This window comes from Ciconia boyciana, chromosome 9, assembly GCF_034638445.1.
Source record: "Ciconia boyciana chromosome 9, ASM3463844v1, whole genome shotgun sequence".
NCBI lineage: Eukaryota > Metazoa > Chordata > Aves > Ciconiiformes > Ciconiidae > Ciconia > Ciconia boyciana.
The window spans coordinates 7,430,614-7,489,576 of NC_132942.1; the positions used below are offsets into that span (position 1 = coordinate 7,430,614).

The 58,963-nt window shown below is 45.4% G+C and overlaps 2 protein-coding genes across 5 annotated transcripts; one reads left to right on the forward strand and one right to left on the reverse strand.

Moving 5' to 3' along the window:
* Positions 1-11,995: 11,995 nt before the first annotated feature.
* On the reverse strand, positions 11,996-16,954 carry ATOX1 (antioxidant 1 copper chaperone). 3 transcript variants are annotated; one of them, XM_072873556.1, is made up of 4 exons: positions 16,819-16,954; positions 15,504-15,579; positions 14,011-14,153; positions 11,996-12,209 (listed from the first exon to the last, which is right to left on the reverse strand). In XM_072873556.1, the coding sequence occupies exons 1-3, from the start codon at positions 16,822-16,824 to the stop codon at positions 14,020-14,022; spliced, it is 216 nt and encodes a 71-aa protein (XP_072729657.1). In that variant the 5' UTR covers positions 16,825-16,954; the 3' UTR covers positions 11,996-12,209; positions 14,011-14,019. The 3 variants fall into 3 exon arrangements, with proteins under 3 accessions (XP_072729657.1, XP_072729658.1, XP_072729659.1); XM_072873557.1 differs by having other exon boundaries at positions 14,006-14,153; XM_072873558.1 differs by having other exon boundaries at positions 13,986-14,153.
* A 3,133-nt stretch (positions 16,955-20,087) lies between these two features.
* G3BP1 (G3BP stress granule assembly factor 1) lies at positions 20,088-44,819 on the forward strand. 2 transcript variants are annotated; one of them, XM_072872700.1, is made up of 12 exons: positions 20,088-20,225; positions 33,358-33,471; positions 34,725-34,806; positions 35,158-35,331; positions 36,166-36,256; positions 36,755-36,848; positions 37,236-37,440; positions 38,204-38,305; positions 38,935-39,046; positions 39,466-39,591; positions 39,700-39,809; positions 42,228-44,819. In XM_072872700.1, the coding sequence occupies exons 2-12, from the start codon at positions 33,377-33,379 to the stop codon at positions 42,432-42,434; spliced, it is 1,398 nt and encodes a 465-aa protein (XP_072728801.1). In that variant the 5' UTR covers positions 20,088-20,225; positions 33,358-33,376; the 3' UTR covers positions 42,435-44,819. The 2 variants fall into 2 exon arrangements, with proteins under 2 accessions (XP_072728801.1, XP_072728800.1); XM_072872699.1 differs by having other exon boundaries at positions 39,679-39,809; positions 42,228-44,818.
* Positions 44,820-58,963: the final 14,144 nt, after the last annotated feature.

Genomic DNA, 58,963 nt, shown 5'->3' on the forward strand with positions numbered 1-58,963 from the left:
CCCTATAAACTCCCCTGCCCAGACTGGATTTTACCCTGGGGAGTTCAGGTCCCTTAAAATCTTCCTATCTTGAGCAATTCAGATCTTTATGGCCACGCATAAATATTCTGCTCCTTGCAAGGGCCAGTCAGTGGAGGAACCATTTGCTTCATCTGTCTGGAGTTTGATGGGATTTCACTGATCAGAGGGTAAAAGAAACCCAAGAGGACACAAGCCCCTTAGCTGGATGAAAATACAGCTGCCATATGAGGGCATACGCAGAAAATACCTTGTCCGTCATTGCTTCAGTGTGATGAGTTCTGGGGATCTCAATTTAGCCCTGAAACTTGTTTACTTCCCTTCAAAAACCACCATCCAGTTTGGCCGGGGTTTGGCAGGAGCTGGTGCTGTGGGCAGGAGCAGGAATAGCTGGGCTGTGGGAAGGCTTGGGGCTGATAATGCACCGTGTCTGTGTGCTTGGGGCAAGGTGGGACGTGGTCAGCCCCAAAATAGCAAGGTCGTGCGGGGCCCCGAGTGAGTGCTGTGACTTTCCATCCTGCGCCTGGCCCAGAGCTGGGTCCTTCCCTCGGGATCTTCTACTAAAATTAGCAGCGTTTCCCCATGCCGTATGCCCTGCGTCTGTTATCAGCAGCTGTTTAAGGAGATGGAGGGACCAGAACCACAGTTTAAAAAAACCATCAGATTTGGAGAACTCCCTTTTAAGCTTCTCTTTTATGGGAAAAACTGATGGAAAAAATTCTTCCCTGAAACGGGAGCCCTGGGGAGAGGCCCCTGGACTCTTTCCTGTGTGATGCTGAGACTGCTAAGGAACATTAATTGTATCAGGTATCTGCAAAGAGTAACCAGAAAATTACAGAGGTGAGACACAAGCATTGGCAATGTCACCCCCTCAGCCCCTTAATTTCAGACTTGCCCAAAGGTGCCCACCGCATCCTCTCTCCTGCACTAAACTGCCTGCTCATGCCACCCCAGGGAGTGAGCTCACCCAGGACTGATTAACAGGATTAATGGAGTGGATTTTTAATGGCATGAATCTTCAAAAAAATCTGTTCTTCACTCGGGGGGAAAAGGGGAGAACTGGGAAATTAGGGAAACACCAGCTTTCTCGATGAGTGGGATGGTGCAGGGAATCGTCTGGGCCTCTCTGGAGATACCCAGCTGCAAAACAGGAGGGAGACCACACTGTGCTCTGGGATTATTGATGGTCACCCAGCTGGATCCAGGCAGCTCGCACCATACCTGCTGCGGGGATGTTCAGTTATCTCCTTCTCTAATGCACACAGAGGCCGATGCAGCTGTGGACAGCAAGGGCATCCCTACAGTGGGCGAGGGAGCTTGGCTCCTGCGTGTGCCCGAGGGCTCCTTTCCTGCTCCTCTTCTCCTCGGTTAACTCTGAAGAGCGAAGGTCCTCGCTGCCTGAGGTGTGCCTGGACTGACACTGATGTCATCTCACTCAAGGTTTGGCCCCCCATGCTGTTCTTCCTCCAAGCCATTAAAAATAATGAGTGCTGCTGAGAGAATCTGTGCTGCTTCTGGATGGAAAGCAGGGGTGAAAATGCTGGACGGGAAGGGATATCTCTTTCTCTTGTCCCCTCCCCAAATCCCTCCTTTTTCAACCTTTTCCAGTGGAATCAGAAAGTGCATCCCTCCCCCAGACTTTGCTGGAGCTCTGTGGAAGAAAGGAAGGGAGGGCAGCAAGATTTCCTCTCCCAGACCTTTTTTTTGCACCTACTGATGGCCTCATCTGGAGTGTGGTCCCAGGCTGACATGTCGGGGAGCGGGCTCCAGCCGCTTGCCCCCAGCCCGGGAGCAAGCTCTGCTCTGCTCTGCAAACCTGGGAGGGCCCCTTTCAGCGTGGGACAGGGACTCTTTCCCTCCCCACTCCCCTACGTGCTGCGGTCGCTGCCCAGCTGGGGGGCAGAGAGACAATGCCAGGCGTGGGGAGCAATGCCTGGCTTTCATTTTTATGCACACACACACAATCAAGTTTGCTTCTCTGGCAGCAATTGGCAGCTCCTCTGTCGGGTTTGTAAATCTGGAAATAACAGCTGGAGGTTTTCTGTGTTATCCCACTCTAGCGATGAATTTTAAAACTCTCCTGCGTTGGGTTAGGCCTATTGTTTTCCATGGCAAAGAGCGGTTCATGCCCATCTGCCTTTGCCTCAAAGTGGCTCTTCCAGCATCTATCCCAAGGGCAGCTCCTGCTGTTCGTTGGAGCTCTGGGCAGCTCACGGGGAAGGTTTGCTGGCTTGTTGCTAATGCAGCCTCTCTACTGAGCTGCCTGGCATGTGGCTGAGCACCCACCACTCCACTGGCATGCTGAGACCCTGTTTAGAGGAGCTGTGGACAGGCTGACTCTGCCAGGGAGGAGGGAAGCAAGTGGACAGCAGGAGGGGCTTGGAGACACTCAGCTGAGATGGTTGGTGGGGTACAAGGGCCCCATCGTTCTGGTTTTCCTCTGGACACACCAGAAATCGTAGTTCCAGCTGTCCCCAGCAGGTTCATGGTGCAGGTGGCCCTGGGTGGCCAGTGCTAGTGGCAAAGGATGGTGATCCTTACATGGGGATACACATCCCTGTCTTCAGCTCATGGACCCTTGGTGAGGAGCCAAAGGCTCAGCGCAGAGCCTTTAAAGAGTCAAAGCTGGCCTCTTGGCTTCCTATGCTTTTGCTTTGACCATAATTTGACATATTTTGACCTCAGGGCAGGGCAAGCTTGGAGGGCTGCTCCTGAAACTGGAAAGCTAAAAATCCCCCAGCAGTTGTAAAGCCAGCAGGGAGGACTCTGGATGTGCCACATCTCTGCCTTTTTGGCTTCTCCCTTGGCAAAGGACAGGCTGAATTAAGAAAGCAAATGGAGAGGAAACGGTGGAGAAATAAGAGCGGCACTGTGAGTCCCGTCCTGGTTGCCCTGGAAATTGGATCATTCCCACTGAGCCGCCTGCTTTGCTGGCTGCTCCTGGGAGGGCACAAGCATTTAGCACTGGTCAGAGGCAGGGGAAGTGGGGAAGGAAAAAATAAAGGGAAATATAGATGCAAATACTCTTTGGGGTTTTCTCCACCGAAGGGAGACCCTAAGCCCTTTGCCCCATGCCTTTGCGGGGATGATATGAAGAACAAACCCCCACCAGCTCAGCTGAGACCCAAAGGCGAGGCAAAAGCCAAAGGACCATGGGCTGGCTCTCTTTGTAGGTCAGCAGCGCAGCACAAGCCTGCGCTGTGGCTTATCTGCTAAGCCTGGGAGACCCAGCCCCAGGGATGCCAGGGCAGCTCCCTACAACGCCGTCCCGAGCAGGCAGCACCCCAGGCACCCCCCCACTGAGCCCCGCCTGCCCTCGAGACAGCCCCGTGTCCCATGCAGACTTCTGATGCAGTCGGTGGGATCACCCTGACAATAGCTGTGTGGGTTGCTTTTTTTTAAAGCTGTGCACAACAGATTAAGCCAGCGGCCCCTGTTGTGATTGCTGGGCATTGTGCACCATGCTGATGCTGGCTTCTGTGGGCCAAGCTCTGCCCACGGCTGAACAGGAGCTTTGAAGGGGGGGAATTTGGTTCATCAAAAAAGGGGCAGGAGGGTAATTGGGCACAGTGGATTCCCGCTGCATTCAAGCGTCTCCTTTCATTCACAAGGGAATGAGCTGCGTTTGTTTTAACATTTTCTCATCGGATGGGCTGAGAGAGATGGTCCTGACCTGGGAATTTCATACCAGCTGGGAACTGGGAACTGTGGAGAACTCTGAAATGCTGCAGCGTCTTTCTTCTGGCTGTGTCCTGCCCCAGTGACAGCGCAGCAACCCACTGGCCTGTACTGGTGAAGAGGAAACCCGAACCCAGCTATGTAGCACCCAGCAGTGTTTTGGGAGGTGCTCAGGAACAGGCATGATGAGCAGGACAATAGCAGGAAGGGCCAGCCTGAAGGCTCCTGCCTACACAGACCAGTTTCCCTTGTCCCTTCCAGGTGACCTGGGACAGGTCCGTGTAGCAGAACAGTCACAGAGCAGATCTGTTCTCCGCAGAAGAGCCAGGGACCTTGCATTCATGCCTGTGTATCCCACAGCCCCTCTGAGGGAGTTCCTCACTCATGAGAGCTGGGTCCCTACCTGCTCCCTATCGCTGCCCCAAAATGCCACCGCCTGCAGCAGCTGTGGGGCTGTGAACCTCAGCTCTCTGGAGTCCAGTAAATTAAACCTTAGTCCGCAAGGGGCTTGGGCTGTCTTTTGCAAACAGAGGCAGCACAAGAGCTGCCTTTCTCCCTCTCGGTTGACTTTGTTTTCTCTCCCTCCCCATCTGCTTTTAGTGAAATGGTTGAATAGCTTCAGTATATACTGTGGGAGGCTAAAGCCAAAGGCTGGAGCACCAGGGAAGGATGCAGAACAGCAGGGCCCTGTGGCCACTGCCTTCCGGAGGGGTTGGGAACTGTTTGCTACCCTTGCTCTGTAACCCAGCCTTGGTCACCTTGCTGAACCCTTGGAGAAAGCAGCTCAGAAAGAAAATATTTGTGCTCTGGCTAGCACACGTGCACATTTCCTGCTCTTGAAGTCCTTAATTAAGCCTGGTTTTTGTTTGTTTTGCTTTATTTTTTTTCATCTATTTACACTACCACAGTCTTGGAGGGGGAGTCTGTCAGGTCCCCATGCGTTTTGCTGTTTTGGAAGCTGCAATGTGGAAAGCTGCCTGTGATGGTCACACAGGGAATCTGCGTGTATCGACAGGGGAGTGGGAACCAGCAAGGGCCTTTGGCGTTGCTCTGTACATCAGTGCAGCAAGCATCAGGTCAGCTCAGTGTTGTAATAATCAAATGTAAGTATACAATTCACATAATGCTGATGCTGCTATAGAAATCCATTGTAGAGCCCTACCCTACCTCCATAGGAACTTAGACAATGTACCTTTGCCTAATAAGCAGGATGTGGCTGTCGAAAGCAGAAGTTTAACTGAGGTATTACTAGTCTAGTTAGTAAACGATGAAGAACCACTTAGGTCTGCCAAAAAGGTAGGAAACTAGGGGAAAGGTAATTTTGGCAGGGGGAGATCGCGACCACCGACTCACGGACCACCTACCCCAATTATATCACTGACTCAGATGATGAAGTTGAAGAAGAACAACTAAGCATGCGTACTAATTTACATGCTGGGCAAAGAGATTTTAACCAATCATTGAATAGAAGACGACTGCAGATGTATTAGGAAGTTGAATATGTTAATGCTTTGTGTATAAATAACTGTTAATTTGAAAGCCTGGTGTGCTGTCTTGGGACAGACATCTGTATCTGTGCAAATACATAATAAAATACCTCTGCTCTGTGTGTATATTGGCATTTTGCACACCGGGTAAATGAACCCCGAGTTTTGGAACAACACAGTGCATCACCCATTACAGAGTGGCCTCAGCCTGGCTGTGGCCTCATGACAAGGAAGACTGGGTCTTTGTAGACCTTATTGAAAAGACACAAGACCAGCACATTTAGTTCAGAGAGACCGCCAAGCTTTTTCCAGCCAGTTTGGCAGCTTGAGTCCCTCAAGGGACCATGTTATCTGCCTGTTTCATCATGCTTGGCCTCCATCAGCAGAGATGTATGACCACTTGGTGTGATGCTCGTGACTACAGACACCCAGCTCAGTGCAATGGGGACCTCTAGGTCCAGCTGCACAGCTCTAGCTCAAAGAGCAGCTGGTCAGGGCAACGTTGCAGATGTTGACCCCAAAAGCATGGGGGTATGATTCTACCTGCAAGTCAAACATCAGTCATGGTGCTCATCCACCTCCCAGGTCTGCTACTGCCATGGCTGGGCTGGGAGCAGGCAGGCGAGCGAAGGTGGAAGCCTAAGGTGGGTTGTTTCTTACAGCAAACACTTAAAAGCAGAATAAGACTAGAAAATCCCCATCTTTTGGTAATGAATCCCCTGTGTAACAGTCTTAACACCCAGACATGACACGCCTGTGGAATTCCTGAGATTGTTGCAAACTGAACCTTTCTTTCCCACCCTGAAATTTCACAGCAATTTATGTCCCCAAGCCATCAGGGATCACCGTTTGCAGGCTCCGAGGGAGATCTCCCATCCCTTGTCTGCCTTCTGCAGGCCGCGGTGCTATTTTGGAAATTCTCTCATTTACTGGGTGGTTCAACTGAGTACAACTGCTCCTTTGACTAAAATCATCCGCTGCCTGTCATCTGGTAATTAGAAAGTGCCGAAAAGCCAGTGGTGCTTAAGGCGGCTCTGGGATAACCAACGCAGCTTTTTCTTTTGTGGATAAAGGACGGGGCTTTGGAGGCTGTAGACTTTTCCACTGAAATTGGATTTTGGTTTAAAAAGTGGGGGAAGGTAACACTGGGTGAAAAATGACACCCAGAACCACAGAAGCACTACAAGAAGGGCAGTGCTGCAAACACAATGAGGTGGGTGAGAAAAGCAAATGCCTTCTGTTGGAAGCACCACAGGGGGGGGAAAAGCAAAGATAATTTTGAGGCAGGGGAAACAAAAGAACTTTTAAAGCCTGTCCCTCCGGGTTTGGCCAGTTCTTACTGGTGCTGCAGTTAAAGGCAGTTCACAACTCTCACAGTTCAGCTGGAGCTGGGCTGAGAACCTCGTGAAGAAACCAGAAGTGAACCAGAATGGTGACCTAGTATCAACAGACGAGGAGAAGGCTGAGGTACTCAACGAATTTTTTGCTTCAGTCTTCTCTGGCAACCGCTTTCCTCACCCCTCCTGAGTCAATGGACAACGTGTTGGGGACCAGGGGGGTAAATCCCCTCCCACTGTAAGGGAAGATCAGGTTCGTGACCACCTGAGGAACCTGAACATATATAAGTCTATGGGACTTGATGAGATGCATCCCAGAGTCCTGAGGGAATTGGCTGATGTAGCTGCCAAGCCACTCTCCATGATATTTGAAAAGTCATGGCAGTCAGGTGAAGTCCCTGGGGACTGGAAGAAGGGAAACATTGTGCCCATCTTTAAAAAGGGTAGAAAGGAGAACCCTGGGAACTACCGACCTGTCAGCCTCACCTCTGTGCCTGGGAAGATCATGGAACAGATCCTCCTAGAAGCTATGCTAAAGCACATGGAGGACGGGGAGGTGATCCAAGACAGCCCACATGGCTTTACCAAGTCCTGCCTGACCAACCTAGTGGCTTTCTACGATGGAGTTACCACATCAGTGGACAAGGGAAAAGCAATGCATGTCATCTATCTGGACTTCTGTAAAGCCTTTGACACTGTCCCACACAACATCCTTCTCTCTAAATTGGAGAGATATGGATTTGATGGGTGGACTGTTCAGTGGATAAGGAATTGGTTGGATGGTCGCATCCAGAGGGTAGCAGTCAATGGCTCAATGTCCAGATGGAGATCAGTGACAAGTGGTGTCCCTCAGGGGTCCGTACTGGGACCAGTGCTGTTCAATATCTTCATCAATGACATTGACAGTGAGATTGAGTGCACCCTCAGTAAGTTTGCAGATGACACCAAGCTGAGTGGTGCAGTTGACACGCCAGAAGGACGGGATGTCATCCAGAGGGACCTGGACAAGCTGGAGAAGTGGGCCTGTGTGAACCTCATGAGGTTCAACAAGGCCAAGTGCAGGGTCCTACCTGGGTCGGGGCAATCCTCGGTTTCAATACAGGCTGGGGAATGATGTGATCAAGAGCAGCCCTGCAGAAAAGGACTTGGGGGTACTGATGGACGAAAAGCTGGACATGAGCCGACAATGTGCGCTCGCAGCCCAGAAGGCCAACCGTACCCTGGGCTGCATCAAAAGAAGCGTGGCCAGCAGGTCGAGGGAAGTGATTCTGCCCCTCTACTCCGCTCTGGTGAGACCCTACCTGCAGTACTGCATCCAGTTCTGGAGCCCTCAGTACAAGAAGGACATGGAGCTGTTGGAGCGGGTCCAGAGGAAGGCCACGAAAATGATCCGAGGCTGGAGCACCTCTCCTAGGAGGACAGGCTGAGAGAGCTGGGGTTGTTCAGCCTGGAGAAGAGAAGGCTGCAGTGAGACCTTATAGCAGCCTTCCAGTACTTAAAGGGAGCCTATAGGAAAGACGGGGACAGACTTTTTAGCAAGGCCTGTTGTGACAGCACAAGGAGCAATGGTTTTAAACTAAGGGAGGGCAGATTTAGACTGGATTTAAGAAAGAAATTTTTTACAATGAGGGTGGTGAAGCACTGGCACAGGTTGCCCAGAGAGGTAGTGGAGGCCTCATCCCTGGAAACATTCAAGGTCAGGTTGGATGGGGCTCTGAGCAACGTGATCTAGTCGAAGATGTTCCTGCTCTTGCAGGGGGGTTGGAATAGATGACCTGTAAAGGTCCCTTCCAATCCAAAGCATTCTATGATTCTGTGATTCTATGATTCTATGAACTCCTGCTGCTGGGAGGACATCTTCATGGATGGCAATGCACTGAATTGCACCTCACCAGCCGCTCGTCCTGCAGCTGGCAGGCCTGACATGTCCCTCTTCTAGCAGGTCACTGGGATGTTCTGCAGAGCCAGGGTGTCTGTGGTACAGGAAAGCTCCTTTTCCAAGTACCACCCTTTCCTGTTTGCATTGCAAACTGAGCATTTTCTTGTCTGAAAATGGCCTTACAGCCTCAGTGTGTGGCATATTGTTTCCTGTGGAAATTACTGTGACCTCATTATCTGTGCAGGCTTGTTGGGGTCTCTCTCTCCATGACGTGCAACCTGGGGCCCAATTTCAGGCCAACCTGATGAATGAAGACTTTGAAGATCTTGAAGTTGGGCAGTGGTGGAGCAAAGAGACTCTGCTTAGGTACTGACTGTCTTATCTTTTTAGATTCTATGAAGGAGTTGGTTTTTCTCCCAAAGCTTTTCCATAAGCCTCTCAGACAGCCACCCTGCAGGTCTGCTGCTCTGTTCAGACTTGACCATTCTTCCTTAATTTCCCTAGCCCAGCTGTAATCAGCCCAAATGCAGACCACACGCCAAAGCAAGGACTGTCACAGGGTGTCATTACTCAGCTCTAGCTGTGTGTTCGTGGGAGAGGTGGCCTTTTGGGAGGCACCCTGTCCTCCTGCAGAGCCACTGCTTCGGGAGTGCTGGTGCAGAGCCTCCTGTGCTCACTGTCCTGGAGGCAGGACCAGCAGGTCATCTTCCCCAAACACCTTATCTTATCCAGGGGAAAGGAAAGCAGGCAGAAAGAGAGCGTTCTGCAGATTGCCTGGTCCGGTTGAAACGCCCTGTTCCCCCGATAAGCCTGCAAGGTTGATGGGGGAGCACACGCGATGCTGTCCTGCTGGGCTTTTGGTGGAGAAAACAAGCAGCAGCTTGGGCGTCATCCTCTAGCCCTGCTCTAATAGGAGTTGTCCCAGTTCTTTGGTATTTTCACTAAATGTGCCTGGAGTGCTGGGGTTAGCGACCATCACAGCACTTCCCTCCTCTCGGCTGGAGAAGAAACCCTAGCAGCTCCCTTCCCTTCTCCACAGGGCTGGGGGAAAGGAAGAGGGATGCGATGGGAGGGTCTGAGCACTTGGGGCCACTGAAGGAAGGCTGAAGCAGGGCTCACAGGAGCCCTTGGTGCTTTCCCAACTGCTCACTCCCATCAGCATCCTCAGGGTATGGCACCAGACAGAGGTGGCTTATGCAGACTTGTCACCCTTCTGCTCAGGGACACTGAGTGAGAAACATGACATCAAATGCCATGAGCCATCAGGTATGAAAGCCCACAAACCCAGCACACACACAGTCTCCATCAGAAAGCAAGTGGCAGGGACATCTCAGGGAAGTGGCTGTGGCCAGCCTCTGCCATGCTGTGCATGCATGGAAATTATAGGGGCTGTAAATGACACTAATGGCAGGGTAAAGCACAGCAGCCTAGCGTAACAATTGCCTGCTGCAAGGGACAGTTAGAGGCATTTCTTAAAGCCCACGGCAGGAAGCAGGAGGGGAAGAGCCCCCAGCCCAGACATCACTGCTCTGGTGGTTTTGTGAAGGGTTGCTCCTCTCCCCTCTGGGCAGCGTGTATTCCTACCACACTCTGCAGCCAGCTCGGGGTGACCACAGCTCGCCACTACAGCCAATTTCCACCCAAAGCTGCAACGTCCTTTTTGCAGCAGTCAAGAGCTTAAAGCAGCGTCCAGCCCCTCCACCTGCACTGAATGACGGAGGGAAGGCCTGGGAGACTGCAGTCCTGCAGATGGGTGCTGAAACTTCAGGTACCTGCTTGAATCTCCTGGCTGGTTGTGGGTAGAAACCTTTCCTTGTCTGGCTCAGAGATAAGCAGGCTTTAACCAAAACACATGGTTCAGCAGAGCAGGGAGAGGGGAGCAGAGCAGAGCAGCCAGGAGAGTGTGGATAGCATAAGCTGCAGCCCAGACATCGAGGATGAGCAGCCTGGTTTACAGCGAGACAGACTGGGAGTTATCCTCTGTGGGCACATTGCCAGTCCCACCTGCCAGTTTGGCAGAGAGCAAGTGCCACAAGGACTGCTGGCTCCGAGGCCAGCTGTGCCACCGCGTGCCGTCCAGCTCCACACCAAATCGACAGCACACATCCTCCCCCAGCCCACTGCCACCAGAGCAGAGCCACTGGGCAACCAGCTGCTGGTGGATGCACTGGCCGTGCCTGGGAGGAAGCTGAAAGCAATAAATAACAACTAACATTGGCAAACACCAGCTCAGACCAACAAGGCGGGGGCTAAGGAAAGGGATTCACTCGCTAACCTGGGACCCTAGAGGTGTCATGCCGTGCATCTGAGTGCACTGGCACAAAGCAGAAATAGGCTGCGGTTCTGGGCCTTGGCTCTGGAAACTTCCTGCCACTGGGAGATTTTAATGCAAGAAAATAATACAGTGATGTTAGACTTTTATCCTTTAGCTTCCCTTAAATTAAAAAGTAATAAAAAGTGTCTGCAACACGTTCCTTGAAGCATTTCCAGCCCCTGCAAGTGCATCTACAGCAATTAATTGTGCTTTAAAGCAATGGTAAAGAAGGACTTGGAAGTACTTAACCCCTCTAGGAAAGAATAAACTGCAACTATGTCAAAAGTAATCTCAATGTACGAGTATGAAAAATCTCTTAAATATAGAGTAACCTTTTCCTTCAAACTTTAGTTGGTTTTCCTCTCTGTGGAACAAGGCACACGTGACTGGTAGGCATGGGAGACATCCCCCCAGTGAAACAAGAGACAGCAGACTGGGATGGACACATGCAATCTTTTCACTAGGCTGAAAACCTGAATTAAATGGGTGGGAGCTGGACAAATCAACAGTATAGCCTGTAACACTGGTCACTGGGCTGAGAAATAAGAGACCTTGGAGAGATTCCCACACCCCTCTCCTTCCTCCATCCCTTCTGCATTTCCCATCAGCACGGTCATTCTCTTACTGTGTCTGTGGGTGCATGCAGCACCTGGGGATCCTGCCCAGCATCAGGGCCCCATGATGCTATTACCTATTTCGTTGAAATTTTGTAGGTGGACATGGAAGGGGGCAAGAGGAACACTTGCCAGGGGAAGGGACTGATCCAGGTGTCTTGAGCTGGGCCCAGGATCTGGAATGACTCCTCACATTTATATAGTCATGCAGTACCCTAAAAAGCACTGTACTAAACCTAGGCTGAGTCCGTGTTCCCTGCTCCTACTTGCAATTTGGTTGGCCTGTGAGCTCTATCATGTTGCTGGGGTCCAGTGCCTCATGGCCCCACCTAGCTCAAAAGGACACTTGGTTATCCTTTACTTACAGGGGCTGCAAGAGTCCCTTCTTCCCAGCACTTGCATCCCAAATTTAGTTTGTCTGTTCTATGATGGAAAGATATCCGCCAAGACACGGATTCCCTGAATCTAAGTGACATTCAGGCTCAGTTCTCCTGAGACATGTCCCTCAGGCAGAGGCTGCAGTGAACTTCTAAGGATAGGTGCAATTTCCTGGGAGACCTGTCTTGCATGTAATGGGTAGTTTCCCACCCCTAAGAGCCATCTCTTTTACAGAAAACCACTTAAAGCAGTACAAAGACACACAAGACACACAGACATGCACTGAAAGATAGAAGCAGTGCCTTGATTTACTGTGGGACTAGAAACAGCATATAATCTCCTCCTCTAGATTTCTCCACTTTTAAAGCCCAAGACGCAGCTGTCTCCTCCTGCCAGCCCTCTGCTTTCCGACATCTGGCAGGGTAGTAAAGGTCAAATGACAGAGCAAGTTGGGAGATACACAAACAGTTAAGCCATCTTTTTGCTGAAGTCATGTTTGAATTCCTGCAAAATAAATAAATAAATAAATGAAAGGAAAAAAACCACCAAGGCACAGAGGAGATAACGTTATACAAAGATGCCCTCTGCTGGTTACAAGCCAAAGGAAAGCCATCCACGTGAGCTCTATGCCAGTGATTTGCAACTTCCCTCCCTCCCTCCTTTTATAGATGAACCCCTAAAAATATTCCCTATGGAGGGAAATGCACTGTAAAACTTAAATTTAGTGTTTTTTTCCCATGACAGCTGAAGTGATCTAGCAGCAAACTACTAGCAAGGGCAGTCCAGCCACCCCTCTCCTTTGTTGTGGCTCTTATGATCCTTGGATAAGTCAAATAGCTTCAGTTAAAATCCAACAGGAAAACAAAAGCATCAAGAGAAACGTTCTGCCAGGTCGGCCAGCTGAACTGACTCCCTAGCTGCCTCGATGTCATATAAGGAGAGTGGTGAGAACACAGGGCCGGGGAAAAAAGGGACACATCCACATTATTTGAGACTGGCTTTGCTGTAATGGTTAACTTTTGCAGGCATTTGAGACATAGTCCACAAGTCCCTGCAAGTTGAAAACAGCTCTTGCAGTCAATACTATGAGCTGAAAACTATTTGAGGCACTAATCAATTCAGAGCATGTTTCTCTCTCTGTTTTAAATAGCAACATTATTTGATTAAAGCTATGATGTTAAACAATTTCTAAGAAGTATTGAGAGCTTGCTCAAAATGATACCAATTGCAGATTTTAAATCTGTTCTGCTAAGCCAGTCTATTAAAACAATGCAGATCTATTGCACCCCCACATCAGCATCAGCTTAACTCTTTCTTGTATCAGTTTAATTCCTGCTGGTGTAAATCCCTGATTTAATTTACTGACTGGGAATTAAATCAGCATGAACTGGTTTCAGTGCATCTGTGCTGGGTATTTGCGATGATCAAACTAGACCATTTTAAAACAATGTCATTGGATTAGAAAACTCCACTGGCAGAAACAAGTTCTTAAGAGATGCAATATAATAATCCTGGACACTAAAGAACAGTACATGCAGTGAGTGGGCAGCCCTCTCCTCCCACTTCATTCTTTTCCACTGAAAATGAACCCTGTCTGCAAAAACATTTCACAGTCAGGAAAGAGTTTTGTACATGTCCTCATAGTGCTGGGACTCTAGGAAAATCGACAGGCTGCAACAATCAGGTTGTCTTTGGGATACATGTCCAGTTGGCCAGGGGCTGTGTGCACCGGGAGCTATTCTGAAACCCAACATTTTAAGTCCATGAGGGTAGCAGGGTGCTGCTCTTTGTTCATCCTCGAGTTTAGTGGAGGATTAACAGCAATATCAACAGAATCAGATATTGGAGGTCCTTGTGCTAACAACCAATCCCCTGCATCACGTACCCACAGGGGTCTTTGTGTCCCATCCCCCTCCCTGGTATTGTTGAGGGCCACCACTCTCCCTGGTCAGCTGGTGAATGTCTTTGGAATTTGTCTTCATGCATGATATGCTCTAGCAAACTCTAGGTTCACCTGGGAATGACACAGAGGATGTGTTCTACCCCTCCGCTACAGCCATGGTTGGGATCACATGGGCTTTGCAGAATAGCTAAGGGGTCCCACGCAGAAATGGTGCTGGCTGTATGTGGTCCAGCTGCTTCTCTGATATGAGGGGTTTGCTGAAGCTGGACCTGCAGGTCTTTCCTATTTTGTGCTTCCCAGGAAGCAGCCTGTTTTACTGGGAGAGGTGGAAAAAGCTCCTATCTTTCTCTTCAGCATTCCATACAAGTGATATATACCTAGGCAAGGCTATATATACCTCACCAGGCAAAGCTACTGCGCGGACTTCTCCCCAAGGTAGGAAGCGTTCTTTCCAGTCTTCTTTAGGGTTTCCAATAGGGTGTCAACGTTGTGCTCTGAGTCAATGCACACCTTCTTGTTGGGCAGGTCAATATCAAACTGGACACCTACGAGGAAAGGAAAAAAATTTTGCACAGCTAGAAGCAGCCAAATGGCGTGAGCACGGGGAAAACTCCCCTTCACACATTTGTGCTCCCAAGGCCATCAGTCAAATGTACGTGTGCCTCCTGACAGCAAACCCTGATACCACCACCAGCCAGCAAAACCAAACTGGTGTCCTGCCAGCAATGGTACGAAGGAAGCCAGATCTCCTATAGATCTGCATTGGGAACCACAGTTTCTCAAATGCTTTAATCTGCCCACCCCACCTTGGATCAACACAATCACTCATGCAATAACCAGAATGAGCTGAGTTTAAACCAACCACTATAATCTCCAACCAGCTCAGCCTGTGCTGTGGTTTAGCATGGACAGGCACTAATGAGGGAGTTAGTGTAAGGGTTAGGACAGGGTCAGGACAGGTATCCTCAGTGGCCGTACCAGCTAACAGCTGTAAGCAGGAGGGAGGGAAAAGACACTTTCCCATGTGGATTTCCCAGTGGCTAGTAAGGGGAAATTCTCAGCCCAGTGAAAGGAACTGGACAATGAAGTCTCTATCCAGCCACATATTTTCACAGAACTTGTAGGTATGTATCAGCTTTGAGAGCTCTGCCATGTCATCATGAGGCTGATATTGGTCAGCATGTTAAAGAGTGATGGAGGTGCTGACAACCACACACAGAGGAAGTGGGATCACCACAGCTTGGTAACAGGGTCTGGAAGAAGTTGCAAGGCCTTTGCCTTGGTGACTGAAAGCTGTTCCCCCTAGGCGAGGACAGGGGAGCAGGATGACAGGTCCTCACAACTGGTGAGTGTGGGTCAGATCCTTCTTTCTTGGTAATCCCAGCACAAAGGAGGCATGGGTTGTAATTTTCCAGGCAGCATTAAAAACAGGCTGTGCAGGCAACCACCAAATGCTCTGCTCAGCAGCTCTTCTCTGTGACTGCTGATGACACATCTAGGGAAGCACCACAGATACCCCAGGCCTCCTTGGGAACAACACCTGGCAGGACATCCACCTCCCTTCCTTCTGGCAGCCTGAGCAGGGGTCTACCAGTGTGGTTCCCAGAGGTTCAGGATGAGGCCCTAGTGATTCAGAGCCACCTGCAGCCATGGCAGCTCCTCCCTCCCTTGATGTTTCTCCAGGGGTCGCAAGTCCTGCGAACAATCAGCAACTCATTACTGACTAAGCAGCAGGCTCAGAGCAGAGAGGGGAGCAGAGGCTTCCCATCAGCTACTTTCAGCTTTCACCCACAGCGCTACCCTTGCAAGAAGGAGGATCCCAGGGCACTGACATCCTGGCCCAGAGCTGGCATTGCTCCGGTGAGCTGGCTGTCACACGCCCAGCACTGACTCACCTCCCAGCCTGTGCAGGACACGGGTGACCGCATTGGAGCAGCCTTCACAGGTCATGTCCACAAAGAACTCGTGTTTCTGAAAAGAGGCGAATGGGGGGGTCAGGGAGGATGCAGCCGGCAGCACACCATGAACGCTTGTCCTCCACACTTGCGTTTTTCCTTGGGGAGGTGGGTTCAAATCCTCCCCGGCCAAGAGGTCCACACATGCCACTAAGGGATCCTCAGCAAAACCGAGAGCTCTTGGTACAACTCCCTATGGTGTCCTTGTGCTGTCCCCTCACAGCATAACCCTAGGGGCCTCTGGAGACTGTGGCTCCTACTCAGAGCAGGGCCACCTTCAGGGTCAGCGCAGGTTGCCATCTCTGTGGGCCTCTGCTGGACTCACTCCACTTGTGCTGGGTAGCCCAGGAGAAGCAAGTCTACTGCCTCCAGCTACCCACTGTCCTGACTTAGTCTGCAAGGTTTTTGGTGCTTGCCCATCCTGTTCTTCTTGTGTCTACAAGGCCTCTGGTCCCCAACATAAAAAACTCATATTAACAAAACTGAAAGTTAAGGAACATTAGTGCTGGTTTTTCATCCCTTTACTCCACCAGGGCCCCAGTATTATCTTCACTACTTCTGAGAGATACTGGGTCAACATAAATGTGCTTGCCTGTAACACTAATCATGGCGTTCAACCTTTGGCACCAGACGGATCCTAATTTCCTTTTCTTGCACATGCTTTTTACTTTCCTTAAAAAAGAAAAGTAAAACTGTTTTTTATTTGTTATCCCCAGCCCATATTTCTTTCCATTCAAAACCGCCCTTTGCCCCCTGCCACGGAGAGACTAAAACCCTCACAGGCGCAATTCACCCGGGAAAGGAGCTCGGGAACGGCCCTTCCCATTAGGATTTTCCAGAGTAATTAGCATTTCCTTGATGTTTACTTTACAAATGCCCCGCGTGCTCTGGGGGCCGGTGTGCGGGCAGGAGGGAGCGGGATGGGGCAGGAGGGGTCCCAGCGCAGGGCCCCCCCGGGGCCGCCCTGTGCGCCGAAGCCCCGGTGGCCGGGGGAGCCCCGCCGGCTCCTCCCGGTGCCGCGGCCAGGCAGCGCCCTCCCCGCCCCGCCGTCTCCGCTGGCGCGGGGCCCAGCCCCGCCACGTCCCCCGGCCCCACACCGGCGCCCTCGGCCCCACACAGGCCGCTCCCGGCCCCACACGGCCCCCGGCCTGCCCCGATGCCCGACCCAGCCGGGCCCGGGCCCCAGCGCTGTGCGGGGCCGGCCGAGGGCCGCGATGGGCCGCCCGCCCCGCCCCCCCCCGGGCCCGGCACCCACCGGCATGGCGGAGCGCGGCGCGGCGGCTCCCGGCTCTCGGCGCGGAGGAAGGGGCGGGCCGCGCCCGGCTCCTCCGGGCCGAGGCCGGGCCCTGAGCGCCGGCCGGGCACAGCGCCCCCAGGGCCGCGGGGAGTCCGGCGGCCCCGCGCAGCCCCCGGCCCGGGCAGCCCCACACCGGCGCCGGCCCCACACTGGCCCCAGCCCCCCGGGGAGCCGGGCCTGCCTCTTCCCGTACACAAGGGCAGCGGCGGGGCAGACGCCGCCCGGCGTCCCCGGGCAGGGAGGACCCCGGCCCCTCTCGGTAACCTTGCACGGCAGGACCATTGCGGCCGCCTTCGTCTCTAACCCCATAGCTCCACCGAAGACGGCATTTCAGAAGGTTTTGCAAAGTCACCCGTGGGCCAGGAACCCGTGTCGGCTGCAGAGAAGCCCAGGGAGGGCAGCAAGGTCGGGGACAGCTGCACACAGAAGGTTTCAGCACACGAGGAGTTTGGGGCTGGTGGCTTTTGTTTGCACTGACATGAACTGGCTTCGGCCGTGGGATGCAGGCGTTCAGACACTCTTTGGCCTGTTCTTAACACTGACCAAATTGCTTTTAGTAGCCTTCTGGGGACGGCGATTTAATTCTTAGGGGTATTTGTTGCTGAAACACAGCCCCCCTTCTCCTGGTTATGTTTCCCTTCCCATTTTTCTGATACTAAAAGACTGCCGCTCCTTGTGAGGAGATGCACCGGGGCTGTAGCTGGACCAATGCTGTCTGGGCTAGGATGAAGCCCGAGGTGAGAGTAAGGCCGAGGCCATCAGAAGGCATGAGATACCAGAAAGGGTTAAGGAGAAAGCGGTGGAGAAAGTTTGTACTGTGGATCCGTAACAGCTGCCTGCACCCTGCCTGGTGCTCTGCCTGCCTGCTTTACAGGGGAACGATCCTCACAGAGACAAAGTGGCTGCAGGAGGGAGGTGGGAAGAGCCATGAAGATGGGGCAGGAGGCGTGAGGGTTGGCTGCGCTGCTTCAGAAAGCTTGTTCCTCTCTGTCTTTTGAGGTTTTGAGATTTACTGGCTTAGGAGAGCTCTGGTAGACTGGATTATTGAATGAGGGAGGTTTGGGGGGGGTCTCTACTTCAAAGTAGGTTGAGAGAAAGGATGCTGGTCCCTGAAGAAGTTTGTGTGTCTGCTTTGGGGTGGTTTGTTTTTTTTTTTCCCTGGCTGTTTCGCCCTTTGAAGGAGAATGGGCACCTTTCTTAAAAACTCTAGTCAAGGTGGAGGAGGCTGTGGTGGGGACCGGGAGCAGCTCGGGTGCTTTGGCAGGCTGTGGGTAACCAAGAAAGGAGACAGTGCAGTACGTCAGGGCTGAGAAGAGCTGGCAGAGCTGCGTGGGGGGTGATATTTCCTGACCACGTGCTGGGCTTCAGTATCTTTCTGTTAAGTAGCCTAACCTGTAGCAGGAAGAATAACCGAGGTGTTTCTAGTTATTTGCTACCGCACCACTGGAGCTGCACCCTGGGATGTCGGCTGGCCTTGGCTAACCCTTCCCCTTGCACTGAGCTGTACTGAACAGGCTGAGCCCCTGCCTGGAAGACTGAGCTGAAGATAATGTGAATGCCTTTCCTAGCGAGCTTCTGTTGCACGGGAGGAGTGCGGCCATTCGTTTTAATGCGCATAGAACCCTGTTGTTGCACTGACCTTTTTATAAAAGAGGAATTACCTGTCTAGCCATTGCTCTGGGGAGAGTTGCCTGGGGTCCCCCTGGCAGAGTTCATTTTGGACGGCTGTTGTGCTGGGTCACAGGTCTCATGTTAAATTTTGCAAAAGTCTGTGCTACTGATTTATGAACTGGCAGATTGCAATGTGGCTTAGTTTATTAATAGCTGGCGTGTGTGGGGGGAAGGATATTAATGCTGAGCATGGCCCCATGCCAGTCCACTGACTGTATCTCTAGCTGCAAAGCATAGCAGGGAGGGTTTTAGGCAGTGTTCTGGGATATGGCAACGGGGAGGAAGTCACTTTTATAGGGTGAAATATATCTCTGACTGCTTCATGTCATACATTTGGGATGGGATGTGACACAAACAAATGGAAAGCTGGAGAGTTGGCTGGCTCAGGCCGACTGTCTGCTTCCTCTCCCTCCTGCTCTCCTCAGGCTCCCGGGACCACCATCTGCTGGTGAGGAAGGATCTGTGAACTCCAAGCTTTCTCCTCCTTTGCAGGACTACTTGGGCCTTGCAAGGTGGGTTAGAAAATTTCCCTGCTTGGCTTGTCTTTCCTCTGGGGCAGATGATCCATCTGTCTGCTTTGCTCAGAAGTTGTGAAGGAAAAGCAGCTGCATGAGTCTCCCAGCTCTGCCTGGGGTCTCCCGCAGATGGGCAGGGGAAGCCAGCCATGTTTCTCTACCCTGGAGATGGTGACCACCGCCTTCCACCTTGCGTGAGCGGCTGGGCCTGTTTCTGGTGGAGGTGGCCTCAGCTGCAGCCCTGCACTGGAGCCCTGTAGCGTGAAAAGCTCCTCTAATGCACTCCCACTGGTGGTTTCTCTCAGCTGAGTGGGTCAGTTGTACCAGGCCTGCGAGCACCCTGGCCTCAGGCCGGGTGAGCACTTGCGGTGCAGACAAGGCTGCGGCAGCCGCAGGACGTGCAGCCATCAAGAGGGGAGGCCGCGGCCTGTTCACCGTTACGGGTCTGCGGCCCTCCCCGTGGGGGCCCGGGGATTGGGTGCCCCCGTGCTGGGGGAGGCAGCAGCAGGGCCCGCCAGCCCTCGCCGCCGCCATCTTGGGCGCCGTCCCCTTCCCTCCAGCAGGGGGAGGTACTGGGCGCGGAACGCCGCCCCTCGTGCGGGCTGCCTGTCCCTTTAAGAACGCCGGAGGTGGCCTGTCCGTCAGGGCCCGCCGCGCTCTCCCATTGGCCGCCGCGCTCTGTGTCGCACAGAGGGGGCCGCCCCGATCTATAACGGGGTTTACCAGCACCTTCTCAAGGGCGCTGCTGTGCGGCTCAACCATACTACGGCGTCAGTCCTGCCCCGCCCGTCGCGCCTTGTAGCGCGGATAGCGTCGTCCTATTGGCTAAAGGGGAAATCTATCAGGTCTCGTCCCACCCAGACAGGGGGACCGCCACCGCCCATTGGTTCTGCTAGGTGTCGGTCACTCTTACGGCCCCGCGGAGCCAGGCCGCATGGTTGGTAGACTGAGCTGCCTCTCAGCTATCGGCCCGCCTCTTTTCCCGGTGTAGTCCAACTAGCATCCGAGTGAAGGCGACCGCCGTTCTCTGATTGGCTGAGCTGCCTCCCGTTGGGGTAGGCTGCGCGCCGGATATATCTAGCCGGCGGCAGAGCACGCCGTTGCGTGAGGTGCTTCTCGTCCGCCGGGCAGGCCTGTGGTGAAGCGACGCCTCCCGCTCCCGTCCCGCTCCGCCCGCAGGTGAGGGGGAGGGCCTGCGGCCGCAGGGGGAGCAGGCAGGAGCCAACCGGCGGGGTCATGTCCTCACGGGGACGGCTGCGGGCCGCACGCACCTGGCCTGGCATGAGGCGCTCCCCCCACCCCCCCACCCCCCCCCACCCCGGTAGGCCGCGGCCTTTTGGGGGCGGGGGGGGGCTGCTGGTGCGCCCCCGCGTTCCCGGCGCCGAGGCGGCTCCCGCTGTTTTGGTCTCGTGTGCGAGGCCCGCCCGGTCCTGGCGGCGCTTTGTGGCGAGCGCCCTCCCGTCCGAGCCCGTGGACGGGCCTTCGCAGCTCCCTGTGGGGCGCTGGAGCGGGGCCCTCAGGCGGGAGGAACCTCTTGGTCCCGCGGCGCCCTCAGAGGCTTCCGAGGCGGGAGCGGGGTACAATGGGGCGCTGCTCGGCGAGCAGTTACTTAGAAGGGAGCGTTATTTGCGGGGGGAGGTGAGGGGGATCGGCTGTTCACGGGTCTTCATTGTGTGAGTCGAGTTGTGGAGCTGCGAGCTTTGTCTCGGCTTTACAGACTCTGGTGTTTTTTCTTTTTTTTTTTTTTTTTTTTTTTTCCTGAGGGGGATGGGGGTTAGGTATGAGACGATCCAAAGCCTGGCAACGTAGCTGAGATAGCTTCTTTCAGTAGTGAGTTGTAGCTGTAGATTGGGCGAGTAATACTGGGTGCCTACCTAGTGAGGTCGTCCGTACCGGTATATCACATCGTAGGTGTCTCCCTCGCTCTAACTTTGTAGATGAAGGGAGTCATAATTCGAGCAGAAGAGCATGTCTCTTACCCTGACTTACCGCATGACCTTGGCTGGATCCGAGATTAAGCTAAGATTTAAATGCGAAGTCGTGCTTGTATGAAGACTTTCTGGCCTCTTGTAAGGCCCTAGATATACTGGCTGTAGGAAAGCCAGAGAAAAGGCTTCCATACATTTTTCAGGTACATTTTAGTCTTGATCTGGATGATCTAATGTGTCATTAATTCTTAACGGGCTTACCTGGTGACCTTTTATGTTAAAGGTTGCAAGCATATAGTAAGTATTCTTTACAAAGAAAATAGTATTTTTTGTTTCCACAATTGGTTGAAAGCAGCATTTGCAGCAAGCCGCCATGTTTCCAGTGTATGCTATTTTTGTCTAGCCTGTGCTCTCACAGCCAGGAGTGACAGCTTTAGGAAATGTGGACACTGCTATGAAGCTCTGAAAGCTAATGCTTCCAGGTGCCATAAATCAAATGTGGTGTGTGTGTGTTGGGTTGTTTTTAGCTAACAAGACTTTTTAGATTTGTGTCATAAAGAGAAGGGAGTGCAGAAGTTGACAGACAAAAACTGCATTTCAAACCTTTTCTGAAATCTTCCTTTTGACCAAACTTTCACTTTTCTTATTCCCTCTCTGTAAAGAATAAGCCTAATGATTTTTGCTAAAAAGATAGTTCTGTGATACTTCCGTGATACTGGTGGTAGGATGTTCACATCCTGTGAACTGAACTCACCTTTTCCTGGGGTGTTTCAGTCACTATACTTAATGTTGTGAAGTTGTGAGTCTAGCTTAAAAAAAAAAAAGCTTAGTGAATGGAACATATAGCTAAATTGAAGGCTATCTGTAAGTATTTATGTGCTTAAGGTCTTACATCCTAATAGTCACAGAGCGTCTTTATGATTAAGATCTTCCAACTTTTTTGATAGCAACACATGTTCCAGGGACTAATTTGCCTGAAAGGCAGTGTTAAAACATGCTAGAAAGTGTAATTGTACAAAATCTGTTTGAAAAAGAACCAAATCAACATTGGAACCTTTGCAAATGTGTATCATATTTTAAAGGGTAAATCTTCTTTTAAAATCTTCTTTTAAAAAGAATTTTGTATACGTCAGATGCTAAATAGTGGTCTCCACTTGATTTCTGTGCATTAGGCACCTACTTTTTTTTTGGCTATGTTGCATTCTTTTAAGTGTGAACTCCTTAAGTTGAAGGCTAGAAAACATAAAGTTAGGGTAGAGGACCTGATGGACAAGACTTCCTTTGTGTATGTGGGTCAGGTGTAAATGTCAGGATATTCTGTAGGGATTCTTTGCATTTTCAGTCTAAGAAACAACAAAACCATACAAGAAGACTTGTACTGTATTTATAAGATGACTGCTCTACTGTTCATTTTGCTGCTGGCACAACAGCATCAATAGAGTTCAACACAACTGATGATGCTTTAAGTTTGAACATCTTAATTTTAAACATGAAAGCTTTATGCACCTGATGAAACAGCAAGCTCTTTGTTTGTTCAGAAAGCTAGTGTTTTCTTTTTCGCTTTGCAAATTGTAAGGCGAACATATACAGAGGAATACCTTTTAATGAAAGTAAAATGAAGCAAAGATGGTGTTACTGTAAGTACATATTGATATTTTTGTTCACAACAGTAGTACCTGTGGAGAGAGCACTCATAAGGTTAGCATAAATGGCCTGTTTGATGAGTTAGAAAACATTTGAATTGATTATTCTAGTTTTTAATATTAGAACCTGGGCCTGTTTGTCTGACTAAGTAATGTGGCAAAGGAAGAATCAAAGAGGAAATCAAAGTAGAGCAGGGCTTTAGCAGGGTGCTGCTGGTTGTTAGCTGGCTGTAGTCTGCTGTGCTTGAAACAAACCAAAAGTGATAGTTTTGTCTAGAAGACTGGATACTTTTTTACAGGTGCCTATATAAAATCTCCAGAGTTAAAGTAATTATTGACTTCTTGCTGAAACTGCTAATAAGCTTGATAATGTTCAGCTACCTCATTGAGTAATTAAAAAAAAAAAAAAAATTTGAAAGTCTGATCTTCAGCTACTCTAAAAGAATCCCTAAAACTTTGCAGGCAGTGAATATTACACTGGTCTGAGGTCCTAGTTTTGCTATATAAAGTCTGGACCTCTTCCAGAAAGACATAGCTGGTGGAGTACTGCTCTCAGAGCTAGAAGATTGTGAGCTGTCAGTTATGTACAAATAATCTGTAATGAACCCAATTCCTTGCTGAGGCAAATGTGAAATACTGCATTCTAAAATGCTGGTGGCCATCTTCCATTTTCTTCTGTGTTGCCCAGTACTGTTTTCTTGTTTCACTTATGACTGCTATTAGGCTGACTTTCTGTTTTGTTTTTAAGTGTCTAACAATGCCATGATGGATCAATCTTAAGTGCTAGGATCCAGTCTATATGTGAAGGTTAAGAGTCTTCTGTGGCTAAAATGGGTAGAGTTGGCTCTCTTCACAAGTATCTGCTGCTTGGCATGCAGAAGACATTTTGTTACATCTTTATCCTGGTGATTTTAATCCAAGTGGGAGTGAGCTTGAATTTCACTGTAATGTCTGTGTAGCTAGGTGTTCTAATCTGCCTCTTCTGACTGCTTATGAGTAACTTTTGCTTTTTACTTTAAGAAGCTGCAGTGGAGCCAAATGGAAAAATTGCAGACCTAAGAAGAAGGCTGGACCTGCTGCCAACTTCATCGAGTTGTTGGAGCAGCTCTTGGATGTCAAAATAAAACCTGTTCTAATGGCAAAATCATAGGGTCTAAGTAGCTACTTTATCATGAAGCAGTCTGGAGAGCAGTATAGGCATACATCTGACTGTTGTTTTTCATTAAAAAAATGAGTAAACAAACTATTCAGACTAGCACTATCCTACCACCCTTTAAGATGAAATTTGCATGGTTAAAATGTAATTTTACAGAAAAAAGGTTGGAATAGGTCGTTATAAATGAGGAAGTCCTTCACCCAGGTGTAGGAGAGAGCCTATTTAGGAGAATCTGATTTAGGATTATTAAAAAAAAAAGTGTAGGAATATTTCTGTGAATTCTCAAGGCTTTGAGTTTTGAGATAACTCAGGTTTTCAAGAGGAGTTCATTTTGGACTTCTGTCAAATCACAAGGACCAGTTTTTCCTCTAATGCTAGGTGCAACATAGCTATCTTTTTGTGATGGTATGAAGTGTTACTAGTTAGGCTCAGGGCAGATCATCTTGGCCTAATGTTGCAGCAGGTCCCTCTACGCAGCCTTGCTTAACTTTTTTTCAGTGGCAAGATTATTTCCAGCTTTTCTCTATCAAACTGAAACAGGATATGAGCAGCTCCCAGAACTGTTCTAGCATAAAAAGGAGAGGGGATGAGGCATGTTCCGTTATTTTTTTTTTTTAGCTGTTTACCTAACATACCTGGTTACAGCTTTGCAGCAATTGAGAACTGTACTTCTGGAAATGCACAAAGGAATTCAAATGAATTAGTGCATGTACAGACTATTGTGACTGTCTTGGGGGCAGCTGTTGTTGGAGGATGATCAAATTGTCTATATGTGCTTTAAAAATAAAAATATTGACTGACCTGTATGGTGAGACCTATTGCAGGTGAAGTTGTCTCATGAAAAATCCCCAAATAGTGATTGAGCTTCAGGTTGTACTTCTGAGACTGTGTGCAAGTCTGGTTTTAATGGCAGAGTCCTGCCACAGGAGGAATTTAGCTATTGAGCCAGGGCTCTCTTCTTGCCTTTTGGCATGTAGAAGTACCAGAGATTAAGATGTCTAATTTGGTGCTTTGGTATATATTTTCTTGTTTTATGCAATAAAGCTTAGGTAATAGGAACTTAAAATTTGTGTGTTTAGTTCTAGAGCTTCCACCTTGCCTGCTCTGTAGGTCCTTTGTATAATGAGTAGGACACTTCTGGTGACTTGTTGAGATATGTAAAGCCATATTGAGACATCTGAGAACAGAAGACAAACATTACTTCTCCTGTCACAAATCTATAGTGTACGTTATTGAAACAAAAGTAAGTAATAAACTGCATGTGAAACTTGGTTTGCTGATCTGTTTGTAACATAAGAAATAACTTGGATATCTGTCTTCTAAGTTTGAGTATTTTTCTCCTGTGACACAGTAGAGCAAAACTTTCCAAAAAGTAATGCTAAATGCCTTAGCTGCAGTCTAAAGGGGAACTCAGCATATTTGGCTACTGAAAGGTGACCCTTGCTGGGTCATGGGCATAGGGCAGCTGTTACAAATATTAACTTACAATAAAACCTGTTTCTTGCTGCTAATTCTAAGCAAGGACTCAAATGCTTATGCTGCTTCTGCAGAAATGCTATGCTCCCTCTCTTTGTCTTGCTAGTTTTTGTGTTGCTGAATAGAAGTGATGATTCTGTGATACCAAGTAGAAAATTGGAAGCCAGTTGAGACAGCTTTAAAAAGGAAGAAAAAAAAAAAAAAAACCCCAAACAAAAAAACCCCAGCCCAAACCCACACCAAAATAGGCCTGGCACTCAGGGAAGGCAAAGTGTTTCGAGGGGAGAATCCAAGAAAAAACAACTTTGTAAGAAACTCTTGTGATTTTACTTACCTTTAATACCAAATTTTTAAGATTCTTTTTTCCTCCCCTTTTAAACAGGACCTGATTTGCTGTTTGTCTTTGGACAGTAGGTGGACCTTTATGCTCCGAACTGCAGCAATAGTATCTAGTACCTTTTTCCTTCCCCAGGTGAACATTTCTTACCGTACAGGTATAGATGCTGGTCTCGACTAGCATAACTTATGCTTTAGGTAGTTGTCTTTGTATTTTGTTTCTCTGCTTTTAAGCTAATGCTCTAGAAATTATATTTCTCTGAAATGGTTGCTGTTATTTTAGATTCTGAATAATAGCAGTAGAAATCTTCAGTTCGTCTCTCTTGCTTGGCAGAGCTGAACAAAACAAGCAGCTCTGAATTTTGTCTACAAACTGGCAGACTCCATCATATCCATCAACTTGTGGATCACACTTAGGTTTGTTAGCAAAAACACAGGCTGACTTCTAGAATGACAGCTCTTCTGTAGCAATTCGTGGTTTGTTTATTTGTATTCTTATAATGTTTAAAGGGCTGTGCATTGCTGCTGAGTAAGGCTTCCCATCTGCCACTGGCAAGCAGAGGGGTTTTTCAGTACTAGCATGGGCAGTGTTGAATGTAATTCTGAATTTTCTTTAATCTGGTAATGAAAATGTTTTTCTTGCACTTAAATTTGGCTTGATTGCTTGGATACTTTGATTAGAAAATAGTTAAGCTTCTAATTTGATTTTTCTTATCCATATGTTGATATGTCTGGCTCTTCTATAGTGTCCCTCATCAGTATGTCTCAAAGAGCTTCAGAAAGAGGTTCAGGTATTGCTCTGCCTTTCCGCAGCATCAGGATAATTAAGCACAGAGAAAGCTGTTTGCCCAAGGATGCAGCCTTCTGCTTGCTGTGTGATTATTTTTTTAAGGTGTTACAGAGATCCAGCTCCCTGTAACACCTCAAGTACCCTATGAACTTAGGCACTGCCTGTCTTTGTAGGTTGCATGGCTGTCATACAGTAGACACTAATCACTGTAATGAATGGAGAAATGGCTGTGTTAAGTTTGAGGATCCAGATCCACGTTTTATTAGGTGTTGGTTTTAAAGTTTATTAATAAAGGCTCCACTGTCTGCATGATATATCTAGCACTTCACACTGCTCTGATCTTGGTTGAGGAGTGCCTGCTTTTGGAAGTTCCTAGTGAGTATGTGTATCTTATGGACTATGATAATGTTTCCAGAAGATACTAGCGAGAGTTGAACGCTGGTAACCTCGCAACTTGTTCCAATTTGATCTTTGAATATTTCATTATTCATAGGATAAGTTCTCATCACTCAGCTTTCAGGCTCTGGCTTCCAAGTGTTTTGCCTCCTGTGAAATAGTGCTACCTTTAAGACAACTTCTTTCAAACAGAATACTTTCCCTCCAAATCTGTCAAAATACAGAGAAGTTGAACTGGTTGCAGGCAGGCAACTGTCTGTAATGGCTTCTGTATAAAATACAGGCTGTATTGCTGTGACACTGTTCCCTGTGACATTGTCTACTTCTGCGTCCAGTGGGAGGCAAGTAATGAGACCCATTTTTTAAAGGAGATCAGTGTTTTGAGACTTTGGTTGCCCACGTATTTGATGTGCTTTTTGAACTCTTCATAATTTAAGCTTGGGGTCAACAACTGGGTTTTGTGTGTGTTTGTGTTTTTGGTTTTTTTTTGTTGTTCCCTCAGATAGCTAAGGCTGTATTAAAATAAGAGGGGTGTCTCACATCTCAGTGTATCTGGTATCTTGTAGTGCTTTTAATATGCATTTCCTTGAAAAAGTTTATATTACTACTCTTACTTGAGAGCAAGCTCATATAACGGTATAAATCCACAGTTTGAGATGGGCACTGGAATTTGCCTAGTGATATGAGTTTAGCTTGTTTGTGTTTCATTGTTTGCTCTGTAGTGTTTTGTATCAGTTCACACAGGTACCAGCTTCTCTTTTTTGCTTAGTCAGCAGCACTAGCAGATGCTAGTCATGTAAAATTTATGGAGAGTTGGAATTAACTGGAATTGTTTTGCTTTTGTTGCTTAACTTTTAATCTATATCATGCCTGTTGGAGGCATATTAGCCAGTACAAAAAAAATCATGAAGAGAACTACTGTTTTTTTCTTGTCCAAAGCAGCAGTATTAACTGCTTCTAGTGCTGATTACTCCATATAGATAAATGGTTTGTGGCTTTGAACATGCTCACCTGTTGCTAAGCAACTTGGAGAAATCCCAAATGACACTTAATTATGCAATCCTATTAACTATTGACCAGACCTTTAATGCCCAGCAAAATTGCTGTTTGCCAGCTTTGTAATGTGATGGGCTTAGATATGGACACCTCTTTTCCATGTGAGCTTCTCTGGGTGTTTAAGTTTTCAAAAAGCCTTTTCATGTTAAGGAATTAATTGATCTCAAAATGAGGGAGTAGAGTTGTGTGAAAAGTTTGACATTCTGGTTTAGAGGGAAAAAATATCTTCATCTGGGTAACAGAGCAATCATACCATCAGAGTTGCTTTTGTATAGTTAGAGGTAAAGTTGTAGAAATGAAAGATCTGAATTATATTTCACAGAAGCTGATCAGGTTGTTGGAAACAGTGTAACAACTCTGTGAGAATCTCTTAGTTGGTTAAACCTGTAATTAAAAGGATGGAGGGGCAACATGATGGTTTTGGTACTCTCAACTCTACCAATTTGTAGAGATGGGCAGGAATGTAGTATCAAATGAGTTACCGTATAGCACATGAATAGCCAAAAGAGAAAGCGTGAACTGCTATGAGGTTGTTCCCTGTATCTACTGTGTAATATTCCAATCACAGAGCTATGATGCATTATAGTAACTTTGGATTTTTTGGGGGCTGTTTCTTGTATTGAAATGCAACTCAAATATATGGAAATGAAGATAGTGTAGAACAGAGGCAGAAGGATAATGTGAAAAACAAACTGTGGCCTGTTTAGAATGTGCTTCAATGTAAATTTTAACTAGTCTTTCTGTTAGTACTGACATTTTTCTTGACAGAAGATGTTTGTAATTGCCACACACTTTAGGAAGTGCAGTTTGGGATTTTCTGACTTGCAGGTTTTATTTAAATGGAGTCTGGTCCTCTGTCTTATTACATCAGGCTAAGTGGGTTCACACTCACTGGTTGTCCTGAGCGCCTGAACATTGTGTGATGTACATTAGAAAATTTTGTTGTGTAGGAGGTCTAGTAGAAACAAGATTCAGACTAAACTCCTTGTCTGATTTAAAAAAAAAAATTGAGTTGAGACAGCAATGATTAGTTCACTTTCACTGTGTAGCAATTTGAGAAAATACTAACCAATGCTAGGTATTAGGTGTTTGAGTCTATTATTTTTCTGAATACTAATATGCTAATAGGTTTTGTGGCCCTAAATATAAATTTGCTAATACAGAATTTACATAAACTGCTCTAATTTACATAACTGTACTGTAGAAATTCAGTGCCTAGCATTGATTTTCTGCCAAGTGGGAGCATTATAACAGATGGTGGAATTTTCTACCAGCCAGGTGATAACCACTATAAAGGAGGTATTTGTCTTCCCTAAGTCTCTTGGCTTAAGGAAAGGGCTCAGTTATGTTGCAGAATTGTTCTAGTATATTTTTTATAATTTGAATTACTCAATTTGTTCTACATATATGGAGTAATATGAATACATGTTTATGAATGAATCTTAAATAATCTGATTTTCAGCTTTTCCTGTCAATTTTCACCCTTTCATCATTATCTCAATTGACATGAAAATGTGTGGATAAGCTTCTATCAGGAGTAACGTAGTGACAGTTCAAGCATTTGGTACTGTTATGCTCTGTGCAGTAGAAATGCAGTATAAAATATTTGCAGTTATTCTTAGGTCAAGGAATAGTGGAGTAATGAATTGCTCATGAGTGGTGGGGAGCAAATATTCTCTCTGGAGATGCTTAGCTTCTATCATTCAGGTTGTGCTGGCTGGAGAACAAGAACAGATGGTGACTGGCAGTATAGCAGCAGGTGCAACAGGAGTAAAAACAGATTGTTGTCCTCTGATTAGGTCATGTAAAGGTTTTTCCCATTTCTTTTCAGATTGGCTTGATGAGAACTGGGCACTCTGCTATTCCTCTTTCCATGTTAAGAGTTAGTTCTGATAGATTTTTCACCCTTAGCAGTAGGGAAGTCCTTTGATTTTTAGCATGTAAATATGACAGACGTAATCAGCACGAGCCATTTTGCTTTCAGTGTGTCTTCAGTACAGCATTGGGGCAGCTCAGAAAAGCATTGAAGATGCTTCTCATTGCATTGGGGTTGGACTAGATGACCTTTAAAGGTCCCTTCCAGCTCAGACTATTCTATGATGTGCTAGTGGGTTAATATAGGTGAGGATTCTTCCAGTGAAGAAGAGAAATCTGAAAGAGCTTTTGGTGCATGAGCTGTTGAGATTTGAGTACTACAGGTAACAGTTTACCATTGTATGAGTAGGTCAAGCTTTGTACATTCATATTCTAGAAGCAATTGAAAATAATTGTCAAAAGAGCCTGATTCAGCACTTAACAGAATTGACTAGAAAACCTTCCTATTGACATCTATAGGAATAAGCTTGAATTCCAGGGGAAACTAGTCTTTACAAAGAAATGCAGCCCCTGCACCTTCTTCCCCATCCCCAAAAAGAAAAAAAGGAAAAGCTTGAAGAGGCAACATGTGTATGCTCTTTTATATAGAGCTCTTGTCATACTCAAACAGTGATTGTGGGGGATATGGTAGGACTGGTTTTGTAATTGTAAACTCAGAGCACAGAGGCAAGTGGTTTTTTAACTGTTGTGGAGCAATTAAGTCTTGCATTGTCAAGTGAAGGTCCTGTCTGTCTTCTGCCATTTCTACTCCCACTGCTTTAGGGTTTTCCGGCCCCTTGTAATGATAGAGCTTCACAAGTGCTTGAGAGGAAACAAAGTTAAATGAGGAAATCAGCAGTGGTACCCACAATTTAGCCTTACTTTACCTGTGGTGTTTTTTCTTATCATCTGATACTATTTTGTGGGGATCTAATTTAACATGAACTAGAAGGCAGACAAGTTCATATCTTTGAGGTTTTTGTCACTTCAGACTGTGCTCGGTCTTGGACATCTCTATCTGTAATAGATTACGCTTACAATTCAAAGGCTTCTTTGAATGCCACAGATACTGGCAACTTCCTGAAATGAAGGTGGTCTGCAGAATCTGAGCACTTCCTGGAGGCCAGACCTAGCCATGGAGTATCACTTTCTGCATGGTTAGCTCTTGAAAATATCCTCAAACAACTGAAAGCTTCTGAATGTATTGAAAAGCCTTTTTCAGTTCTAAGTTCTGTTTGGTCTTCTCCTTTCTGCACATTATCATGTAAGTAACATTACCTTGCATGGTGGTGATACACAGGTTTCCTACTGAAAGAGCAGGTGCTCATGTGTACGCATTCTCTGGAGCCTGTTAGATATTTCTCCCCTGTATTTAAACTTACAAAAAGTGCATTTGAAAAATAGAATGGGTAGACTTTGCATTTATTTTATTTTTAAACTTACAAAGTGAAAAAAGTGTGTGTGTGTGGGTTGTGTTAAAAGCAGAGCAAAACATATCAATGTGTGCAAAATATAGCAATTTTTGTTGTCGTATTAATAGCATTCTAGCTATATCTTCTGTTTTGAACTTTAAACTGCATACCTCCCAGGGTAGGAATTTGTGTACTGTATCTCCGATTAAGCTGGATGCAGTGCATGCTGACCATTGCTGGGAGTTTGGGTGTGATCACATCCTCAAATATATTATCTGTATGTTCTGCCAATATGGATAAACATTGCCTTGTGTCTTTTGATTACAGTATGTTGGGTGTTAGACCACAGTTTGATATATAAGGAATTTTCCAGGTTGATTTGGACTTAGCTTTATTGCAAATACCAGCTTCCATGTTGTCTTTTTTGTATATTCTTCTCTTTGGGGCTTGAAGCTTCTGTATTGTATTCCTGGTACATCCAGCAGTGTGGTTGTAACTTCCTTTGCAGGCCTGTATATGGTGGGCGTTTGAAACTGTCACTGTAATAACACTAACCTGGTAGGTCACCTCTGTCTTTTGAAGCTGTAGTCTGTTGTCAGTTTTTAGCATTTAAAGGGTGACTACTCTGTAATTATACAAATGTAACAAAAGTGTCAAACAAGATCCTTGGATGAACTGGAACAAGGCTTAGTACAGTATATGGCAGTCTGTTTTTCTTCCCCCCCCCCCCCAGCTTTGTTCATATGATAGTTGTGGGCAACTGTTTACCCAGGATACAGGATGTTGTTATATCTAGTGACGAGAGAAAGCTTGTCCTAACATAACTGCCTAAGCATGAACTTTGCAGACTCCATCTGGATTAGTCTGTGCTAAAGGGCTACTTAGTTTGACTTCCTTTTTTTAGTTGATGCCTCTGCTTCTTGGAGCTACTTATAGTTGTGCATTCTTAAATAAAAACAGATAAGTGATGACTTCTGAATTGCTTTTTAGAGGGCTCAAGTTAGTAGTGTATTGGTTTTAATTTGCATGACACACCTGAAGTATGTGCATATTGAATTTGCATACCATGTGTTTGGGAAAGTGTTGTGTAGGGGAAGGGATTGGGGGTCAATGATGGGGAGAAAGTTCTTTCAGCTGCTACCTGTGGTATTTCAGTGCTCTTTTGGATAACATCTGCTTGACTCACTGCAGATAGCACTTTCACTAGCTCTTTACTGTCAGCACTACAGGGCCTGAATAGTTGCAGGAAAAGTAGCTATCGTATATAGTCTGTGATACATCAATAGCAAAACTGTCCACTAAGCACTCATTCTGCTACCTGTTGGTATAATTGAGTATGAAACAGAAAATCTACTTTTGTTTCTGTATTAGGTAGCAAGAATATGCTCTGCTATCGGTGTTTTTCCCTACCAGTTTGAACCTATTTTGTATGAGTTTGAACAGTGTGTATGAGTGTCTGAAAGGAAGGAAACACAGGAATGTCCTTTGGTCTTGACTAACCTGGACTGAAGATAGACGTATTGTGTAATCTACCTGCAAAGCCTTTCTTCTTGTAATTTACAGATCCATGGAAATTAGGTAGAAGGTACCTAGGTCGATTTGTCCCTGGGCCTACATATGGGTGGTACTGTTCATTTGACTGGTCTTCTGGATCTGAGCGAGAGGTGACTTGCTGAGTTTGGTGGAAGCAAGGGAAGAGCAGCATGCATTTGTTTGTAGCGTAGTTATTTTAACATAATCTGATATTCCTCTACGCACTTGTTACACACAAGCAAGGAGTGCTGTGCTAGTGATAAAAATAGATTGAACTTGTTCTGATCTTTTATAAAAGCCCTTAATACAGTAGCACAGGCTTTGCCTTAGAACATCTGACTTTTAATTCTGATTGTGAAGTCAAGTGAGGTAAGTAGAACTTGGATCGACTGTAAATGACTTAAACACTTAGCAAATCCTCTTGAAGAACCATACTTGCTTGCCACCTGCTTTTTACTGAGGATATGTAGGATGATTGAATGCTGGCATGTTATAAGGTAATCTCCCTCACCCATGCAGCCTCTCCCACCGCTGGTTTGGTACCCAGCAGTCCTCTCCTCAGCACCAAAGACTGGTGGCTCTGAAAACATACCGGTTAAACTGCATACTGTGGTAAAACTGCTAATGGGTTTTGGTACATGCTTTCCACTGTGTTTGTGGCTTATGCTATCTGTATGTGAACAGCAATGTGACATGCTCATGTTTTATGGAGCTTTTGATTTTCTCTGTAGTTTTCAGTTGACCAAAGAAATGGTGATGGAGAAGCCAAGTCCCCTGCTGGTCGGGCGGGAATTCGTGAGGCAGTACTATACTCTGCTGAACCAAGCACCTGACTATTTGCACAGGTAAAGCTCTGCTTCACTTCATGATCTGTTTTTCTGTGTGAATTTCTTAATTTGTATGTTAAAATTGGTGAATAAGCTTATTACCACATCTTAGCTTGCTAAATTTGGACATTTAAAAATCTGATTTACTACACCCAGAGTCTGTCTTAAGTTTGCTTTCAGTTTTGATCAGCTGGGTTAAAATATGGATAATAAAGATTACAGGAATTCTTTAAATATCTGTGTTCTGGTTGTTACTGAAATGCTGCTATACATGTATTCTAAGCAAAAAAGAAAAAATGTAAATCAAAAGTGTGTTGCTTGCTATTTTTAGTTGTAATCAGTATAAATGAGAGTTGGATAAATGTTATTTAGTTAAGCATTTTTGTAGTTTATGCCCCCTGACTAGAAGAAAAACATTGAAAATAGTGTATGCCTGTATATTGGTATGTCTCAGTCATACCAGCAGCTCTTTCTTAAAGGAAAATGAGAGAAATTATGAATGTGCAGCAAACTACAATGTTACCTGAACAAATCGGTCCTGTTTGATTTGACAGGTATCCTACATTGCTAGAACTAACCTCATTTTTTAAGATATGCTTTGTTTTGCTGTGCTTTGAGTAGCTAGGCAAACAATTTCTGAAACCTTCCTTCTTCCAATCTCAGGAACACTTATTCAGAGTGTTTTTGCACTTAGATGGACAGCTGAACTCCTCCATTTGGGTCAGACGAAAGTTTACAATGTGCCATGGAATTCAGTTCTAGACTTTTATCTGCTGACAGAATGCAGTCCCATGATGTTTATGACGTTTTAGCTTGTAATCCCGCAGGTATAAAATGGAAGATTAGCTTTACTGTAGATGAACAAAAAAGTACCATTACTCCTTGTTCAAGCTTTAAACTAGAACCTGAGGGGAAGCCTTCAGCATCCTGGGTGTTCAGAATACTATGTTGCTTTAAGGGCATTGTACAGAAAGGGGAGGATGGGATTGGATCATCTAGCTCCTATGATACTTTGGTTTTGGCTGTTAGTGCTTGGGTATCTAACACACTGGAACGCTACAGCTTACACAGGAGCACTTTGCATTTTCCCCTTTGACCTTCTGCCCCCCCCCCCCCCCCCCAGCTAACAGGATTATAAAATTATATGGCTGTATTCCAATAAATCAGACAGAAAACTTGCTTGAGAGTATATTATTCATAGTGCACTCCAATGTAGAGGCTCAATGTTCTTACATAGCAAAGCTTAGTGTGAAAATATTTCTTTCCAACAGGTTTTATGGAAAGAACTCTTCCTATGTCCATGGTGGCTTGGATTCCAATGGAAAACCAGCTGACGCAGTCTATGGGCAATCTGTAAGTACTTAAAAAAAAATCTTAACTGTTCTTTCCTTCTTTTTTGCCACCTTTGCAGTTGAGAAGACACATATCCAGCTGTGATTCATCCCCCTTTGTCTAAGTGCTTTCTGTAAAAAATGGGGAGAGAATACTGTGTAACTGTAAACAGCAATAGTTAGCCAGGATATGCTTCCTGTATTAAAGTTCATAATGTAAAATTGCTTCCAAAGCAAACTTAAAGGATGCTGCCAAGTGTGCTCTCTAGAGTTAGGGAATTTATTCTGAAACAGTGTTTTATGTTTTTGCTTTCTTTGAAAGCTAACTTAGAAGTGTCTTCTGCAGTGTAACCTATATACCGTTCTTTCATAGGATATCCACAAGAAGGTGCTGTCATTAAACTTCAAGGATTGCCACACAAAGATTCGTCATGTGGATGCCCATGCTACTCTCAATGATGGTGTTGTAGTCCAGGTGATGGGAGAGCTCTCCAATAACATGCAGCCCGTGCGCAGATTCATGCAAACGTTTGTACTTGCACCTGAGGTATGCAGTATCAAGTGCTAGTGTTATTATAGAGCTTCTAATATGATGTCAGGATTAATGAGGCCTTTTTTGGTTCAGTGTTGGAATCTGAAGGGTTAGACTGGGAAGGTAGTTTGCCACAAAATTCAGCAGTAATATTCTGCAGATTCCTTAAGAAATTAAGGAAATACACTACTTCTGTATGGTTGTACATTAATCTTGTATATCATAATTACAGTTGTAAATATCCTAACTCTTGGCTACTAGGTATATGCAACGCATATTTTTTCTTAAGCATTTTAAAGTTATCTTTCATTTGCCCTCCTAGCAACTGGTCCTCTTACTGAAAAGAACTAGTAGAAAGAGGAAAATGCTTCCTGTTGTTTGAAGACGTGGGTTCCAGACTTTCTTGTTGTACAAAGTGCTGACTTAGCATTTGAGGTGGCTTTTTAAATAGGCACCTTTTTTGAACAAAACAGTTCACGTAACTGAAAATGATAGTGGAAAAAAGGAGTATTGCAAGGTCACTTTATTTTTCAGTTTGACTTAGAGCTGAGAATTGATACTTTAGACCCCAGAAAGCTCTTGCTCCTACTCTTTTCAGTATTGTGAGCTATTGGAATTAAAAGCACTAATACAATTTTTGCACGCTTGACTTGCTAGTATGATGCATCTTCCCCTGCCCCCCCCCCCCCCAAAAAAAAACCCCACATTTTGTTGAAGGAGGCAAGTTTGGATTAATCTTATGTGGGAAGGTTTATTTGCTCAATTTGTTACTGCTTTTTCATTATCTCAGTTTTTACATTACTGCAATTGATGTAATTAAATCAGTTCCTCCCTTTGATTTGCTTCTAGGGTTCTGTTGCAAACAAGTTTTATGTTCACAACGATATCTTCCGCTACCAAGATGAGGTTTTTGGTGACTCTGACACCGAGCCTCCAGAGGGTAAGTAGCAGGAATTTTTGGATGGACCTACTGGTATTTGTTTCTGGTCTATATCAACACTCCATTCCCAGACCAGAGGAATTCTTGCTGGAGAAGGCAGATCAGCATTAAGCTTTGCATTCTAGGTTTTTTCCTTGCTGTAGTTTCCTTGCACTTTAGCAAGGAGTTGTGACATGCAGATGATTGTTATTTTTCTGACATACTCTCTTTCTATTAAAAGAACTCTAAGAGTTATTTTAGCAGTCACAGTCAGATTTATAGGCTATAAATCTGCTTCTCTGAAGTATTTCGAACGTGTTGTTTGACCTTGGTCAAAACTGAGTAACAGAAGTGACAGCAGAAGTATTAGGAAATGTCTGTTCCATCTTACATCTTGATGGTGCTTCACATGTGCTCTTCAGCAGAGACTTCACCTGCATGTTGTGGAAGATGCCCTGTGTTGGAACAGAGTACTAAAGATGTGTGTGGTGTATTTTTTCCTTTTCTAACTTAATTTAGAATCAGAGGAGGAAGGGGAGGAACCTGAAGAAAGACAGCAGACACCTGAGGCTGTTCCTGATGATACTGGTGCTTATTACGAGCAGGCTGTCAGGTAATAATATCTTACTAGATGAAGTCAGACGTTGGGTAATACAGACTGCCTGTAGAAGAGGTCAAGTGAATTTATTGCCACTCATGATTTTCCTCTTTGACAGTCAAAAGATTCCTGTTTATTGGGCAGCTGAAACCAAAGTGCTGTTAGGCTGAACACAGAGACTCTGGATTTTCAGTCATGTAATGCTTTTGCTGCTCTATAGTGTAACAATGCAAAACTTGGATCCCTGTGCGAAGTGGCCTTATTTAGACAGATTAGCCTTGTTCCTCTTGAATGCAATGTGCCTGACTTCTGTATTGGACAAGTAGCATTCCTTACCACCCAGTAATAAAATCAAATACAATACCATCTCTTTTACTTGCTTTTTGTGGTGCTGTCTAACAGCAATGACATTGAAGAACACCTGGAAGAGACAGCTGCAGAGGCAGAGCCTGAGCCAGAGCCAGAACCTGAACAGGAACCTGAACCAGAGGTGCAGGAAGAAAAATCTGAGCCAGTATTAGAGGAGTCGGCTCCAGAAGAGAGTGTGGAAAAGAGTCCTTCTCCAGCTCCTGCTGATCCAGCTCCTGCAGTGCAAGAGGACTCCAGGGTAATAACAGTGGATGGCTTTTTTCTATGATGTGGTGGCTTCATCAGTATGTTTGACTCTTTTACAGAGCATGATGTGCTCTCCGGCAAGAGGGAGGAAAAATATCTGGAATTAGAAGTGATTAAATGCTTTATAATTTCGGCCCCCTGCCCAAATTACTCATGACCAGTTGCGTCCTTCCCATTAGTTCCTATGCAATACCAGATAGTTGAAATTCTAGCTAGTAACTAGTTGGTTAAAATACCAGGAGCTAATGTAATATTTGGTAGGTGTGGGAACTGTGGCAGCAGTGAGAAGCTCAGATTCTTTGTCTGTAAACAGAGCTTCTGAAATTTTGAACAGACTGCAGCTAACGTGCTGAATCAAGAAAATGGGTGAAATGTGACTTTATTTCTACCTGGGGATTTTTGTCACTCTTCAGTGTTAAGGGAGGCAAAAGTGGACAAATAGGTACGCAGGAAACCAATACCTTGGCTAACCTTGATGTGATACTTGGTCTTAGGCCACCACTGTGTCCTATTTCAACTCTATGTAGAATTTAGAAATAGGGTGGAAGTGTGACATCATTGCCATTATACTAAGTCTTTTGAATTGAAATGATTTGAAGGAAGTTGTGGGGAAACTGCTAGTGGCTGGACCCAGAATTTCAAGTACAGTTTAAGACTTGTTACTGTTATCCTGTGTCTGTTAGCTGTACTATGAGGAATATGTTACAGAAGGAGATAAAAGCATCTGGAGTTGAGTTCGTCTTTTTTTTTTTAAGACATTTTCCTGGGCATCGGTAACCAGTAAGAACCTCCCTCCCAGTGGAGCTGTTCCAGTATCAGGAATACCACCTCACGTTGTGAAAGTACCGGTCTCGCAGGTAGGAATGTAGGAATCCAGCACCTAGAGAAGTTTAAGTGCTAAACTGACAGTGAACAGAGGTGGGGAAAAACATGGTGAAATGTACTTGCTTATGATTGGAATTCTCAGACTCCAAAGACTTTCAAATTCAATGTTTCATGATAGACTTTATAAAAATGTTATTCCTTGGCTTGAAAAGGAGTTGTTCCTCATGGAGGAAAACCAGAAAATGTTCATGTGAGTGCTGGATGTATCTGCCATCTGAAATGATTGCACCCTCTTAACAAAAGAGGCAACTTTTCTAACTTTTTTCTCCTGCCTATTCATGAATGAGGTTTTGTCATGAATGAGTTTATGTAATACAGTCTAGCTGTGTAACTGCCACTGCACTTTGGGCAGACACTTTATTGTATACAACTGTGAATGGGGTGACTTTGAAATTCTAACTTAGTCAAGTGACATCTTTGCTTTTAGCATATAACCCAACATTGAGCTAACATGCATTTTAGTCACAGGTGGAAAGAACTAAGATTTTTTTTCCTATATTTTCAAGTTATTTTATCAACAACTTGATAGTGAGCTCTTAAAAGCTGAACCCTACTGTTATGTCTGATTCTTTCCTGTTAACTCTTTTCTGAATTTATACAGCCCCGCCCTGAGGCAAAGCCTGAATCTCAGACACCACCTCAGAGACCTCAGAGGGATCAGCGAGTGAGGGAGCAACGAACAAGCATCCCACCACAGAGGGGTCCTAGACCAAGTAAGAGAAGCTACAAAGAGTAGACTTGTTTTCTGCTATTTGATGGTTTTGGGGAAGCAATACATTGATTAAAGCTTTTAAAATCTCATTAATTTTGTAAGTGAGTGAATGATTTCTACTTTTGTGGATATGGTTATTTTAGATTATCTTGGTCTGAATGTCTGGCAAGCATTAGAGCTGGATTTCACTAGCATTCTGTGGAAGTATCTAGGTTTCTACTGAAGTGTTTGGCTTCACTTAGATGATAAAAATCAGTTACAAACTTGCTAGTGTAGAATGCTTGCCTTTTTTATATATGAATGGATAAATAGAGTGTGAATTCAGATTCTTCTACAAGGTGCTAATTCTGACCGTAGCTTGTTTTTTTGTTTGTTGTGGGGACTGGCTTTTCTTAAACAAGTTTTACTTTTCTGTTCAAGTTCGTGAGGGTGAACAAGGCGATGTGGAAACTAGACGGATTGTGAGGTACCCAGACAGTCATCAGCTGTTTGTTGGGAACCTTCCCCACGATGTGGATAAAACTGAACTTAAAGACTTTTTCCAAAGTAAGTTAGTTGCTTTGCTGTACTCTCAGGGTTTGGGGGTTGCAGCCATAAGCGTGGTCAACAGAGCATTCTAATATATGACCCAAGAACTTGGCTTTTCTCTTGCAGGCTTTGGCAATGTTGTTGAACTCCGCATCAACAGTGGTGGAAAGCTCCCCAATTTTGGGTTTGTGGTGTTTGATGATCCTGAACCAGTTCAGAAGATCCTTAGCAGCAGGGTAAATAAACTTCTAGTCAGTGGTTTTTGGTCTGTTAATAACAGGCAGTGTTTTTCAGATTACTCTAACCAGAAAAGATTCTACTTGGTCCCTTACTCGGTCCCTTTGCCCTTTCTTAAGCATCTTAAAGTAGGTGGGATGTCTTTCCCTCCTATTACCAAGACTTGTGCAGCATTTGTACATATTGAATCTCTTGTCATTGAAGTAGCTTATAATAACTTAGGTGAACACGAATTTATTCATTATAGAGCCTTTTTCCAATGGGAAGTTGCTGAGCTCGACACAGAAAGCAGGTAAAAAGCTTTCAGGAAGGCAAGGTAGAGAGAGTCTGACCCTATGGACAAGTAGAATCTTATTTGTGAAAGAGGTTGAAAAGAAGTATACTAGTGTGCAGTTTGAAAAGAATTTCTGCTAACAAAGGCAGGAGGTACCTGCTCAGCTTGACTAATGCAAAATGTGCACCCCGTGACTGTACAGTGTGATGGAAAGCAATGAATCTGGATGCACTGTAACAGCTGTGCAGTGTGCTTGCTTACCTAGCTAGCTTCTCACCAGACAGGGACATCCTTTCTTCTTTACTTCCTTACTGTACAACAGTATTGCCAGCATATTTCTGTTCTTGAAAGGTAGCTTGTGTGCAGATTTTTAAGCCTTGAGATTTGGTCTGAGTTTGGGATATTTCATGTGGTTAGACACCTTTAGATGTGGGATGCCAGCAGCATTTGTGGCAATGCTTGATGAGTTAGTGCATATGAAGCCCGGCAGCCCTAGAAGCTCTCGCAGGGAGCTGGCGATTGAAGATCGGAATGCTGATAGAGAGTTGCTTCCTTAAGTGCTTTCCTACTATTGTGGGTGGAGCAGTTCCAATGTGGTCTAGGATAAAGTCTAAAACAGGTGACTTGAAAACAGTGCTAAAAGTGGGTTGAGTAAATATTGTTGACTTTGGCCTGAATTGGTGTGTGAACAAGTAGTACAGTGACAGTGGATCCTTAAGCTATTTCTTAGCTGCAAGCAATATGTGAACACCTTCAGCGGTGACTTAAACTTGCATGGTTGAGTTTTTGCTGAAACAAACTAGAAATGTTCACTCATGAGTTAGCTACCTCTCCCACTGCAAGTAGAGAGCTGAGTTCCGGACTTCATGTCCAGGGAATGCCAAAGGCATCCTCAGCTGAGGGGTTTGTGGCCTTTGTTCAACTGTGCCACTCTGTGTAACTGGAGCCAGAGAAGAGAGTGGATTCTGGCTTCCAAGTTAGACTTTGTGTAATAAGCTTTCAAAGTTGGTGCACTCAAAGTATCTTTTCTGTTAGCCCATGTAAATGCTTAAATTTATAATGGATGGACATGGTTTTCTGAAGTAAGATTTTTTTAATATAGACTTAAGTCCTGTAAAAGCAGTTTAACACATCTACCCTGTTTGAAGCAGAACTAAATTCTGTTTGTAGTATCCACTGAGTGCATTGTCTTGCAAAGGCCCAGTGCTTTGAGCAAACATATATCCTGAAACAGCAGGATGTTTTTCAGGATAGGCTTTGCTATAAATGAGTTTAAAAGGCTTTGATAGACTGTTAGCCAGTGAAGCTAAACTTGATGTCTGCTGCCTGATGTGAAATGTGGGAGTTTACACTGGAGTTGGTAATAAGGCTGTATGATGCTTTGATCTTTTTGTCCTGCACAGCTGATGGCTAGAGGAGGGCAATGTGCTTCATCCTTGGATCTGTTCTACTTCTGTAGTCAGTTCAGTAGAAGTGAATGGCTAGTTTTTCTATTTGATGAGAAAGCATTGTGCCTGTGCCAATGATGGATCATATTTTTCATTTTCTTGTTTGTTATGCAACTGCAGGAATAATTTGAAACAAGAGAGTCCTTACTCCTTTAGTTCTTGGATTCTTGTGGACTTCAACTTTTTGTCTGCAATGAGTTTTGCAGGATGTTGCAGTCCTGCTCCTCTCTGTTCTTGCTTCAGTGAGGTTTCCCAATCAAGTAACCATTTGTCACTGCCATTCTAAAAAATTGAGCTTGACCTAAGTGAAGGACTTCACTGGCCTTATAGCAAGGTGGCAGAGGATCTGGCATTCTTCATGCCATAAGAAAAATCAACTGGAACTCTGCATGGTGGCAGACTGAATTGCCACATATTAATGAAAGTAGGTTACTGTTAATAGTTCAATTCCTTTTCTAGAAGGTGTCAGATTGCTTTTCAAGTGTCACTCTTTCACATCTTTTTATATCTTCTCCAGTAAAGCACAAGGCTGGATGCATAGTTTGACTATTGCCATTTTCTAGTAACCAGTCATAAAACACTTTAATTTGCTTTCACGGAGAGGAGGATATGAGGCAAGGTTGCCGAAATCTGGTTGACGTTGAAGAGTTACTGGTGAGTCATTAATGAAAGTACCTCTTCTGCTTTTGTTGCAGCCCATCATGTTCAGGGGAGAGGTGCGCCTGAATGTGGAGGAGAAGAAGACACGAGCTGCCAGGGAGGGTGACCGCAGAGATAACAGACCACGTGGACCTGGAGGCACTCGTGGGGGGCTGGGAGGTGGGATTCGAGGGCCTCCACGTGGAGGAATGTCCCAGAAGCCAGGATTTGGAGCTGGAAGGGGGATCGGGCAACGCCAGTGAATGCATCACGGATGTTGACATGGTGGCGCAAACCCTTTTTCCTGCAGATTTGTGAATTTCAGCCTTGAGTATCTTGGAATGTGGCCCTAGCCCGTTATAGACTGCTACGTTTGATACTATTTTGGCCCCTTTTTGTTTGTGTTATGGTTTTGTGATTATTTTTTTTCTAGTCCTTGTCCCAGATTCCAGCTTTGTGGAACAACGTTTTAGGAAAAGTGGATTTTAAAAAGAAAAGAACTGAATTTTTTCTTGTTCACCTCAAACTTACGGACTGGATTTTTTTGGTACCAGTGGTCTTTCCTAAAGGAATGTTGCTTTATTTTTTCTTTTTTCTCCCCCTTTTCTACTGAATTTGGGTGCATTTCAGTCAGTGGAATAATATTTCACATGCATGCATTCAAGAGCCTGTAGGAAAACATAGTACTTGGCAAGTATTGCAAGGGCAGAAAAACAAAACTATTCAATTATCCTTTGAGGGTCATACGAACATCCTCTGGTCCGGAGATATTGCCACTTGAAAAATTGACATTCACCTTTCTCTCTGTGGCGCTGTAAAAGTGGAATAATGGGTATCCGTAGAATCTTTTTTCTTTTGATACGTGATCACGGAAAGGAATTCAAACTACTGTTTTACCACTTTAAAATTTTGGATTGTGGGATAGGTTTTAAATGTCTAGAACTTGACTCTTAAAACACTTTTCCTGAACTTGTGAAATTTTTTATTGAAATAGGGAGTTTTTTTCATGTTTAGTTTGTATTTGTATAAAAAAAGCAAAATTGTTGTGCCTTCTATTTATCTCTCATTCCAGTCTTGGCAAATTGTTTAAAAAAAAATAAAAATAAAAAAGGTCTAGATTTGCTTTATCAAGTCAAGAGTATGTTGGAGTTTTTCCAAGGGGAAGAGGTGCTTCCTTCAGTCACTAGGTTTATTAGGTAGAGATGGTTATAGCCGACGTTTTTAACACCTTTTGTTCATCAGTTTGGCTGCATTTAAATGACTGAAAACAAGTAGTTTTTGTATGCAGAATTTAATAACTTTTATTTGAGGCCGGGCAGGCCCCATTACAAATGTTGCAAAAGTAGAACTGAAGCAGAAGTACTTCTGTCACATCCTTTACAGTTCAAATTACTGTATGTAATAGAGTTATTTTTGCAGTTTAGGCATTAATTTCATCCCCTGCTTCTGCCAGACCTGAAGTGGATGGATGGCATTTTTGTCAGAAGTACAGAAGGTGCCTGTCTGTCCTGGTATTTAGAAATGTTGAATGCTCTCCACTGCCTCTGGAAGAAGATGAAACTGAAGATAAAATACAAAACTGGGTAATTTCAATCAAGGAGACCTTGTAAGATTGTACTGCACAAAGCAGTATTACTTCTGTAATATGTGGTGGTAACCATCTGGATGAAAATAGCAGTTTTGAGTCCACACCAGACCTTCGGAGCTCTTGGTCATATGACAGAGCTGCTTAGTAAGTTTGCTTGTATGTGTCAGAGTTCATTGTTTCTGTTTTCTTGATTTACTAACATAACTGCTGTGCATATGCAGTATGTATCTGTTGACATTTGCTTGCTTTAAAGCTAGAGTAAAACTGCCCTTTCCCAAAGGGCAGATAGGTATTACCTGTTCCAGAGGAGTAATTTTTACCTTTTACTTGCCAAACCTAGTGGTTGAGCCTGGTTATACTAAACATCAGTAGAGTTTTGGTTTCTGTTTTATTTTAGCTTCATCTTTGGAGTTGTGTTATGCTATTTGTCCCTTCCCTCCTTATGAATGTTTCTCAGATTGAATTGCTTACAATCTGTTCCTGAAGACACAAATATCTTAGTGAATCGGAGGAGAGCTAAGTGTGACAGCAATAGCTGTGGTATGCTCTCTCACAGCCAGCATACTGGAAATACATACTACTTCCTCTTGTGGTGGTAACTGGTATTTTTCTAAAAACTAAAAAAGTGTTCTGCATTTCTTGTATCGGGAATGACCACGAGGTGAAGGTGTGCAATGAAAGTCTTTCATTGAGCTCTGTCCTTGTTGTTTGTGACTTTTTTCCTTTTTCATTTGTTGGGTTTCTGCTGTTTTTGATATTAAATCCAAAACTGCAGTAACAGGTTGCACTTCAGACTTATCAAAGTGCTATTAATAGAAGCTTTTATAGTTCTTAACCAAATCTGCAAATGTACCTGTTAGCCTGAAACACCATTTCTGTAGTGGGAGTTGGACAGTTCTGGCTCATTGTCTGGCTTGAGAGAGAGCTGAGGAGTGTCAGTTGAAGAATTTCAAAGCCTGTACAGTGAAGTGTATGCTTGTTTTCATATGAATCAAACTCTCACTATGTTAAATAATAAAAGACCCAGAAAGTGATGTTCTTGTCCAAGATGACAGGCAAAATAAAATAATTACATAAAATTTTCTTGGAATGTCTTGTAAGCAAATACTTTTCAAAAGCAAGTTATGTTGACAGCATCTTGAACAAAATGTAGAGTGACTCTTAGTATTTGTGTTTTGGTTGTTCTGTGACTAGCTAATAACAAAGTGTACTGAAAAGACCTCCTGTAAAATGTTGTCACACTAGCTTTTTTTGTTTAAACTTTCTAGTAGCCGCAAGCCCTTCTGGTTTCTGCATTTGACTGTGCTGTTACAACCTCAGTATCTCTTGTGTAAGGTCTTCAATGCTTTGCATGCATTAATGGTGAAGATTACTATGAAGAAGTCATGATTTGATTTGCCTCAGCTGGCTGCAGTGAGCTAGAATAGCTACAAGAAGGCTAACCTCTAATAACCAATGTAGTCTTATCTCTTTCTGGAAAAAAAAACGGTAAAAGGGAGACTGAAATGAATAGGATCTGTGTGTCTCCCTGTTAGCACCTCTGCTTTAAGACAATGAGGCGTTGTTTGCTGAAGTGCTCTTGATGTCCCAGTGCCCTGCAGGGAGTAGGAAGTGGAGAAAAGTTCGTGTAGGCTGCCTTCACACCCACATAGACACATGGCCACATGGACAGTGTCAGGAACAACCTTAATGATCCTTATAACTTAATGGCCTGCCCTTCTGAGAGCACGGGGGTGTCATGTATGACTAGGTGTGATCTGGCCTCTTCTGACTGGTCTTAATAGTGTAAGACAAGTAGAAGTAAGACTGTTTCATTTACAGTAGTGCACTTCATGCCACCTGAACCAGAACTGGAAGCCATCCTGCCTTTGCTGCATTTTCTTTGGTTAAGGGCATTGTGCCATTAACTAGGCTTAGTTATCCCCTTTTCTTGTGCAGGGAGAAACTCCTGGAGTACTTTTTAAGTACCAGCTGACTTGCATGGGGCTGTTGTGTAAAGTTGAACTGAAATTTTTGTGTGTTCAGGACTGCAGGTGTTTGTCCTGCAGTTGAGGATTCAGGCAGGGATCACTTGCTTGCTCTGCAGAGCCCTCTTTACAGGTTCCTCTTCTTTTTATCTTGAGGAAGAATTTGCTCAGAGCTGAAGCTCTGGTGTTCCTGGGTGTACACTAGCCACACACAGGCAAGCATGGAGGTGGTGGGCATGCTATTGGAAGTAGCGCTTTGCAGAGAGGATTTACTCCCAAAGTAGGAAACTGAGCCTGTGTGTTAACATGTTGTGTGGTAACAGTGAGCTCTGACTTGAATCTGAATGAGAAACTTTCTTCAGCAGTGTCACATGGGAGAATTGCCCTTTAGACCTGGGAGTCCGCTTTCCTCGGTGAAAAGGGTGGCTCTGGGTGCAGGTATGAAGATTTGGAGTTGATTTCTGCAGCTGCTGATTCTGCATCTCTCAGAGGGACATCATCTTTTTGAACAAAATGTGGTTTTTTAATTGTTTGTCTGTCTTTACACACTGCTGCCTGGGGCTAAGAGCACATGGCATACTAGCAGTTTCCCAAAGTTGTGCATGCTTTAGCAGGAAGTAATTATCTCAGTGATTATTTCATTTCCCAGCAGTACCATTCTTACCCTGGCTGGTAACTTGAAAAACTACTCTGCTAAGATGTTGGTAATCTTGTTTGCATGTTGTGTGGTAGATGGGGCAAGGGGGTTTGTTCATAGCTTATCTGGTTATGAGACATGAAACAATTGAGTCAAATGCTTTCAAACTCCACCATTCCTCAAGGACAGCACATTTTAAGAGTAGTGGTGTGTTCTCGGAACAGATTTGAAGGGCAGGATGTTGCCCTTCTATTTTCTGTCACAAAATGCCACTTGCCAAGCCAAGTGGGATCTGCTGTTCCACTGATGATATTTCAAACTTGACAAAGCACCTGACTGTGGGAGGAAAAATACTTTATCGTGTCCATCTTTGAGATTCAGCGTGAGTGGCAGTCCTTTAACATTCTGAAATGTCATTTTGGGTGTCTGTACGAAGGTCAGTTCATCTACCAGAATTGTAAGGCTGTGTATAAATAATGCCATGTCCTAGCTTGCAAAATGGTCATGAAATAATACCTTTTTTCTTTTTATGGACCCTAGGCCCAAACAGCTAAGCTCCTTGCCAGAACCTGTTTTGGCTTGCATGAGAATTTAAGGCATAGTTTGGCTCTATAGAGTGTACTGCTGTTCATTCGTGTCCGACTTTTAAAATCCAGGGTATTGTAAAGACAACACAAACAGAACTTTCTGTTTGGGTACCTGTCATCGCTGTGTGAAAGACCAGAGCGACTTAGATGTTTTATACAGACCAGAGATGTGATGCGTCCCTGTTGATCACACTTGTGGAAAACTTGCTTCTGCTGCCTGGACTTGATCTTGAATCCTGGGAAAGGAAGGCTAACTGTGTTAGCTAAATGTGTTAGCCTTGCAAGAGTCTGAAACAGTAAGGAGCGGTTCAGAAGTCTGAATGCTATGTCTCTCTCCGTGCTCCAAGGCTAATATTGCTGCTGCTGTAGGAATTCCTTTGTGGGGTGGAGCTCAGGAAGTCACAGATGGGAGAGATTATTCTTCAGAATAGAAGGCTTAACAGTAGAACTGGTCTTTTGCCTTATTTTCATGAAATGTTATGTTAGCACAAGTGCACTAGCAGTGTGGGCTGCAGCATGGAACCTCTGGCATTAAAAATCCATGGAGAGAATTTCAGAAAAAACCTTTATTTTTTTTTATTGGAATCAGCATGAATGTATGATTCAATAAATATATTTTATATACATATAACAGCAGAAACTTTACATTCCATCTTCAAACTGCTGAAATAGAACTTCTGTTTTAAAATATTTTTACAAGCCAGAAAAATAATCTGCCGCTGTTTCTGTGTGGTCATGCAAATTGTATAAGTTACAGGTTCATGTCATCATGATGTAAAAATGCTGCTTTTAAGGAAGCAGTTGCTTTGCACTCTGACCAATGTAGCAAAATATCCTTAAATGGAGTGTAAGGCCATACCAATTTTGTGTATGTATACATTTATTTATATGTATATAATAAATCCATATAGAAAAGACAGGGAGGTCCCTTTTTAAGGTGGGTAGGGAGAAGACCTGTAAGCACTTCATGATTAAGCTAGTTTATTCTTTAAGAATTTTGTCCTAAGTTTTAAGTATGGGTACCACACTTTATATTCTGTATTTCTCTAGTCCCTCCTCTGTTCTTGAAGGGGGGAGAGTAGCATGAAAATTAATAAGAATTGACTTTTTCCATTATTTTCTGTCAGACTCGTGTTGATGAACCAGTAGAGGTACTCAGAGAGCACTTCGCTCTTCCTTCTTACCCTAACTCCAGTGATTAATTCTTACCCTGTGAATACTTTTCTGATTATCTCCTGTGAGATGCTGATATTTTAGCACCTACCTTGCAAGGAAGAAAACTAAAACAGCTGAATAGGAACTATTTCAATGCCTGTTTTAAAGAAGCTCATTTGAAGTTAAAGGGAGATGAGTTTTGTCCTCTTAACAGCAGCTGCCTCTTTTTTTTCCCTATGCTTAAGAGTTGATTAAACTGGGGCAGTTTTAATGCCACTGCTTCCTTCTGAGGTCTCAGTAAGATGGAAGAATGAAAAGAAAATGCTCTGGCCTTGTTGCCAGTCCTCTCCTGATTAAGAACAAGCTTGAGAAAATATCTGTATCCTGATTTATTCTTTTGACAAGCACACCAAAAAAAATTGCAAAAGTAGTTCAAATCTGGATTTAGTATTTACAAAAGCACATTGATAAATGGGCTCTGATGGATGGGCATGTCAAGAGGGTATAATCTTCAGTGGTCTGTCTTGCCCCTTTGCGGGAGGGTCTGTCCCACAGCCGAGGTCTTGATCTGTGTTGACAAACTCCCTGTGTTTTTACCCTGAGTTCCACTAGAGAGTGGAGGGTGACTGGTATTGCCCTCTCTGGGGGGGGACAGTGACTTCTGGTAGAGGGATGGGGCAGCCAGTAACATCTTGCACTGCGGCTGCTGAACCCAGCCCAGCTCATTGGTCAGAGCCCTTGGCTGTCTCTGCTATAAACAGCATCAAGGCGCTGTTGTATTTTGGAACAAACGAGCTTTAAGTCAAGCTTTGGAAACAAAGATTTTCTTCATACAAATGGCTTACAGATGGGAGAGATACAGAAAACAGGACAAAACAATGCTGCTATTTAATAGGCTTTTTTCGACAGTTTTTTGGGAGGTATTCGTCCTAGATACCAGATTTTTGGGGGTTTGACCAGTGAGTTGGATACTTCTGGGAAACTGAGACAATGTTTATCAAGGACACAAGGAAAACACTCTCTAGGTGCTGTGAACTATTCCCACTTCTATTTACTTTGTATGTTTTCAATTAGCGCTCCTGCTCTGTGTGTTTGTATCTCCCCTCCAAAGTAAGACCAAATGTGCAATGCTTGTCCTGAACAGAAATATCTTAAGTATTTTTATTGTTTTTCTAAAGATAAATTCATTTACAAAACAATGTAAATGGGTGTGCGTTTATAGTTGGAAGGGAGAAATTCCTGGGTCCTCCCCTCCTTTTTTGTATCACTTACATGTAAGTTTTTCATTACTCCTCATCTCAGTTTTAATATAAGCATGATATGCTGTACACTGTGGTGGAATGTGAGTAAACAACACAGTCCAAAAAATGTCACTGTCCACAACGATGTTTGCCTGCTTATGGCTGTTGTTCAGTCTCAGGTGGGTGGTTACAAACAGCTGCTTGGGGACAGGCTTGTGCATCTTCAGGATTCAAAGGCTGCTTCCAGAATGGTGTTCACTGACGCTGCAGGGATGGTAAACTGCGATGAAATGCACTGTGACCTTTGCATGTCAGGCCATTTTTGGGTGAAGTCCTTAGTGTGTTGCTTCATCTTTGCATCTCTCCATAGATCTCTTAATTCACTGAAGTTTTACTGTATCTCAAACGCATGTGTGAATGGCTTTTAGCGCAATTGCCTTTGTTTCAGTTCTTTTGAAACAGTCATCTCTTTCCTGCAGCTCAGCAAGTCCCTGAAAAGAAGAGGTGAGCTCTGGCCATGATTAGTGCTGTCAGTATGTCATGGCCAGACTCAGGAACCACACAAACTTATCTTTTTGCATATGAATTCCATTTCACAGTAGGCTTGAGATGCTCCAGGCGGTGCATTTTTCAGGATAATAAATTCCACATGCATGGGGTGAGTTAAGTCACTTGGCCTTTGTGCCTTAATGTCTGTCTGTCACCTCGTATGCCTCTGGAGTTGGCCTGCCTGTGTCTCCTGACCTACTGCACCAGTCGCAGGGAGTGCAGCGCTGATTGTACAGTGAGATGCTCTGACGTTGCAGTGAGCAGCAAGATGGAGCTCAGAGGCAGAGTTCAAGCACAACAGATCGCTCTTCCCAGCGAGGGGAAGGTGGATTACATACCTGTCTCTCAAATTCTCGCATAACATCACTGTTTGGACCTTTATGCTTATTTCCTAAAAATTCCAATTTGGATACTCCCAAAGCTGACAGATACCCAAATTAACCTGCCATCTTGACCTGATTTAAGGAGGGATGTATCAATCATGGTTTTGAAATGCATGTGTCTTTCAACTGCCCTGTCAAGTTTAGTAACCCTGCTCAGTGCTGGAGGACTGTGAAGGGGGCATCAACCTGGGGGTGGAGGTGCTGCTTTTACAGTTCTCCACTTTGAGTAGGTTAACTTAGGGATTTGTCAGCTTGGTACATGCTACTTCTGAGCTTATTTTCCCTGCTTACTTCTGATCTAACCCTGGAATTGGAAGAATGCAAGTGTTTTGGACAGAAACATAAGCAGGTTTGGGAAGAGGGGGACAGAAAGGAAGCAGTACAAGTTCAGTGTAGGCAAAGGCAGAGCAGAGTGTTTCAAAGCCCTTGTTCAGTTGTTTCCCCAGCCTAGGCAAGCATAAGGTAAAGGAACTCGTGCTCCCTTCTGCTAAGATTTTGTTGGGTTAGCCTCTAGCTGAGCATCTCTTGTAGAGCTGAGCTCTGCTGCTGTGACCAATAGCACTGGCCATGGTTACTCAAACAAAACGGTGAGGAGAGGATATAACAGTAGCCTAATTCATTAGTGGTGGCATTTTTTGTTTGGTTTTGTTTTGTTTTTTAATTTTTATTTTTCCTGATTAAAAAGTGGGATTGATGGCAAGTGGAGGCATGCATCTGATCAAGGGCTTGCCAGGATTGTTCATTATCCTCCTGCCTGTGAAGGATGTACCGGTGTCCCTCACCTTAGTGTGCCGTTGTTCAGCGACATGCATTTCCAGCACCATTCTTATGTTAGTGGAGAGGCTGCCCCTTCTCCACTTCCTTTCTCTATTTACTGGCTTCTCAAGCTTTGTTTTTAGAGGTGACACTGCCCATGCTGTACCATACCTCTTCCTCCATGGGACAAGTTAAGCCTCATGAATTCTCTTATTCTCTTTCCAATCCCTCAAAGAACAAGCAGCAGTATTTAAAGCCTCAACTCCCAGGAGGACCCCATGGACTGGGGTTGCAATTGTGACTGCACTTACTACAGTGAGGAGTAAGTACTACAAGCTCCTGTGCCTTACGTGAGTCTTGATCTGCTCTTCCTTTCTCATCTCTGATCCCTGCCCTCACTACTCTTGGATAGGGAGCTGAACTTCTAGGACTCTTCTACTTCTAACACTGCAGCCTCAGAGGAGCAGAGCTGGCCTAGAAGCTGTGGTCTCACACCACAGTTGTGTCCCTCTGTGGCACATCACAAGCTCCAGAGCTGGCCCTGGTCCCCAGGGGCTTGTGTATTTGTTCTTTAGCCCATCACAAGGAACTGTGATGAGGATACTTCTAAAAACATGTAAGTGCATATCCAGGAGAGGTGGCTAAGGCACCGCCCTTGGCACAATCTGTTCAGTATTGCATAGTTTTAGTTCAATAAAGGTCAGTGTTTGGGGATTAGATGTCAAGCAAGAAACACTGAAGCCCAAGCCCTAATTCTGCTATTGCTGGAAGTCATGGCCTGTTGATCTCCACAGGGCTATGACAGGGCAATGCTGATTTAAGCATGGCCTCCATTATCAAGTCTCCACTATAATTGTGACTGTGAGGGTGTCTTCACTGCAAAGTTGATTCAGGCTTGAACCTGGAGCTGTGTAATTTAGTGCCCAAATTCTCTGGTCTGCTCAACCTAGGCCAGCTGGCTCAGCTGGTCTGCAGCCTAAAGCTTGATTCATGTTTTTGCCAGATAAGTAACCCAGCAGTGCCCCAATATTGCCAAGTGCCTAAATAAGGCAGACGTGTCCTCCCACAGACCCACCGGGGAAGGTGACTTCAGCTTGCTATGGTGCTAACAATCCTGGAACCAGCTTCCCAAAAGCCTTAGCAGCAAAAGCTCCTTGTGAGCTCTGTGCTCCTCAGACCTGGCAGGTCCAGGCCAGCTCTACCTGTCCCTTCTTGTGCCAAATGTGACTCACCTGCCCTAGCAATGACACACTTGCAGCTCTAAACTAGGGCACATAGTTAATGATGGTACCTTGTGCCCCAGCTAGGCTCAGGCAAGTTCCCTGGGTAGGTGAAGAGGGTGTCCTTGTTTGGCCTAAGCTACTAGCCTAAGTAGCAAATCTATAAATAAAAGCTAATTTCAAGCTAGGCTGATGGCTTATTTATGGTGGTATCATCCTATGCCCAGGGAAAAATGGATCATCTTCTACTGGAAGCACCAACATACTTAAACCTCAGGCTGGGAACAGGTAGTAGGGTTCTGTATCCTCTCTCCTTGCTGAGAACTACTGCTGTTGGGAAGCTGCTGAGGTCACTCTCTCTTGTGCTTTTTGTGGCTGGCTTCTTACTGTTGGTAGGAGTAGTGGCAGCACTAAGCACAGCCTGCAAGCCCCAGCAGTGATGTTTTGAGTGCTGATGGGATTGTTAAGCCAACATGAAACCATCCCTGCCTTCCCCCAAAGTGGCAACATCCCCTTGTGCTGAATCTGTTCCCAATGCATGTGCTCTCCCTGTGTGCGGCCTGGGTCAAACCCTGGCTAACCCATCTCCAGCACTGCTAGGAGCCAGCCACTGCTGGGAGCCAGCTATCCCAGGATGGGCTTCATCACTCTGTCTATAAAAGACCCAGGAGCAGGAATGTCACAAACATAAGACTCCCTTACAATTTCTACTTGGAAGCCTGGCAGTAAACTGTGTGAGGACTTCAGCTTGGGTTTGCTAGACTTGATGGTCATGATTACTTAATACAATCTTGTAATTCCTGCTGCCAGCTTTGACTCTTGCATCATACCTGTTAGCACTGTCTGCCTCGAATGCCAGGAGAAGACAGTGATGTGGCATGCAAACAAACCTCTCTTACTGCTTTTCCTTCCCCTTCTCTCTCAGTCTATGCCAGGATCCTCATTTGACAATTTAACCAGTAATTTCCTCTGCTAGGTGCTGAAATCATCCCTTTCTTTATAGACTGCCATGTGGTTTGTGTCCTTTACCATGTTACAGTACCAGGAGCTTTGGTCCTTTGCTTGACAGCATGATGCTGGGACAACATGATAGTGTGAGTGAGGGTAGAGATGAACCAGGAAAGCTGCAGACCCTACAAATGAAAATGTCAGCCTTCCTGTGCATGGGACACCTGCTGCAAGGGAGATCACAGGTTGGGATTCCTCACCTTGCTCAGCCTGTGCTTCCCATTCCCAAGCTAACCCCAGTATCCCCAGTCCAGGCTGTGCACTTCAATGTTGCCTCGGTGTGGTATCACCTGAGGGCATCACCCCAGGGCTGCTCATCCCAGCACTTCTCAGAGGAGAATGACTCACCTAGTGCAAGCACCAGCATTTCCCCATCAGCTGCAGGCAGAGGCTGGAGTAGCTCCAAGCAGATGCCCTGCGCAAAACGTGCAACAGCTCCTTACACATTGCCTGGTTCACAACAGCTTATTTCATCTGCGGCCCTCTGCTGCACACCACAGTAGAAGGAGACTGGGAATGTAAGAACCTGATTTCCAATAAACAGCTGTTCTATAGCTGGATCACTGAAAAACATGGAGCCCTACAGGGATAATAGGCAAAAAGTCTGCCTTCTCTCTGACTTATGCTGCTTTGCTTTCACACAGAGCATAGTCAAAAAAGACCTTGTTGGCCATCCTTGCATTCCCCAGGAGTGCTCTTCATACACGCTTTGCTATGAGTGTGCTTCCCTGGTAACTCTGTTACCCTGCCCGCTTAGGAGGAATGGTTTTATTCACATATTTTGCCCTGTATTTCCCAAGACACCTATCTGTTCCAGGCCCTTAAAGGTTGCAGAGCTGAGGAACATAGCCCCATAGAAATGAAAGTTCAGGTCATGAAAGAAGGGAGATGAATACAGAAAAATGCATTATACTTGAATGAAGTAAGAGACTTGTGTAGATTCATTTGAGCAAGAGAGATGTGCAACTGCCCTTAAGAAATAATTGTGAAGGAGATGAGGGGATGGGAAGACTTAAAGGACCTGAAGTAATTTTGAAGATGCTAAAATTAATAAGTATTAGCTTCTGCTTTGGTGCTCACCCTAGCACCCTGAAGAACAATCAAGTATCTCAATTTTCTATTTAAATAGTATACTCTCTCCATACAAATGATGGAAATCTATTGAAGCAGGAGCAGCACAAGATACCCCTTACATCTCCCTTTGAGAAGAAGAGAGGAGAATGTCAGGTGCTTTCTATCAGGGAAGGGATCAGATATTTCTTTCACTGAACTGAGCTCTGTGGGACGCTGCAGCAGGGCAGGACCTACTGCTTGCAGTTACCCAGACAGGAGATGCACAATGTCCAGCTGGCAGGCAGTGACCCCAGACCTGCAGCCTCGCTGGTAGGATTGGGTTTTGAGGGAGAAGGGGTCCATATTGTGTTATCCACTGCTGCTGGTAGCAAGGTTTTGGAGTAAGGAATGGGGTATTGAAAGAGATTGTCTGTCTTTGGCACAGGGATAAGAACTATGTTTTATTAAGGAATGGTAGTACAGTACAAAAATATGATTGTATAAAATCTTTGAAAAACATGGCACCATTTAAAATAGCCTTTTCTCCTTTCATATGTTCCTTTCTTTTTAAAAAATATATATTGTAAATACTTCTAATCTTTTTTCCACCAGCATTAGGAAACCAAGCAAGATCTTCAAATTACAGTTGAGATAAAAGATAACCAATAGTGTAATTTGAATTGTCTTGGATTTGCCTCAAAATTACAGATCTTCAGAAGAGGCAGAAGAAAAAAAACCTTCCAGAAAAGTTTGGGGAAAACAAAAAAAGTGTTTCTGTTCACAGGACGTGAGAATATTCAGCATCTGAAATTGTTTGATGCTTTTAGGAACAAAGTCCCCCAGCCCTGACCTGCAAAGGCTTCTAGGACAGGAGGAATGAGGGCACTACCAGAACTGTGAAGCAAATGATCCTGCCCATGTGTTTGCAGGCAAGCTGGTGCTTTGCCAGGGCCAAGGCTAAGCCTTGCAGTCTGTAGCAGACCACGTGCTTACTGATCTGTCCTGGACCGTCTTCAGAACCTCTCTCAGATTTCCATAGTACTGGGATCCCAGATGGAAAGCTGCTTTAATCAGGAATTAAAGTGGGGAAAACTCATGCACGTGACCAAAAACCAGTAAGTTTATTCTACTTTTTTTTTCTTTTCCACAGTTATATTTATATATAAGGAAAAATAATTCCTGCTCATGAAGTGATACATTTCCAGCAGCATCTGGAAATAATATTGTTTGGGATAAAGCTCTGTTTTTCCAAAGAGTCCAAGTGAATTAAGACCTTATTTTCTCTCTTTACTGCCAGACTGACTGCTGTCTATTTTATTCAGAGGCTTTGCTTCTAAGCCTCATTCTTAAAAAGAGCTAACAATTACTGAGTTAAATTCCATCAACATGCCTGGAAGCTACCCTGCAATATCAAATCGTATACATTCTTACTAATAAATATAATTGCTGGCACTATTAAAGCAGCCTACTTCGAAGATGAGATAGGTTATCAAAGCAAGTTCTGTTGCAATACAGAGACTAAACAGCCTAGCACAGATGGAGAAAAATGTTTGATTTTGAAAACTGCGCAGACTTGTCAGGGGCTCCTAGGACAGTCTAAGGTCTTGTCTATGTGGTGAAACTGTCTGGCAGGACTTCTGTGGGACAGCTATGTCAGCACCATCAGATCTTTGCCAAGACCCCATCATGTTTCATGTTGGGATGTGAGTGCTGCTCGCTGTCACCATGCAGGCAGCTCTGGAGCTGGAAAATGGCCTGAATGGAAATTGGCTGCTTAATGAAGAGAAAATAACACTGCTTATGATGAGCATCAAACGTGCGTAGTGGTTGGCAGAGTTGAACTGGATGCAAAGGCAGGGTGGTAAGCATGTAATTCTTATTTCAGTCCCTAAATTCCCCTGGGCTCCACTAGCAGCTGAAGTGCTTCTGTATGAGCAGGAAACACAAGCATCTTTCTGATGATTTCTAGTCCCTAATTTGCCTTCCTCTGACCTTAGTCAGTGCCAAGAAGTGACACTGGAGCTCTAGTGAAGCAGTAACTGTGAGCTTATCTGCATATCCAAGCAGTAGGTCTAGGATGAACATGGGATTCCTCTTTGGTCTTGAGGCCCTTCTCTAAGCTGTAGCAGAATGAAGTGAGGTGGGAACATATTCCTCCTCCTTGCTCTGGTCTTGCCCTTGGGCTGTAGGATCAAACCTCACTTGGGTGGGAGGATGGTGCACGAGATTTGTTAACAACCTACAGGCAGCTCCAGTTAGGAAGGAAACCCTCAGCCCTGCAGCTGGCTGTGCCCTGGTGAGCCATCCCAGGTAGCCTGGGGGGAGTGAGAAGTTGTGTGAACCACGACCAAATTGCCCGCCTCCTAAGTGCAAGGACTGGTCATTGAGGCGGGAGCTTTTTTGCCCAAATGACAGCGATTTCTGGTTGTTCCCCTGCATGAGCAAGGAGCCGCGGTGCGTGGGCTGCCAAGCCTCTGCCCTGCTGTTGGGCAGGGAGGGGAATTCCCTGGATTTGCTCTTTCATCTCAAACAAGGACGTGCTGTTTAAAGCAATCGCACAACCCGCAGTTGGCATGACTGGCTGTCGTGCATGCAGGGAGATTTCAATAATTCAGCAGGCAAAACCAGAGCCAGCAGCAGATTTGGGCTCCAGCCAAGGCTCGGAAAGTTGTCCTAGCATCAGATAATGGCTCTGCTCAACAGCTTGAGATCTCCCTCCTTGGGAAAGCACTGTCTGCCAGGGGAAGGAGAAATCCTCAGACCACAGGTTTTCTGCTGCTCCAATAGAGGAAGAGGGGAAGGGGCTGATGTACTGGTTCACACTGGTATTGCATGACCTTTCCCCGTCTCAGCAGTGCAGAGGAAGTCAGAAAGCTAGGTGGCCTCTGCCAAAACATTAGGCAATATTGCCATTTGCCCTAGCCCACATGCTGACCATCATGTTTTTTGTTTCTCTCCCTTTTTTTTCCTTGTTGTTCTTATCCTTTGTTTCTTTCTTTTTTTTTTTTTTTCCCTTTTTTTTAAAATAAAGTGTATTTAGTGCTGGTGAAAGGTGCTGAATTGGCAACCTCGGAGATGGGTGTCCCTCTGCCCAGCCCAGGAGAGATCTGATGCTTTCTCTGGGCTTCCTCCTCTTGGCACCGACCCTGTGCTAGGACAGCCTGCAGGTCTCTGTGCTCCACTGCCATCTCCCATAGCTGCCTCTTGCTGCACTGGTTGGGACACCCGTGGCTGAGCATAGGCTCCCACCTCCCATCCCCAGGCTTGGCTGCTGCTGACCTGGGCCAGACTGGACCTGACAGTGCTGGAGGGCACTTTGCTGTGAGCTGCTGCAGCTGCTCTGGGGGATGCGGCTTCTGCAAGCGGGAACCTGTCTGCTCCCAGAGCAAGCATCATATCTGCAGCCCAGGTCAGCTGTGGCCCAGTCCTGAGCAGGAGTCTTGGGTGAGGGGAGAGGAGGGAGAGCGGAAGCACCCCTTGGGTGCCATTTGTCTCTCTGCCTTCATTTAGTGCCTAATCCAGACCTGACCTCAAGTGCCTCAGTGCAGACTGATTGTCTCTTCCTTCATGCTCTCTTTTACCTGCCTCGCTAAAGTGCAAATGAACACGATTGAATCACCCCGGGTGCTGCAGCTCAGCTCACGCCCAGGGTCCCAGAGAGGCAAGTGGGACATCAAGCCCTTGACTTGCCCATGCCAGCCCTGAGCCAGGCTTTCAAATAACACCCTGGAGGCATTTGGTGTGTCATCCCCCACCCCAACCGCCAATGCCAACCTGTGCTACCGCTTGGCCAAAGGGAAACCCCTTTGCTCACCCATTCCCACCTCCCTCCCCCCCTTCCCCATCCCCACCAAACTGTGCCAGCTCCCCCCGGGACTCTGCTGGGCAGCAGAGAGGGGCAAAGCAGCCTGCTCCATCTTCCCATCCACGTTAAAGCTAAATGCAGCACCAAAATAGATACAAAAATAGAGTTTTGGGTCTACGGGCCCAGCTTCACTATTAATATTACTGCTATGAAATGTCTGAAAATAAGAGCCTTTCTCTCTGTACACACCTTCCCCCCACCCACCCCTTTACTGACAGCATTGCCGTCCGCCTGGTCCTGTCGCAAAAAGGCATGAATATGCCTGTTTTCTCTATATTTTAAATATAACTTCTGCTTTAACTCATTCAACGCTTCCACCCCCCCATTGTAAACAAACATGGCAGAAAGGGTTTTGGAAAAAAAAACATCCTTCATAATTTCTAGTGTTCTCCTAGGACTTGAATCCTGCCAGGTCATTTAAAAGGACAGAAGGTACCTGCGATTTCTGATGAAGGCTCTGATGTCCTTCTCAGGTTTCCCATTGGATGCTCTCTGATGGGGATGAGAGAGATAATGTATTTGCTTTCCTCTATCCAAAAGTCACAAAGTGTTTGATCAGCAAACCCGTGACTAAAAAAAGTAAATATATAAAATAAACAACAACCTGCAGCCTCTTTCTTAAGTTTCCCTATCTATCCAGTTTTCAAAGTGCAAAACCTAGAGAAGCATAGAATGATTTTCTTGGGGTTTTTTTCCTCGTTAGGGCTTTTTTTCCCCACGTGCTTGAATGGTATGGCCTTTCTATAGCAAAAGTCAGATAAAGCGTAATTGCAGTCGTTTCTG

Coding starts and splice junctions, on each gene's coding strand:
- ATOX1 (XM_072873556.1), bottom strand. Junction 14,154..15,503: donor TGTCCTGCACAGGCTGGGAG/GTGAGTCAGTGC, acceptor CTTTCCTCGTAG/GTGTCCAGTTTGATATTGAC.
- G3BP1 (XM_072872699.1), top strand. CDS start 33,377: ATGGTGATGGAGAAGCCAAGTCCCCTGCTGGTCGGGCGGGAATTCGTG. Junction 34,807..35,157: donor ACGCAGTCTATGGGCAATCT/GTAAGTACTTAA, acceptor GTTCTTTCATAG/GATATCCACAAGAAGGTGCT. Junction 39,592..39,678: donor ACTTAAAGACTTTTTCCAAA/GTAAGTTAGTTG, acceptor ATATGACCCAAG/AACTTGGCTTTTCTCTTGCA.